The sequence below is a fragment of the Malus sylvestris genome, chromosome 6 (genome assembly GCF_916048215.2).
Source record: "Malus sylvestris chromosome 6, drMalSylv7.2, whole genome shotgun sequence".
In the NCBI taxonomy this organism is placed as follows: Eukaryota; Viridiplantae; Streptophyta; class Magnoliopsida; order Rosales; family Rosaceae; genus Malus; species Malus sylvestris.
In genome coordinates, this window is record NC_062265.1 from 20,693,003 (window position 1) to 20,751,581 (window position 58,579).

Consider the following 58,579-nt stretch of genomic DNA (forward strand, 5'->3'; position numbering starts at 1 on the left):
TGATCTTGTTTTTACAAGAGAACACTGAGGTCTTTGCCTGGTCATACGAGGACATGCCAGGCATCTCTCCCGATATCATCTGTCATCACTTAAGTATTGACCCCAAGACCAAGCCAGTGAGACAGAAGCGAAGATCTTATGACGCTGAACGGTACGAGGCAATGAAGGTAAAAGTTGAAAAACTCAAAGGCATAGGCTTCGTCCGAGAAGTCAATTATCCAACGTGGGTAGTAAATGTTGTCCTTGTTAAGAAGAATCAGACCAAGGAAAGTCTCCTGCTCCAAAAGGTCTTGTGGAGAATGTGTGTCGATTACACCGACCTAAACAAATGATGCCCGAATGATAGCTTTCCTCTTCCTTTCATAGACAGACTTATAGACTCTACGGCAGGGTGTGAACTCCTAAGCTTCATGGATGCTTACTCAGGATACAACCAAATCCTCATGAACCCTCCGAACCAAGAACACACAGCCTTCACTACTGACAGAGGATTATATTGCTATAAAGTCATGCCCTTCGGCCTAAAGAATGCAGGAACGACTTATCAGAGATTGGTCAATTCAATGTTCGCCGAACAGATTGGGAAGAACATAGAAGTTTACGTTGATGATATGCTAGTCAAAAGCAAACATGCTGACCAACACATCACCAACCTATCTGAAACTTTCACCATTCTGAAAAGGTATCGAATGAGGTTGAACCCTAACAAATGTGCCTTCGACATAGGCTCTGGTAAATTCTTAGGCTTCATGATAAGCCAACGAGGCATTGAGGCTAATCCCGAGAAAATCAAAGCAATCCCCGACATGAAGGAATCGGTAACTTCAAAAGACATCCAAAGCTTTACTGGCAAGATGGCAGCCTTAACTAGGTTCATCTCTAAGGCCACAGATAGATGTGCTCCTTTTTTCAAAGCACTTAAGGGAAGTAAGAAGTACATTACATGGACTGATGAATGTGCTGAGGCATTCAAGAACCTCAAAGACTACATGAGTAAAGCCCATCTGCTCTCCAAACCTGAGGTTGGTGACACTCTCATTATCTATCTGTCAGTATCGGCTTCAGCAATAAGTTTCGTTCTCATTAGAAAGGATGGTAATTTCGAACGGCCTGTCTACTACGCTAGCAAAGCCTTACAAGATGCGGAGACACAATACTCCAACATTGAGAAATTGGCTCTAGCATTGGTCATGTTTGCTCGAAAACTTCGCCCTTACTTTCAAGCATACTTCATCATCGTGCTTACCAATCATCATATTCGACAGATACTCCAAAGTCCTGACACTTCCAGGTGAATGATCAAATGGCGATAGCATTGGGTGAGTTTGACATCTCATACCAACCAAAGCCAGCTGAGAAGGGCCAAGCAGTGGCAGACTTCATCGCCAACTTCACATATCCTGTTGACATTGTTTCTACACCTAAAGAAGTGGTTTCATTACCCTCGGAAGCTCAGAAAATAGAACCAACAGCCCCAGCATGGAGTCTATATGTTGATGGCTCGTCCAACCAACAGGGTTGTGGAGCTTGACTAGTCCTTATGACCCCTGACAAAGTGGCGATGAAGTATGCTCTTCGTTTCAAATTCAAGGCGTCGAACAATGAGGTCGAATATGAAGCCCTCCTAGCAGGCTTACGATTGTCCAAACACCTTGGGGTTAAACGAATTGATATCTTCAGTGACTCCCAATTGGTGGTTAACCAGGTCACCAACAACTTTGTCACTAAGGATAGCTCCATGGCAGCCTATCTGGCACAAACACAATTGTTGCTCAAGCACTTCCACTACCAGATCACCCAAATTCCTCGAGCAGCAAACAGTCATGTAGATGCTTTGGCTCGCTTCGCCTCAGCGGTGGAAGACAAGATTGAGAGAAAAATTCAGGTCGAATTGTTAGCAGCACCAAGCACCATGGCTGCGGAAGTGTGCAACTTACAACAGAGGCATAGTTGGATTACCCCGATTTATAGATTCATTGCTCATGGCACCCTTCCAAATGACAAAGTCCAAGCTAAGCAGATTCGATACAAGGCTACCCGTTACTTAATCATTAATGACCAACTCTACAAGCGGGGTTTTAACCTACCATACCTAAGATGCCTTACGCCCGCAGAGGCAAAAACTGTCTTTCGGGAAATACATGAAGGAGTCTGCGGAGATCATGCTGGATCGATCCCTAGCACACAAGGCTTTTCGCCAAGGATATTACTGGCCAACACTCCACCAAGATGCCATCATAATATCCCGCTCATGTGATAAGTGTCAACGCTACATAACTATTCATCACTCATCTCCCGAGCCGCTCACTCCTATGATCAGCCATTGGCCCTTCACAAAGTGGGCCGAAGTAGAACCCTTGGCAACCATTACTGAGGTAAAAATAGAAGACTTCGTATAGAAGAACATCCTTTGCGGATTTGGCATTCTCAATGCGATAGTCATTGATAATGGGCGACAGTTAGACAACAATAAGTTTAGAATGTTCTGCTCTAAGTTCAACATCAACTTATGTTTTGCCTCTTCAGCTTATCCTCAGTCTAATGGACAAGTTGAAGCCATCAACAAAATAATCAAGCGAACTTTGAAAACCAGCTTGGACAAGGCTAAAGGATGTTGGCCAGAATTTGTACCCCAAGTTCTTTGGTCATACCGCACTTCGTATCGGACATTAACAGGAGAAACCCCATTCTCACTTGCCTTTGATACAGAGGCAGTTGTCCTAGTTGAGCTTGAGCAAGCAACGTTCTGAGTCCAAAACTACGTGCAAAGTGAAAATGACAAACAACTTACCCTCAACTTAGATCTAGTCGAAGAACATAGAAACCAGGCACACTTGAGGAATGTCGCCTACAAGCAGCGCATCTCCAACTTCTATGACTCAAGGGTCAAACCTTATTATTTCAAAGTGGGGGACTGGGTATTGAAGAAAAGATTACTCTGCGACAAAGTCCCGAGTGAAAGAACACTTAGTCCAAACTGGGATGGACCGTTTGAAGTTGTTGGCATCAGTCGCCCTGGCTCATACAAGCTTTGAAGCTCCGATAGCAAGACCCTTGGCCATCTATGGAACGCTGATCACTTGAAATACTATTACAAGTAAACTCACATAGTACAAGTGTTAAGCTTCAGCTGTTCGGCATTCTATGTAACGAAGACTATTCGGCATGAATTCAATAAAGAGGTGATTTAGGCAACTCGATCCTAATCCTCTTACATTCCTAGCAATGAAACACTCGGGTTCAAAGCTTCAACATGAATGCTTCCAACATGAAACAAAGTCTAAGTATATGTCAACAAGACTATACAAATAAACGAACAGTTTTACAGTATATTCGTTCAATCATACATTCCAACACATTCATACATAAGCCAACTGTGCTTTGAAAGGGTTCAACATATTTTGTGTCATTTGACACTTGCTACAATGTGCCTAGACACCTTGCCCTTATTCTCACCAACCAGGTGATGAAAGGTGAAAAAGGAACTCATCTTCATGCCACCAACCAGGTGATGAAATGTATAATCCGTACTCTCCTTCATGCCACCAACTAGGTGATGAAATGTACAACCCGTACTCTAATATCATTTGGCAACTTACTACTCATGCCACCAACCAGGTGAAGAAGGAACCCATCTTCATGCCACCAACCAGGTGATAAAATGTACAACCTGTACTCTCCTTCATGCCACCAATTAGGTGATGAAATGTACAATCCCTACTTTAATATCATTTGGCAACTTGCCATTCATGCCACCAACCAAGGGAAGAATGAACTCACATTCGTACCACCAACCAAGTGATGAAAGCAACTCACCATTCATTCCACCTACCAGAAGACGAATGGTATAACTTGTACATGTGAACTCCTAGCATTCACAAATAATAAAAAACCCTCAAGCTTGACAACTCAACTAGAGGAGCACTTATGCCCAACAAAAGTTATAGTCACCAACAAAGTCTTATTGCAAGCCAACAACAACTTCAGTGCATGGCAAACGAAGATCAAGCTATTCAGCCCTCTTGCATCTGTTTCAAACATTTCCCTTATGTAACAATGCAAACACTACAACTCGTAGAAAGCTTCACACACTCTTGATCAAGACAGTGTGAAGCAAAACCAATTTATGGTGCCACAAGAGCTTCATCAATGGAGGGCAACCACAATTCTCAAAAACTTCACACACTCTTGATCAAGACAATGTGAAGCAAAACCAATTTATGGTGCCAACAAAAGCTTCATCAAAGGAGTTCAACCACAATTCTCAAAAACTTCACACACTCTTGATCAAGACAATGTGAAGCAAAACCAATTTATGGTGCCAACAAAAGCTTCATCAATAAAGGGCAACTACAATTCTCAAAAGCTTCACACACTCTTTAACAAGACAATGTGAAGCAAAACCAATTTATGGTGCTAACAAGAGCTTCATCAATGGAGGACAAGCACAACTCTCAAAAGCTTCACACACTCTTGATCAAGACAGTGTGAAGCAAAACCAATTTATGGTGCCAACAAAAGTTTCATCAATGGAGGACAAGCACAACTCTTAAAAGCTTCACACACTCTTGATCAAGACAATGTGAAGCAAAACCAATTTATGGTGCCAACAAAAGCTTCATCAAAGGAGTTCAACCACAACTCTCAAAAGCTTCACACTATCTTGATCAAGATAGTGTGAAGCAAAATCAATTCATGGTGCCCAACAAAGCTTCAACCTTAAAGCTTCACCTACGAAGCTTCAACACAAAAGCTTCATCAATGGAGGACAACTACAAATTCTCAAAAGCTTCACACTATCTTGATCAAGATAGTGTGAAGCAAAATCAATTCATGGTACCCAACAAAACCTTCAACTCCAAAGCTTCACCTACAAAAGCTTCAACGCAAAAGCTTCACCTACAAAAGCTTCAACGCAAAAGCTTGACCCACAAAAGCTTGACCTACAAAAGCTTGACCCACAAAAGCTTGACCTATAAAAGCTTGACACATAAAAGCTTGACCCACAAAACTTCACCCACAAAAGCTTCACCTACAAAACTTCAACACAAAAGCTTCACCTATAAAAGCTTCACACTATCTTGATCAAGATAGTGTGAAGCAAAATCAATTCATGGTGCCTAACAAAGCTTGACCCACAAAAGCTTCACCCATAAAAGCTTGACTCACAAAAGCTTCATCTACAAAAACTTGACCTACAAAAGTTTGACCCACAAAAGCTTCACCTACAAAACTTCAACACAAAAACTTCACCTACAAAAGCTTCACACTATCTTGATCAAGATAGTGTGAAGCAAAATCAATTCATGGTGCCCAACAAAGCTTCACCTACAAAGCTTCAACACCAAAGCTTCACCTACAAAACTTTAAAATATATATATATATATATATATATATATAATTTTTTTTTCGGAAATTCGAAAATTTAAAAATTCGGAAATTCGAAAATTCAAAAATTCGGAAATTTAAAAATTCGAAAATTCGAAAATTCGAAAAAAAAAATTGCCTAGGCCTCCTCTTATTTGGGCCTAACAACTTTCATAACGAATATATATGAAGGAGTTTTGGGCTACCACTTAGAAAGGAAATGCCTCATTTGTCAACTCCCTTGACCGGAGACTTGGGGGACTCCTACCATATGTTACTGCACCTTGATACTCGAAAGTCTCACGACCACTCAATGACTTGGATTTTTCAAGTCTCCAAACGAGAATTTTTCCTCATTTGGGAAATTAAGGGAGCACTACCTCAACCTACATGCTTCACTCACAAAGCTTCAACATACAAGCTTCAACAAAAGGAAAAATTCAAAGAACTTAGTGAAGAAGGCCTTGGTGTATTTAACACAATACGTTGAAATGAAACTGTAGACATCGAAATTTCGGTAAATAAATGTTGACCGATAAATCAAAGTTTCAACGCTTATGTATTACATAAATTTTACACGTAGCATGTGTCTAAACAAAAAATTGAAATAAGTTAGAAAAGTCATCAAACAGGACACGTGTCAACACCTGGCAGAAACGACTTATTTCATCTGGAATATTATATTCAAAATTAGGCCTTGGAAATTTATATAAATAGAAGGCTAATTCATTCATTTGGGGGGGGGGGAATTGATATTACACCTTGAAGCTCTGAAGCTCTGAAACTCCGAAGCTCTCAAGCAAATCCCGAAGGATCAAGAAAGCCCTTTTCGTTCTTCATCAAATCCTCCTTCAAGATCAAGCCCCGACGGCCCTTGAAGAAAGTGTTCTTCGTTCTTCGTTCTTCGTTCATCGTTCTTCCAAGATCAAGCCTCAACGGCCCTTTGGATCAACAATCATCCACCGTTCTTCCAAGATCAAGCCCCGACGGCCCTTGGATCAACAATCATCCACCAAATCAAGATCAAGCCCCGATGGCCTTTGAAGAAAGTGTTCTTCGTTCTTTGTTCTTCGTTCATCGTTCTTCAAGATCAAGCCCAAAAGCCCTTGAAGATCCGTTCATCACTGTTCTTCAAGATCAAGCCCAAAAGCCCTTGAAGACCCGCTCATCACCGTTATTCAAGATTAAGCCTCAACGGCCCTTGAAGAAACACTCATCCTCAAGATCAAGCCCCAACGGCTCCTTGAAGATCCGCTCAAATCCATCTTCAAAGATCAAGCCCACGGCCCCTTGAAGAAACTTCCAACAGTTCATCCAAGATCAAGCCTCGACGGCCCTTGGATCAACGAAATATCCACAAATCAATACCTTACGGAGATCGAATCAGATGATCAAAATAGAGAGAGATTGTAACCCAAAATCATCAAAAATACAAATATTTGTTTGTGCACGTTGTTCTTATCTCATTCGTTTCAGGAAATTTCCGTGTTCACAAATTGGCACGCCCAGTGGGACAATCTCTACCTCTCATCTCTTTCTCCGTTCAAGGAATCCAAACACACCTCAAAGTCAATGGCATCAAGCAAGGGACAAGCCGTTCTCGCAACCACTGAGGGAAGGATCCTAAGCACTTCTGCTGTAAACGGACAATCCATTGGCGCCACAACCGCTCCTCAACATGCCACTTCAAAGTTGGTGCCGCTAAAGGAGCAAGGGGAGCATCAAAGGCGCGAGTCCGTCATCAACCTGACCTCGCTGGGGGCATCGAAACATGATGCTGAGGCACACAAGATGACATCCCAAAGCAGCCAACGACGTTCTTCGTCAGCATCTTGGATGTCTAAAGGAAAGTCACGTCTATTGGTTGCACAAGTCATGACCATCGGCGTTACCTCCATCGAAGAACAACTGGCTCAAATGAATGAAGCGATCGCAAGGCTAACACGGATTGTTGAAGAAAAAGACTTGCAAATCACTGCACTTGTCAGCCGACTGGAGCCACATGACGACGAGAACCCCAACCCAGAGAATGATCCACTAAAGAGAAGAGATGACGAAGAAGAAGAGCCTCAGGTGGAGAAAAACAATGTGAAGCCGGAGCCAGACCAAGCAGCGGCACTCATGGGATCTATTTCTATCCAGCAGCTGCAGGAGATGATCACCAACACCATCAAGGCACAGTACGAATGGAGCTCACATACCTCCTTGTTCTACTCGAAGCCCTATTCCAAGAAGATTGATGCCCTAAGGATGCCAAGGGGTTATCAACCACCAAAGTTCATGCAGTTTGATGGAAAAGGAAACCCAAAGCAGCACGTTGCACATTTCGTCGAAACTTGCAACAACGCGGGGACGGAGGGAGACTACCTCGCCAAGCAGTTTGTGCGCTCGCTGAAAGGAAATGCCTTTGAGTGGTACACGGACCTAGAGCCTGAGTCCATCAACAGCTGGGAGCAATTAGAGCGGGAATTCCTCAACCGCTTCTACAGCACATGCCACACTGTGAGCATGCTAGAGCTAACGAGCACAAAGCAGTGGAAGGACGAGCCAGTCATTGACTACATCAACAGATGGCGCACTCTAAGCCTCGACTGTAAAGACAGGCTCTCGGAAACCTCTTCAATCGAGATGTGCATCCAAGGTATGCAATAGGGTTTGCAATACATCCTTCAAGGCATTAAACCACGGACCTTCGAGGAACTGGCCACCCGCGCCCATGACATGGAGTTAAGCATCGCCCATCATGGGAAGAAGGAACCGATCGCCGACTACAAGAACGACAAAGTTCTTGAGACAAAAGTGGAGAAGGCTGCGTGGAAATCCACCAAGGAAGCAATGACGGTCAACACAGCTCCCGTCAAAATCCCTACACGAGGCAAGGCGATTCAAGCCGAAGCTTTTCGTGACCAAGAGATGCGTAGACGCACTTTGAAAGAACTTGAGGAGAAGACTTATCCATTCCCCGACTCTGATGTGGTTGCCATGCTGGATGACCTGTTGGACAAGAAGGTGATCGGTTTGCCTGAGTGCAGACGGCCGGAAGAGATGAATCGTACCGACAGTCCAAGATACTGTAAATTCCACCGCTTCATCAGTCATCCGACAGAAAAATGCTTCGTGCTGAAAGATCTTATCATGAAGCTGGCTTAGAAAGGAATCATCGAGCTAGATCTTGACGATGTGGTGAAGTCAAACTATACCACCATCACTTATGACTCTTTCGACACAAAGTTTTCACCTCAACCGCTCGGGGCATGCTCCAAGTCAAGCGAAGTTAAAGGATGGACTCAAGTCACTCCTAAGAAATTGCACAAGAAGCATACGTCTCCTCCACAAGTCCGCCAATCGGAAAGGGGGTAAAGCAGCTCTTGTCAACCTTCAAAGCAACATGAACGTGTTGAAGATGATGAAATTTCGACACATAGATCATCCATCCCCATCACGATGCGTGATTTCTTTCCTGAAGACTTCTTCAATCACTCAGTCAAGGCTCATTGCTATGAAGATTGCGAGGAACGACTCTCCCGGATCGCTTGACGAACCAACAAAGCTCCTTGTCTGCAAGAGCCTAAACTGCAAGACACAAGGCTCCTCGCCTGCATGAGCCTAAAACTGCATGGCAAAATGCTCCTTGCCTGCACGAGCTGAAACTGCAACACGGCACCAAATGCTCCTTGCCTGCACGAGTTGAAACTGCAAACGGCACCAAATTCTCCTTGCTTGCACAAGTCAAAACTGCATGGCATGAAGCTCCTGGTCTGCACGAGTTTAAAAGGCGATACAACATGCTCCTTGCCTGCACGAGTTGAAACTGCAAACGGCACCAAAAGAAAATACCAAAAAAAAAAAAAATGTATTTGAACTACGTTATGACTTGATCTCTTTCTTTGGAGGGGTACGTAGGCAGCTCGAACATTCAACTTCGAGTTCAGTCACATCAAAATAAAAAAATAAATGTTTTATTAAAGAAAGTCAATTTTATTATAAAAAAAAATTTTGAATACATGTGTTGTTATGTATTTACAAAAAAAAAAAAAAAAAAAAAAAGGAAAAAGAAATAATATATGTATGAGTGTTTCGGCCCAGCAGGCCACAAGCCCAATTCGGTTCTTCATATGCGAAGAAACCCAAACCCAGACCTCTTCAAAGCAACGGGTATGATCACCGGTGCTAGCCCGAGTCCGAGCCCACGGCGAAAATAGAAGTTTTTTCAGAGGTTGTCGTCGGCACTACCGTCGGAAACTTCAAAGCCGCAATCTCCAACAGAGTTCCTCTGTCCAATCCCTGGCTCTCTGATGACTCCCGTGGATATCTCATCCCTTTCCCTTCGTCTCTGTAGAAATTTGGGGCACCCAAATTCAATCTCTCTCTTCAATTCCCACAGCGCCGAAGTTTCTGATCTATGACGCACGGGTTGGATCGACAACCTCCTCTTCTGCTTCTACCTTCACCGTCAATCAGACCAAAGTCAAACAAATCTCATGGAACCCTAGAGCTTTCGTGTACGAAGGTCTGCTGACAGACGCCGAATGCGATCACTTGATCTCTATCGCGAAATCGGAGCTGAAGAGATCCACCGTCGTTGGAGCATCGAGGAGCCACCCGGCATCGCTGAGCGAGTCAAGGCTATTAAAAGACATCACAGGAGGAATCTCGACGACCCCAGTCCGTCAAACCATGAAGCTGACCCAAATCCCAAATCTTCTGAGACCTGTTGCTCGACTTTATTGCAGAATCAAAATTTTCCCAATCCAAGATCCTCTATTTCTCTCTCCGATGGCTCCGAGGAAACTTGTAGAAGACCCGCCGGCCGCCTTGGTGGAGAACTTCGACGATAAAGATCAGAACCGAATGGACTCTGACCCAAATCAATCCAGTGTGAATTGTCTGATGACTCATCCTCACTGAAGATTGGACTCTTCATAACCTCCCCAATCGAAATGCTCTCCGCTTCTTCAAAAAAATAGTGCTTGCACCATCCCTGTCCGAGAGCCTGGTCATTCAAAGCCTTCCAAGTCATCTTCTCCGCCTCCTAGGCCACAAGGCCTACGTTGACCTCGAGCTTGTCCCCATGGAGAAGCTCTCCTCGGCGAGGCCATCCCCTGTGACCAATTCGAAGTCGCCTTCCAAGCCGTCGAGCTCTGGATCGCCGATCGAGCAGTCCTCCCAATTGAAAACTCCCTTGGCGGCTCAAATTCATCGCAATTACGATCTCCTCCTACCACCCCGCCTCTTCGTCTTCAAATGCGCCAGTCTCCTTTGTCCTCGCTCCCCCGATCTGCGAACACCACCGTCGCTTCGTCACCTCCTGGCGAGACCCGTGCTTTCCTTATCGCCCAGAACCCAAATTTATACAGAAAAAAATATATTAAAAAATAATAATAATAAATAAATAAATAAATAATAATAATAATAATATAATATAATAATATATATGAAAGGATGGTGCATCTGGCACCATGTGCCAGCAAAAAAAAAAGAAAAAAAAAGAAGAAAAATTGAGTGGTAGGGGTAGTGCTAGCAAAAGAAGAAAAAAATAAATAAATAAATAAAAAATGGGTGGGATGGTGCGGATTGCACCATATATAAAAAATAATAATAAATAAAAATGGGTGTAAGCATAAAAATAAATAAATAAATAAATAAATAAATAAAATAAATAAATAAAAAAAAGGGGGAAAAGCAAAGGTGGTGCCAGCACCATGAAAGAAAAAATAATGAAAAGATATGGAATGGTGCATGCAAAAGAAAGTGGTTGTGGCTAGCACCGAAAGTAAAAAAAGAAAGAAAATATAATAAAAAAAAAAGGGGTCATGATGGTGCGGTGTGTGCATATATATATAATGTAATATGTATAAAAATTATATATATAATAATTGCATTGAGAGAAATAAAGTTCATTTTATTTATTTCTATATATAAAAAAAAATTACATTGAGAGAAATAAAATCCATTTTATTTATTTCTTTGGAAAGATTACATAAAATTGCATTGTACATACCAAAATAAATAAATAAATAAATAAATTTACAAATGTGCAAACAAACGGGAAGGAGTCTTCATTGCTCAGGTGGTGTCTCAGTACTCGGCGGAGCTCTAGGAAAAAGAGACGTCGGAGGTTGACTGTTTGAAGTCACACCACTCGGCGGAACTCCAGGAAGAAGAGGCACCGAAGGTTGATCATTTGAGGCTTCATTACGCGGTACAGCCCCAGAAGACGAAGGCAAATGCTGCTGGAACAAACCCACAAACCTCTGATGATCAAGTAAAATCTGACCATCAGATTCCTGCATCTGGTCAATCTTCCTCTTCATGTTTGTCGCATAGCTATGTGCGAGCTTATGCAACTGTTTATTCTCCTGCTTGAGCCCTTTAATCTCCTATTTGAGACTCATCACTTCAGCCGCTAATGATTCAACTTGACGGGTTCGAGCAAATAGACGTTGGGCCATATTAGACACAGAACCTGGACACTGCACACTGAGAGCCAGAGAATCCTTAACAGCCAACTCATCAGACCGTTTGGAAAGTAGTCTGTTATCTCTGGGAGTGACAAGGTTTCGGGCTACCACCGCAGCGGTCATATCATTCTTCACCACCGAATCCCCAACGGTAAGAGGACCAGTAGGGGATATGAAGGATGGGCGCCATATGTTGTCTGGAGAAGAAGGGACTGCCTCTTCACCAAGATTCAAGTCAAAACGACGGTCGGAGGGTCCAGACATTTTCAAAGGTGTTGAAGGAAGAAGAGATCGGACAAATCAAGATCTTAGAAGTGCAAGAAGGGAGTTTCTACAAGCGAAAATTCAAGTGTGCTTTGAAACGAACTGCGGGCCTCTATAAAAAATCAACACTCGACGGGATTTCAGAGATTGAAGAAGCGAGCTCAGAATTCGAAGAGGCCAATTCAAAAATCAAAGAGGCAAGCTCAGAAATCGGAGAAGCATCTTGCTTTTCCAGACGCGTTAGCACCCGTCACAAGCAAACTCAGCTTTGTGGAAATCACGGACAATTTGTTAAAGCGCCAATCCCAGGTATCGAAGAGGCGCCAGTCTTTTTCAGCCTCGTCAGCACCCATCACGCGCAAACTCAGCTTTGCGAAAATCACGGGCAATTTGTCGAAGCGCCGATCCCAGATATCGAAGAGGCGCCAGTCTTTTTCAGCCTCGTCAACACCTATCACATGCACACTCAGCTTAACGAAAATTACGGACAATTTGTCGAAGATTTCTGATAAAGAAGAAAGCACGTGAAGCCATACTAATCAATCACGCATTGGTTACCGACACGAGTAAAAGAATAGTACCTCTACAGGTACTAAAGAAATTCCTATAATTGTCCACCTTCACCCTTCATAGCAAGGCAGACATATAGAACCTTTCTTCATCTCTGAGAATGCCTTCCCAACGAAGCCTCTCGGGTCACTCAGTGTTCCTTATTCCTTGGGGTACCTCTGCAAGCCAATGACTCCAAAGCAAAAGTATCTCATATCACCAGGGTAGAAAGCAAGAGTATCTCATATCATGCGTTCTCCCTGTCCTTTCCTTTGTCCTTGTTCTTACCTACAAAGACAAGGATAAAGAAAACAATATGCCGAAACCTCCACTCAAACTCGAGTAAGGAACCGACTGCTTGGAACCCTTCCCTGATTGCCTACTTAGCACTGCTCTCAAGTACTCACTGCTGCTGTACTTCCAAAAAAGCTGCCACATCTGCCTGAAGAATAGATAAGGCAAGTGAAAATGATACCTTGCAGCATGTGGAGACAACGTGCAGAAGAAACAAGCAGAGAAGAATGCAGCCTGCACAGTCAACTCAGCAGAAGGAGTCTGAGATGAGGAACTCAAGAAGATGCCACATCTGCCTGAGGAACAGATAAAGGAAATGAAAATGATACCTTGAAGCATGTGGAGACAAGTGCAACAAAGCACGTGTTGATTCATCTGCTACTTCTTCAAAATCAAAAGTATCTCATATCATCAGGGTTGCAATCACTCTGGGTAGTGGACTCGTTTTAACCCTCAAATTCTTGGGTCGACTCGCTAGGCGTTGTGGGCTGCACGTGCCGATTCACCACCCTTGAATCAAATCCTTAAAGATCAAGTCACCAACAGGAAAAAGAGCCCACCAATCTTGAAGATCATACCGTTGACCAAACTGCTCAGGTGTGAATTAGAAAGATTGAACAAGGCAACAAGTCGTCACCTTCACCTCGACGGCCCTTGAAGAAGCTTCCAGCTAAACTCAAGATCAAGCCTCGACGGCCCTTGAAGAAATCACAAGTCCGATTCAAGATCAAGCATCCACCATATTTGAATCAAATCCAGTTCAAGAATAAGCTGTGGAAAACCAACAATTGGAGGAATCCAGAAAATCCTCCAACCCAGTTCAAGATCAAAGCTGTGGAAAGTCAACAAGCGCAACAAAATACGTGCCGATTCATCCACTACCAAAGCCAAAGATCATCTACCACATGAAGCTCCTTGTGGTCTAATTTCAACCTTCAAGATCAAGTCTCGACGGCCCTTGAAGAAATCTCCAGCCCAATTCAAGATCAAGCCTCAACGGCCCTTGAAGAAATCTCCAATCCAATTCAAGATCAAGCCTCGATGGCCCTTGGATCGACATCTACATTAAGGGACTTCAAAACACATCTCCTACACATGACAAGCACATGTATACGACGCGCCTTGAAGTGGGGGCATTTGTAGACATCGAAATTTCGGTAAATAAATGTTGACCGATAAATCAAAGTTTCAACGCTCATGTATTACATAAATTTTACACGTAGCGTGTGTCTAAACAAAAAATCGAAATAAGTTGGAAAAGTCATCAAACAGGACACGTGTCAACACCTGGCAGAAATGACTTATTTCATCTGGAATATTATATTCAAAATTAGGCCTTGGAAATTTCTATAAATAGAAGGCTAATTCATTCATTTGGAGGGGGGATTGATATTACACCTTGAAGCTCTGAAGCTCTGAAACTCCGAAGCTCTCAAGCAAATCCCGAAGGATCAAGAAAGCCCTTTTCGTTCTTCATCAAATCCTCCTTCAAGATCAAGCCCCGACGGCCCTTGAAGAAAGTGTTCTTCGTTCTTCGTTCTTCGTTCATCGTTCTTCCAAGATCAAGCCTCAACGGCCCTTTGGATCAACAATCATCCACCGTTCTTCCAAGATCAAGCCCCGACGGCCCTTGGATCAACAATCATCCACCAAATCAAGATCAAGCCCCGACGGCCCTTGAAGAAAGTGTTCTTCGTTTTTTGTTCTTCGTTCATCGTTCTTCAAGATCAAGCCCAAAAGCCCTTGAAGATCCTTTCATCACTGTTCTTCAAGATCAAGCCCAAAAGCCCTTGAAGACCCGCTCATCACCGTTATTCAAGATTAAGCCTCAACGGCCCTTGAAGAAACACTCATCCTCAAGATCAAGCCCCAACGGCTCCTTGAAGATCCGCTCAAATCCATCTTCAAAGATCAAGCCCACGGCCCCTTAAAGAAACTTCCAACAGTTCATCCAAGATCAAGCCTCGACGGCCCTTGGATCAACGAAATATCCACAAATCAATACCTTACGGAGATCGAATTAGAGGATCAAAATAGAGAGAGATTGTAACCCAAAATCATCAAAAATACAAATATTTGTTTGTGCACGTTGTTCTTGTCTCATTCGTTTCAGGAAATTTCCTTGTTCACAGAAACAAAGCTTGTTTATTGATATCTCCGATAAGTTACAAATATGTACATATACATGAATCAAAATAAACAAACAAGAGGGAGCCTTCACAAAGGTTGCTCAGGAGAAGTCTCAGCAGTCGGCAGAGCCCCAGAAAGAGGAGGCACCATAGGATGATTATTAGGAGCCTCAATACTAGGCAGAACCCCAGAAGGAGGAGGCACCGAAGGTTGATCATTTGGAGCTTCATTGCGTGGTACAGCCCCAGAAGACGAAGACAATAAATGCCTTTGGAACAAACCCACAAACCTTTGATGATCAAGTAAAATCTGACCATCAGATTCCTACAGCTGGTCGAGCTTCCTTTTCATGTTTGTAGCATAGTCATGTGCGAGCCTGTGCAACTGTTTATTCTCATGCTTGAGCTTGAGCCTCTTGATCTCCTGTTTGAGACTTATCACTTCAGCCGTCAATGATTCAACTTGACGGGTTCAAGCAAATAGGCGTTAGGCCATATTAGACACAAAACCTGCACACTGAACACTGAGAGCCAGAGAATCCTTAACAGCCAACTCATCAGACCGTTTGGAAAGTAGTCTGTTATCTTTGGGAGTGAGAAGGTTCCTGGCCACCAACGCATCAGTCATATCATTCTTCATCACAGAGTCCCCAACGGTAAGAGGACTAGTAGGGGATAAGAAGGATGGACGCCATATGTTGTCTTGAGAAGGCATAGCTGCCTCTTCACCAAAGTTCAAGTCAAAACGACGGTCGAATGGGCCAGACATTCTCAAAAATGATGAAGGAGAAATGAGGTGCACTAAATCTCTGAAGTAAGGGGAAAATTCCTACAAGCAATAAGTCTCTGAATGAACTCCTTGCACACAATTGGTGCCCTTATAAAAGATAGGGCAACAAGGCCGTTGGTTCAAAAATCCAAGAGGCACCACTCTCTGGATTCCAAAGAGGCACCATGTTGAGTAGATTTTATATTATATATTTTACCCTAATCTTAGTATATTTTGGTTAATATTTTGGAAGAATTTTGATACTTTGAATTGTATTTTCAATATAGGACTTTCGACTTCCTTTGGAGCAAAACAGGACCAAATGGACGAATTTTGGAGTAATGCAGTTGGAGGACGTTCTTGAGTCACTTAGCTTGATCGTATCAAAATTTGGGATTTTTCCATCAAGCAGTTATTTTCTGGCAATAAAATAAAGGAGCGATGCGCAGTGATGGAAAATGACGTTTTTGGGCTTACATTGCGTTTTTGGAGCCCAAGATGATCTCGGATGGGTTCATGGCCTTCTGGAGAACTGCTCAGAATATTCCAAACATTAAATCCAGCTATATTTGGGCCAGTTTTGGAGCAACTTATGAGTCCAAAACGTGGCTGTTCAGATTTTGGGTGAATTTTACCATTTAATTTAGGATTATGTTTCTGTTTTTTATTTGGATTAGGGTTTGTGCGGTGGCTGAGCAGATATATTGCTTGGCCATCTACAGTTTTTCTTTACACTTTATTTTATGCAACTTTGGAGAAAGAGAGAAGTGCTAGGGTTTTGGAGATTTTCTACTCGAAGGCGTTTTCAATCATTTTCTTAATAATATTTTCTATGATTTCAATTATGAATATGCGTAACTAATTTCTAGTGCTAGGGCCAAGCCTTGAGCCTTAGCATGAATATGTGATTTTTATTTAATTGCTTATGATTGATTGCATGCATACTTTGAATTGTTAATCACCGGGATAAAAACTATCTAATTGTCTTAATGCCTGATCACCAGTAGGATCTTTAGAAAAGTAACTTGATGCAATTTTGGTCGGAAGGTTCCCTAAAATTGACGCTAGCTTCTTGTGATTAATAATTGTAATTTCACTTAGGATGAATACCACGTCTTAAGGATTTCATGGTTTTTCAAAGGATTTTCATAAAACATAATGAGTCTTTCATGTTCAGATTTGATCCGAACGTCCGGACGGGTTGCATGTTAGATATACGTTATATGTTGGAGGTTCCAAGTAGAATATGAATTAGGAAAATCCAACCTTCAAAGTGGCATGTGTAGATCATAAGTAATTGGTAAAAGTTCATAGGATTGCTAGGTGATGGTGGAACCCTAGTGTTTTCTTAATTTGATTCTCCCAAAACTGTTTTCTTTTCTCTCTAGTTCTAATATTGCAGATTGTTTATTTTTTTTAATTAAATTCGTTTTTAATTTAAGTAGGTTATAAAATCAATCATCTAAACTTCTACTTTACAATAATTAAATGGAATCTGATTAGTTTCGAATTATTTAATAGTCCCTGTGGAGACGACCTTGCGAGATCCGTTTATACTACAATAACCTTGTGATTCTTGCAACTAAAATAGGAGATTTAAGCTCGTTCACATGAGTATTAAAATTCCCTACCAAGAAAATGGCGCCGTTGTCGGGGATTATTTAAAATAATCTCTACTAATCAGAATTTCAATTAGTTATTGCTGTTTATACATATAAAAAAAATTGAATTTTCGTTTTTATTTTATTTTTACAGATTATAACAGTATAACAGTACAGATTTCAACAATCTGTGCATGGTCAGCACCCGATCAATAGTGCAAAAATTGATTCCATTTGATCCAGAACTTGAGCAAACATTAAGGAGAGGACGCCGGGAACAAAATTTGCAGTGGGTTCCTTCTCTGCAGGGGACTTTTCTGCATTCTTCAATTTCTGAGAATCTGCACAGTAAAGGAAAAATGGCATTTGTAATTCCAGAGGTAGGTCAGCCTTTGGGTGAATCTTTAACAGCCCATACCACAAATATACCAAGTTGCATTATTTATCCGGCAGTGGAGGAATGGTCTACATTTAAAATAAAGCAGCACATGTTGAATATTCTACCTACATTTCATAGGTTATCATCTGACGATCCAAACATGCATATTGCAGAATTTTTAATGGGATGCAAAAATATTTTGGTGAGGGGATTCTCAGCCGAATCTATTAAGCTGCGTTTGTTTCCATACACTCTAAAGGATCAAGCAAGAAGATGGCTCCTCACACTCCCATCTGGTAGCATTAATACTTGGGCCCAACTCAATGAAAATTTTTTAAACAAGTATTATCCTGCTTCAAAGACTCTTGACATGAGAACTCAGATTTTATCTTTCGCCCAAAAGCCAAATGAAGAGTTTCATGAGGCATGAGAGCGGTTCAAAGAGTTGATTAGAAAATGTCCACATTCCGGTATTAACAGTACTGATCAAATGCATATATTTTTCAGAGGGTTAAATATGACTACAAAAACTCTTGTCAACGCTTCATGCGGAGGTTCGTACAAAGATAAAAATGCACAGGAGGCTTGTTTGTTATTTGAAAAAATGGCAGCAGATACACAGCAGTGGGCAGTTAAGCAGCCACAATCTAGATCCGTTTTTGAGATTTCAAATGGTTCACCATATATGTCGGCACAAATTGAAAAAAATGGAGAAAAAGCTCGAAAGATTTGATGCAAAATTTGACATGTTATTACAAAGAATTTCGGGTTCACAGGTTGCTGTACAGCAGCCTTTACAAGCTGCCTGCAGCATTTGTAGCTTGACAAATCATGATTTTTTGAGCTGTCCACATAAAGATGCTTATCCGGAGTTTATAGCGGAGCAGATTAATTCATTTAATAATTTTCAACGTCCCAGATATGACCCGTATTCAAATTTCAACAACCCAGGTTGGAGAGATCATCCTAATTTAAAGTAGGACAAAGATCAGCACTCTAGGCCTCAATTTCAACAGCAGGTATAGCAACCTGCTGCACCCAAGGCTGCTTGGGAGGTTGCAATTGAAAAATTAGCAAATACTACCACTCACGAAATCCAAAATTTGCATGCATCAATAAAAAAATATGGAAAAACAAATTGGGCAGATTGCGTTGCAGGTTTCAGAAAGAGCTCCGGGTACATTTCCTAGTCAAACAATACCTAATCCAAGAGGACGAGAAGAATGCAATGCTGTATATACTTTACGGTCTGGCAAAAGTTATGACAATAGACAAGAAAATTCTGCTGGAAATTCGCGGGCAGCAGAACTGCCTCAAACTAAATCTGCAAATTTTGCAGATTCTGGGCAGTCCCTTGACATATCCGAAAATACTGCAGAAGCTACCACAAAAATTGCAGAACGTGTTTACGAGCCTCATATGCCTTATCCAGAAAGGTTGAGACCTAAAGCTAAAGATCAACAGTTAACAGATTTTATGAAGACTTTGTCAAAAGTTCAGATTAATCTACCATTAATTGATGCAATCAAGAACATTCCATCTTATGCCAAATGTTTGAAGGATGTTTGCATAAAGAAAAAGAAGCTCATTGATTTTGAAAAAGTGATTCTTACATAATAGTGCAGTGCAGTCCTATTGCATAAATTACCTCCAAAGAAAAAAGATCCAGGGAGTTTTACTGTCTCTTGCACCATTGGAAATTGTGATTTTAATAGTTCTTTAATTGATTTAGGTGCAAGTGTAAACTTAATGCCTTATTCTGTTTTTAAACGTTTAGGTGAATGTGAGCTGAAGCCAACCTCCAGTATTATTCAATTGGCTGACCGTTCAATTACCTACCCTAGAGGAGTCATTGAAGATGTTATTGTGAAGGTTGACAATTTATATTTACCGACGGATTTTATGGTGTTGGACATGGATGAGGATTTGACAACACCCATCATTTTGGGCCGCCCATTTCTGGCAACAACGTGGACTCTTATTGACGTTGAAGCCGGAACATTAACATTCCGGATTGAAGATCAAACTGTTGTTTTCAAGTTATTTGAAGCAAGCATACATTCAGGTGACAAGCAAGAATGCATGCGTGTTGATGCATTGGATGGTTTACCAAGTGCCGAGTTTATGAGCAGATCATCAACTGACCAACTGTCCATAAAGCCTCTGAATTTGACTCGTGATTGCATAAGTCCTAAACCACAACAGCAAATGGTGCTACATGATGACCAGCCAATTAACACTATGAAAAAACATGAAAATTTGCCAGGCAGCTCAGATGTTAAGAAAATACAGCCTGGTAAAAAGGTGTGGCTGTTGAATACCAGTTTCAAGTTAGTTCCAGGGAGACAAGAATCTCGGTGGAAAGGCCCTTATATGGTTAAGCAGGTTTTTCAAAACGGTAACGTGGACATTGAACCAAAGGGAAGGGATTATTTGCTCAAGGTCAAGAAATATCAACTAAAACCATACATAGGGAAATTTGGTGAAAGCGAGTCTTTGACTCTGAAGGCACCAATGATCTAGCCACCGGAGTTCTGCAACGTCTAGCTACAGACTTAAAATAAAGCGCTTGTTGGGAGGCAACCCAATTTTTCTAAACTCTTTCATTATTTTATTTTTTTCGTTTGATTTTTTTTATTATAAGTTAAATTTCTAGATGCATATGCATACCTAAGTTTTCAAAAACAAAAAAAAACAAAAAAAAACAAAACAAAAAACCATGAAAAATCCAAAAATATGTCGCTTTCTTTATTTACGCATGTTGATTTTAGCTCCGTTTTTAATATTCGCATTTATTGGTTAATTGCAGGTTGAAAACGTGGAAAATAAAGAGCATCCTATACTGGAATCATGCACCCAGCAGCAAATATACATTAACATCAACCACATCTACATTTATGCTGGAAATTTACAACAGTCAACATAAAGTCGTTCACAGATGCAAGTTTAGGGGTGATTGTTGCAGATCCAGCACAAAAACATAATTTTGAGCAGTTAATTTTCTGCAGCTCAGTTTTGTGATGCATGGAAGAGAAGCACAGTTAAATCACAGATTCATACACCACAGAACTGAGTACAGCTATTATTACCAGATCTACAACAACTACACTTGCAGGGATTCGAATTTTACCTCCCAGATGCATCAATATGGGTCGTGCAGCCTTTGCTGTTTTTGTCTGTTGAGCTTGTGTGTTTACTCCTTTTTCCATCGGCTCTATCATGGATCCATTTACCCCTACATAAAGAGCACAAATATGAGTACATGTAGGACATCGAACGAGCATCTATACAGATCAAAACAGAACTAACCAGATTCATGAGTTAGCAACCAGACTATTTTTCAGCAGATTTATTACTCATGCATTGGAGTTGAATAATATGTCATTATTCAAGTCTGGGATGGTTTTTCAGTATGTCCTCTAAACGGTTCTAGTTCACATGGTCTACATGTAAGTTTTCAGGAAGGATCCAGGGCTTCCTTCATTCTTTTCTGGGAGCCCATGTGTTTTAGTCTGCAGTGTTACTAGTTTAGAGATCCAAGTGCTTGAAGTGCTTGTATGTTTTCAGTTCGTATAAAGTTATTTTGGGAATACATACAGGTTAAATATGGCATTATAATGAACTATTGTTGAACTTGTAAATGTTGAGCTTAGCAAAAGCAGAAGAACGAGATCTTTACCTTCATGATTTGCAGAGGCCGAGACAGTTGTTGTTTATTTTGCCTTCTGGGACCATTAGACCGGCAACTTAAGCTTGATTTCTCTCGGTTGTATGCTGGATTTGGGTGTCATTTTTCAAGTCCCAGTAGTAGTTTTATTATTCAAATAGCAGATCATCGTCAATCCATAAAAAGGGTTATGGGTTTTACCTCAAAATTTGCAGATTCGTGAGTTTGGGAATTTTTTTTGAGTTAGTCTCTTCAGTCTCTTTGTAAATCTCGGGTACCTAATACAAAAGAACATCACTGTAAGCTTCTACATAGACTCATCACGAAAATATAGCTCTTAGAGATTTTTCGCAAGCTGAGAGACATGTATCTTGAACCAAGTGGGAGATGATTACTGTTGCATGTGTGAAATGGTCTCGATCTATATGCTGAGAACTCGAATCCGTGATGGCGTGAGGCTTAGGAGACACATGATTTGGTTGAGAAGAGATGGCAACTCAGGGTGTTGTTCTTGTGTTGTCTCAGATTTGAAATTATTGGGGGTCCTTACACAGATAACACCACATGCATGTGTTAGATTTTGTACATTTTCCTCAAATAAATAAATCTGAACAGGAAATTAAAAGATTTGAGAATGATTTACCTTTCGCATTGCAGTTTTTCATATTTCCCACCAAGGCCAGGTATTCACGGAGGTATGGTTGTTGCTGGGTTATGGAAGTCTACGGATGCAGCGTTTAGGGGGTAAGAAGAGGCTGTTGTGAAATGGAGGTTTGCATTGATGGCTGGGTTTGAGAGGTTGCACATGGGAAGAGTTCCGAGAGAGAGAAGGCAAACTCTTTTCATTTTGGAGATCTATTTTTCATGTTCGAGAGATATGGAGTCTGAGAGCAAAAGAGAGAGTGTGTTGAGGAAAATGGGAGACTTATTTCTGATATGGATGTACGTTTGGGTTTTTAGTGAGAGAGGGCTGAAGTTTCTTGACACGGAAAAAAAAAATTAGAAGGGAGAGAAATGGTGCATCTGAGCCTTTCTTTTAGAATCCTAAGGAATTCATCAAATGGATGCGTGACATGTGGCCTGTCATGTCTGTTGGGATAGGGACATTTTCAAAATGGGAGACAGGGAGCCGTTTGGTGGCTTAGGGATCGAGGTTCACAGGGAATCCAATGTCTTCACATACTGGTGCTCGGGTTTGGCACGTGTGTGGCCTGCGTGCGCAGCCAAGTGGGCTGCATTATGTCGCGAACCCATGCCATTTTCTTTGCTTTTCTCGTGGCCCATTTCAGTTCTTTTATCAACATTGCACAAGGTTTGCATGGGAAAGCCCCACATTTCAGGTCACCTTTTTCTTTTTTTTTGTTTTTGTTTTTTGTTTTTCTATCAAGAAAATTTTTGTTTTTCTGTCAGCTTATTTTCATCTAGTTTTCTTTTTCATGTTTTTCCATAAGCTTAGTTTATTTAGTTGAGTTCAGGTTGTTATGCTCTATCGTTTTTTGTGTCCATTTTTTATTTTATTTTATTTTAGTTTACACACCTTGAGGACAAAGTGTGAAATAAGTTTGGGGGTGGGAAAATAAATTTTAGGCTTTTAATTTATTTTTTTTATGTCAGTTAAAAATTTTCATTTTTTTTAAGTTAATATCCATAGATTATTTTAAACGTTAGAACAAATGGACATGGTGAAGATTAATCCCACAGTAGAGTATTTTCTATTTATCGTTGCTTAGACACTAATTCATGAATTATACTTTGAACTTTGCACATCACACCAACATGGTTTGTGGGGAGTGAGATTGAAACACTTGCTTTTAGTCTAAGTTTATTTTTAATTTTTGTTTTAAGTAAAGTTAGTTATTATTGTGAACAAAGTAATAATTGTCTCACCCGAGGTTTTGCCTAGTAATCGGGCCAGTCCTGCCTAATTAGCAGTGATTCTCGCGTCAAACGGTAGAGTTTTGGCATGGGGCAGGGTGGTTAGTTGGTTTCGTAGCCTTTTCAACTCGGGTTAATAAGTCCTTAGGGGTGTTCAACACCTAGTGCCCTAAAGCCCTAGTGGTTTGGGAGTCATTGACCTAAAGCTCGCTACATGGGTTGGATCAAAAGCTTAAGTGAACCGACATTGCACGACCACTATTGTTACTGAAAAAAAAAATGTTATAAATGAGAAAAAAAAATTGAAAAAGAAAAAGAAAGATAGTTATATTTAAAGTTAGTATGTGTGAAATAAAAGAAGGACGAGAGGTAAGAGTTTTAGTCGAGTCTCTTTAACTATGTTGTTTCACTTTACACCAAAGGAAGTTTGTGAATTCTTTTCTAATTGACTCTAAATGGCTTAGACTCTGTGGTGGGATTAGTTGGAACTTTTGAAAAGATGTTCTAGTTTTTAAAATGTTCAATGGATTGCAACTTTGAAGGTGAAATTTTTTGTTAGTTAATTTTAGTTAGTTGTCTAGTTTGTTAAGTTTTTATTTTTGTTTGAGTCTTGTTTTGCTTGAGGACAAGCAAAAAGCTAAGTTTGGGGGTATTTTGATGAGTAGATTTTATATTATATATTTTACCCTAATCTTAGTATATTTTGGTTAATATTTTGGAAGAATTTTGATACTTTGAATTGTATTTTCAATATAGGACTTTCGACTTCCTTTGGAGAAAAACAGGACCAAATGGACGAATTTTGGAGTAATTCCAGTTGGAGGACATTCTTGAGTCACTTAGCTTGATCGTATCAAAATTTGGGATTTTTCCATCAAGCGGTTATTTTCTGGCGATAAAATAAAGGAGCGATGCGCAGTGCTGGAAAATGACGTTTTTGGGCTTACATTGCGTTTTTGGAGCCCAAGATGACCTCGGATGGGTTCGTGGCCTTCTGAAGAAGTGTTCAGAATATTCCAAACATTAAATCCAGCTATATTGGGCCAGTTTTGGAGCAGCTTATGGGTCCAAAACGTGGCTGTTCAGATTTTGGGCGAATTTTACTATTTAATTTAGGATTATGTTTCTGTTTTTTATTTGGATTAGGGTTTGTGCGGTGGCTGAGCAGATATATTGCTTGGCTGTCTACAGTTTTTCTTTACACTTTATTTTATGCAACTTTGGAGACAGAGAGAAGTGCTAGGGTTTTGGAGATTTTCTACTCGAAGGTGTTTTCAATCATTTTCTTAATAATATTTTCTATGATTTCAATTATGAATATGCGTAACTAATTTCTATTGCTAGGGCCAAGCCTTGAGCCTTAGCATGAATATGTGATTTTTATTTAATTGCTTATGATTGATTGTATTCATACTTTGAATTGTTAATCACCGGGATAAAAACTATCTAATTGTCTTAATGCCTGATCACCAGTAGGATCTTTAGAAAAGTAACTTGATGCAATTTTGGTCGGAAGGTTCCTTGAAATTGACGCTAGCTTCTTGTGATTAATAATTGTAATTTCACTTAGGATGAATACCACGTCTTAAGGATTTCATGGTTTTTCAAAGGATTTTCATAAAGCATAATGAGTCTTTCATGTTCAGATTTGATCCGAACGTCCGAACGGGTTGCATGTTAGATATACGTTTTATGTTGGAGGTTCCAAGTAGAATATGAATTAGGAAAATCCAACCTTCAAAGTGGCATGTGTAGATCATAAGTAATTGGTAAAAGTTCATAGGATTGCTAGGTGATGGTGGAACTCTAGTGTTTTCTTAATTTGATTCTCCCAAAACTGTTTTTTTTTCTCTCTAGTTCTAATATTGCAGATTGTTTATTTTTATTAATTAAATTCGTTTTTAATTTAAGTAGGTTATAAAATCAATCATCTAAACTTCTACTTTACAATAATTAAATGAAATCTGATTAGTTTCGAATTATTTAATAGTCCCTGTGGAGACGACCTTGCGAGATCCGTTTATACTACAATAACCTTGTGATTCTTGCAAGTAAAATAGGAGATTTAAGCCCGTTCATATGAGTAGTAAAATTCTCTACCAAGAAAATGGCGCCATATGTTGTCTTGAGAAGGCATAGCTGCCTCTTCACCAAAGTTCAAGTCAAAACAACAATCGGATGGGCCAAATATTCTTAGAAATGATGAAGGAGAAATGAGGTGCAATAAATCTCTGAAGTAAGGGGAAAATTCCTACAAGCAATAAGTCTCTGAATGAACTCCTTGCACACAATTGGTGCCCTTATAAAATATAGGGCAACAAGGCCGTTGATTCAAAAATCGAAAAGGCACCACTCTCCGGATTCCGAAGAGGCACCACTTTCGGGATTTCGAAGAGGCACCACTTTCCACACGCAACATCAACTCCTCGGGTACCATAGATAACTTTGCCAAAGATCTCTGACAAAGTTTAGACACATAAATTTTGAAGGTCCAGCTACCCTACTATTACCCACAAGGGTAAAGGAACAGCACCACTGCTTGATAACTAGAAAGTCCCAATGTGTGTCAACCTCCGTGCTCCGTGGCAAGGTAGACTGGCAAAAATGCCCAATCTTTACTCACATTCGAGAAAACACTCCTAACAAGATTGCTTTCTCAAAAATCGAAGAGGCATCGTTCTCCGAATCTCAAGAGCCAGACTCCCAACAGGATTGCTTTCTCAAAAATCGAAGAGGTACTATTCTCTGAATCTCGAGAACCAGATCCCCGACATGATTACTTGTTCGAAAACCGAAGAGGCCCCGCTCTCTGAACTTCGAGAGCTAGATTTCCTTGGATAAAGCTTGTCTGCAATCTTCACACGCAACATCAGCTTTCCAGATACCACAGACCACTTTTTCAAAGCGCTCTGACAAAGTTAAAACATGTGAAGCTTGCAGCTCTCACTACATTGCTATGACCAAGAAAGGTAAATGAATAGCATTATTACTTGCTCAAAAATCGAAGAGGCATCGCTCTCCGAATCTCGAAAGCCAGACTCCCAACAGGATTACTTTCTCAAAAATCGAAGAGGCACCGCTCTCCGAATCTCAAGAGCCAGACTCCCAACATGATTGCTTTCTCAAAAATCGAAGAGGCACCGCTCTCCGAATCTCGAGAGCCAGATCCCTGACAGGATTGCTTGTTCGAAAACCAAAGAGGCATCGCTCTCCGAACTTCGAGAGCCAGATTTCCTTGATAAAGTTTGTCTGCAATCTTCACACGCAACATCATCTTTCCAGATACCATATACCACTTTTTCAAATTTCTTTGATAAAGTTAAAACACGTGAAGCTTGCAACTCCCATTACATTGCTATGACTAAGAAGGGTAAAGGAATAACATTACTACTTGTTGTTAGGGAGACTCCTATATATGTCGACCTCCATCCTCCACGGACAAGCAGACCTGCAAAAATGCTCAACCCCTCCTCATATCTGAGAGGGCACTCCCAACGAAGCCTCTCGAAATACTCAGCTTTCTTCCCCCCAATAATACCTATGCAAACCAACCACACCAGGTCAAGAGTATCTCATATCATAAGGGTCAAAAGCAAGAGTACCCCATATCATGCTTTTTCCATGTCTTTTCCTTTGCCATTGTTCTTACCTGTAAGACAAGGAGAAATAGAGCAATCAGTCAGCACTTGGAATCAAGCTTCCAGTCAGGAACTGACTGCCTGGAACCCCTTGCCTGATTACTTACCTGGCATTGCTTTCGAGTACTCATCTTCAACATTTTATGCTTCCAGAAAAGATACCATATCTGCCTGAGGAACAGTACTCATCTTCAACGTCTTTTCTCCATTTGCTTCTCCTTATACTTGTTGCTGTTTACGACACAAGGAGAAGGAGAACAATCAACCGGAAGCCGAAGTCGAACCTCCGATCCAAGTTGCTTGCTTGGAAGTCTGATTACTTACCTTGTTTGTTACCTCTTTCGGCAAATCTCCTAGCTCGGCGACTTGGGGGACTCCTACTATAGGGTTTTTTATTACACTTGACCAAGCCCGAAACTACAAGTAAGCTTCAAGTGAAATTGATACATTACCTTGTGCATCTTCATCAGTTAAAGATACCACTTCTGGATAGAGGAAAAGTACTTCTAGAGAAGATGCCACATCTATGTATGAGACAGATAAGGTAAGTGAAAATGATACCACACTTCGGTACTTAGAAGTTTTGTGATTACTCAATGGCTTGGATCTTGCAAATCCCCAACCGATGAGCTTTCCTTACTCGGGAACTTAGGGGAGCACTGTTTGTACCATACTTGACCAATCCCGAAACTACTGAGCACCGGTCAACGTTATATCGTCAAGGACCCAGAAGAGTTTCCCTCCAACCAGGAGGCCAATCACAGCGTGACACGTGTCGACATCAGAAGCCAATCATAGCGTAACACGTGTCAACATCAGAAGCCAATCACAACACGACACGTGTCAATGTTAGAATGAAACTAGAAACTCTCTTCTATAAATAGAGATCATTTTCTCATAATATTTCCGAATGTCATTTGTACTAAATCATTCACTAGCATTCACAAAATGAGAGCTTAAACCTATGTACTTGTGTAAACCCTTCACAATTAATGAGAACTCCTCTACTCTGTGGACGTAGCCAATCTGGGTGAACCACGTACATCTTGTGTTTGCTTCCCTGTCTCTATCCATTTACATACTTATCCACACTAGTGACCGGAGCAATCTAGCGAAGGTCACAAACTTAACACTTTCTGTTGTACCAAAGTCCTCACTGATTTTTTGCATCAACATGATTGATTGCAGCATTATAAACGTGGTTGTAGTATCTCTGGGATCGTGATACAAACCTACATGGAGTTTCTAAAGGACTTACATGTACTGATTTAAATAGTTTTAGATCACAAGAACATCCTCTTGGTTCTCAAAAAGCCTTTACTTTGCGGATGCAGAATTATCCGAGCGGATGTGGTATACCCGTCTAAGTGAATATTTGATCAGTTAAGGATATATGCCCCTGCATGTACAAAATCCGAAATTGCTAGAGTTGAGACTACTAACTCGCACCTAAAGTCGGACTTTAAGATGAATGATCTTGGGAAACCTCGACATTACCTCGACTTGAAGTTTCGAGCTAGTTCTAATGGTATTCTAGTCCACCGCTCGAACTAGACTAAGAAGGTGTTATGTCCAAGTATACCCTGATCGTCTGTATACTAGATGTAAATGAGACCTTTACGGAGGGTATGGAGCATAAGGTTCCATATTGGAACATGAGGTAGCCATATGTAAGTACCATGGGCATTTGTTGTACTTAGCTCAAATGCATTAGATCAGACATCTTATATGCTGATAATCTTTTGGCATAAAGCAGCACTGTGCCTAACACGCTACCACCAAATTTGGTGTTAAAAACGTCTTTTCGTTGCTAAGGATTTGGGCTTATCTATCCTTATGCATTTCAGAATAGATACACCCTCTTGATCTTCGGAATGATGCCTACCTTGTGGGATTCGTTGAATCAGACCATCTGTCTGACCGCACAAGATACGTTCCCGAATGGTTAAGTTTTTACCATTAAGGAACACATCAATATCTTGGAGGTCAACTAGATAGACCTTTTGTTGTGAAACCTTTGAATCATTCCAAGACTCACTATGTCTCATCACGTGAGAGATATGGTCGAGAACTTTTGTTAAGCATTGCTCTCCGAATCTCGAGAGCCAGACCCCCAGCATGATTGCTTTCTCAAAAATCGAAGAGGCATCGTTCTCCGAATCTCGAGAGCCAGATACCACAGACCACTTTTTCAAAGTGCTCTGACAGAGTTAAAACATGTGAAACTGGCAGCTCCCACTACCGTGCTATGACCAAGCAGGGTAAAGGAATAGCATTACTACTTGTTAGGGAGACTCCTATATATGTCGACCCCCATCCCCAACGGACAGGCAGACCTGCAAAAATGCTCAACCCTTCATCATATCTGAGAGGGCACTCCCAACGAAGCCTTTCGAAATATTCAGCTTTCTTTCCCCCCGATAATACCTCTGCAAACAAGCTATACTAGAGCAAGAATATCTCATATCATCAGGGTTAAAAGCAAGAGTATCCCATATCATGCTTTTTCCCTGTCTTTTCCTTTGGCCTTGTTTTTACCTGCAAGACAAGGAGAAAGAGAACAATCAGTCAGCACTTGGAATCAAGCTTCCAGCCAGGATCTGACTGCCTGGAACCCCTTACCTGATTACTTACCTGGCATTGCTCTCGAGTACTCATCTTCAACATCTTATGTTTCCAGGGAAGATTCCGCATTTGCTTGAGGAACAGATAGGGCAAGTGCGAAGGATACAAGGAAGCATGTGGAGACAAGCGTAACAGCACACGTGCCGATACATCCATTACTCTGTCAAAAGCAAAAGTATCCCATATCAGCAGGGTGGAACGTACTCTAGATTTGATGGACTTGTTTTGACCCTCAAATTCTTCAGTCGGCCTTATACTCTGGAGGAAACCAGAAAACCCTCCAGCTCAGTTCAAGAATAAGCCTGTGGAAAGTTACTTCTTCAAAAGCAAAAGTATCTCATATCATATCTTCTCATTTTTCTTCTCTTTATCCTTCATGCTGCTGCAAGATGGGGAGAAGGTGAACAATCAGTCGGAGCTCTGATTGCTTACCTTGTCTGTCACCTCTTTCAGCAGACCCCCTAGCTCGGCGACTTGGGGGACTCCTACTACATGGTTTGTATCGCGCTTGACCAAGCCTGAAACTACAAGTAAGCTTCAAGTGAAATTGATACATTACCTTGTGCATCTCCACCAGTTAAAGATACCACCCCTGGATGGAGGAAGAGTACTTCCAGAGAAGATGCCACATCTACCTATGAGACAGATAAGGCAAGTCAAGACGACTCCACACTCCGATACTTAGAAGTTTCGTGATTACGAGATCATTCTCCCACAATATTTCCTAATGTCATTTGTACTAAATCATTCACTTGTACTCACTAAAGGAGAGCTTGAACCTATGTACTTGTGTAAACCCTTCACAATTAATGAGAACTCTTCTATTCCGTGGACGTAGCCAATATGGGTGAACCACGCACATCTTGTGTTTGCTTTCCTATCTCTATCCATTTATATATTTATCCACACTAATGACCGGAGCAATCTAGCGAAAATCACAAAAAGCGACCGTTTTCGCTACCTAGGATCTATCTTGCAAGAGAACGGAGAATTAGATGGAGATCTCAACCATAGAATACGAGCTGGATGGATGAAGTGTAAGAATGCATCCGGCGTGTTGTGTGACCGTCGTAGGCCACTGAAGCTCAAGGGAAAATTTTATAGGACGGCAATAAGGCCAGCGATGTTGTATGGCACAGAATGTTGGGCGGTGAAGCATCAACACGTACACAAAATGGGTGTAGCGGAGATGAGGATGCTTCGTGGGATGTGTGGGCACACGAGAAATGATAAGATTGGGAATGAGGATATCCGAGGTAAAGTAGGAGTAGCCGAAATTGTAGGAAAGATTAGAGAAAATCGGCTCCGGTGATTTGGACATGTGCAAAGAAGGCCGAATGACGCTCCGGTTCGAAGATGTGACTACGGGACAGAGGTTCAGGGCCGAAGGGGTAGAGGAAGACCTAGGAAAACTTTGGAAGAGACTCTAAGAAAAGACTTAGAGTACTTGGATCTAACGGAGGACATGACATAAAACCGAGCGCAATGGCGTTCTAGGATTCATATAGCCGACCCCACTTAGTGGGAAAAGGCTTTGTTGTTGTTGTTGTTGTTGTTGAGTCCCAACAACGATCCATGAATACAATGCTGTATGTATCGACTAGATCATGATACATCCAACAAGTCAACACCAAACATATTGTGTCTACATTAGCATGAGTATCAGAAGATTGAAGTCAAGCAGTCCAATCCCAAAAAATCTTGCAGACCTCTACACGGAGTCACTACCTAAGTCTACCTTCCAAAAGCTTGTCCAAGGAATTGGTATGCGTAACTTTCTCACTTGCGATGCTTGTAGTTTCATTTGGAAGTTTTGTCAAACTCAGGGGGAGTAATCAGAAGTATACTCACTTGATCTTAATGTACTATTTTTCCTTATGATTAAGAGCATTTTTCCCACTAGTTTTTGCTACCTAACTAGGTTTTAACGAAGCACTCATCTTAGGTTGGTCATACCCTTGTGAGTTTTTCTATTTGCGTCCAGAAGACGTATAGTTTTGACTTAATGCAACTTCTCACGTTTCTCCTTAGCCTATAGGTTTTTCTCCCATCTTGGATTTTGCCATAGCGTGGTTTTATGAGTTTTACCACCCATGCATTATTCCATTCGTTTTGAGACTCGCATTCATTACTTGTGCCGACTAGACGAGATGACTTTATCAACTGTTTCTACATTTGCCTGAAGATCTGATGCGCCATGTACTTGAGTATTTGCACACTCAAGGGGGGGTGTTGTGACATACGTTCTTATCAATATGTGATTGTGTAAATCTTAAGTAGAGATAAAATAGGAATCCTTTGAAATCTAGAAGATCTTTCCTAATATACTTTGTATTACTTGGAGAACAAGTTTCTCTCCTCCTAATTACTATAAATAAAGGCACAAAAACTGGAGAATTAACACATAATTCCTCAAGTCTATTCTCCAATATCTCTCTCTTCCCTTTGCCGCATCTCTCTGTTAAATATAGGCCATAACAAAATATATAGATTTAATAATAGAATATTAGAGTCTTGCTTTTTTGTCTGACAATGCACCAAACGCCTCACTAAATTACTCAAACTTAGTCTATTCTAAGCTTGTCCAACTTAGTCTCCGATACTAGTCCAGTCCGAGATAGTCCGTTGCAACAAACGCACCCTTACAGTAAAAGGCAAAAAATATATTAAATAAACATTTATATGTCTCTACCGTTGGATTAGATCCGACGGTAGTGAACGGGACCAAAGTCCTTCGTACGATCCTACACGTGCCACGCACATGTCTTGATTCCGTGACCATCGTTTCTCACTGTTGGCTCAGGCGGTTCCATTGCGATAAATAAAACCTCACCGAACTCCTAGAGCATTCCAAATTTCCAATATCCCTGGATCCAAAAACCCAAACGAAAAATCAAAAACAAAAACAAAACCAAAATCAATCGAATTTAACTAGGTCTAATTTCAATTTTATCTGCAAAAACAACAATGGGACACGGTATTTTTCACTTGTTTATCTTAATTTTATTTTTAATTTCATTCAGAATTTAAGATAGAATAGTGGTGCTAATTGTTGTTTCAATCTTTCAGGTGATAAAGGAGGCAGACCCAGTAAAAAACCCAAATTCTCCGCCAAGGTTTTTCTCTTTGATTTGTTCTTAAACTTAATTTTCCCAATTGTTTCTGTAATTTTACATAAATTTCGTACGATTTATTGCTCACAACATCAGCTGTTGTATGCAATTGCAGGAACTTGCTCACGTGGAAGACGACGACCCATATTACGGCGGCGAAGATGTCGACGATGATCCTCGCGACGGTACTGAAATTACTTTCTGTTTTGGAAATTAGTTTTTGATTTTTCTGATGGGTTTTGGTTGCTTTGAATTAATTTGGGTGAATTTTGACTGTCATTGGTTGATTAAAGGTGAAGGGAAAAAGAGGGATTTTACCAAATTAGAACTGAAACCTGACCACGCCAATCGGCCTTTATGGGCTTGCGCTGATGGCCGGATATTCCTCGAAACCTTCTCTGCTTTGTACAAACAAGCTTATGATTTCCTAATTGCCATTGCGGAACCCGTTTGCAGGTACCCATTTTTGAGTTCAGACGAAATTCTAATTGTTGGCCGGGTTCTTTGTTTTGTTGAATCATGGAAAATTCATAATGTATGCGGGTTTGGTTAATAGGCCAGAGTCGATGCACGAGTACAATTTGACCCCTCATTCGTTGTACGCGGCTGTGTCAGTCGGTCTTGAGACAGAAACCATCATTTCTGTTTTGAATAAACTGTCAAAGACCAAGCTCCCTAAAGAAATGATTGAATTTATACACGGTTCTACTGCCAATTACGGCAAAGTGAAGCTCGTTCTTAAGAAGAATAAGTATTTTGTCGAATCCCCATTCCCAGAGGCAAGCTTTTTATGCCTTTACATTTTTCCAGTTATACTATGGATACAGATTTGTTTGGTTATTGAGATATTCTTGGAAACGGTTGCAGGTGTTGAAGACATTGCTTAAGGACGAAGTCATATCTAGAGCAAGGCTTAACTCTGAGGTCTGCACATTGATCTTCCAAGAATCTTTAGAGGCACACGTTAACTTTTTATATATATTATTTTTCCTAGCGTTCATCAGTAATATGTATTAACTTCTTACTTTCATATGGGTATCATTATATTGAAACCATTTAGATTGTAATAGTAGTTTTCTTTGACTTCCCAGTGTGTGATGTGCATGGAAAAACCTATTTCTACATTGATATAAATTGGAGTTCTTTTACAGGGTTCTCGTGGAGCTGATGATTTTACCATTAGCAAAACAATGGGTGAAATTGGAGCTGGTCCCAGTGATTTGCTAAATGAAGCAGAACTGGCAGCTGCAGCTGAAGAAAAAGAAACTCATGCATTTGAAATTGATCCTTCACAGGTAGATTGTTTGTGCTTTGAAAAACGAAGCCATTTGTTTCTTGTTATTAGCTTGTTCCCCTCTAGGTCATGCTTGGTATTAGGGTCACAGTTTAGACTCTTACCCCTACACTATCTTCTTGAAACTGACGCCCTTGGTTATGCATATTTCCTTCTGCACCATGTTCCCATCTATTAGGTTGATAAGTACCTAGATTTCATCACAATAAACAGAGAAAGCAATCATTGAATGTCAATATATTGCCTTCTAGCGAGACTTTGTTTATCTTATAATTATCATTGGATGATATGTGCATTAGATCAGCATGCTTTTGTATGATTGTCAGGTTGAAAATGTTAAGGAACGTTGCTTGCCAAATGCTTTGAACTATCCCATGTTGGAGGAGTATGACTTCAGAAATGATACAGTGAGTTAATGACCAAGTTTCTCCTTGCACAGAATTATTAGTTGGTGATAAATTAACCATTTTTTTGTTTTTTGATTTTCATCAAAACCATCACTCTTTTCACACTGCAGGTTAACCCTGATCTAGATATGGAACTAAAGCCTCAGGCTCAACCACGACCTTATCAGGAGAAGAGCTTGAGTAAAATGTTTGGGAATGGTATGCTTTTCTTGAAAATTTAAACATTCTTTGAAGAAGTAATCTACTTTTCCGAACATTTAATCTTGGGAGCTATCTGAATTCATTGAATTTAATCAGGCTTGTTCAATTTTGGCTGGAATTACCATGTAAAGGACTAATCATGTTTAACTTTTCTTTCAAGATCTGTGCATAAGCAGTCGAAATTAGTTCCTTTGAATGAAAAGAGAACATATTTATCTTGCATTATTTGATGTTTTTTCTTTTTCCTGTTTCCCTTTTATTATTGGTTTTAATTCCTGAAAAATATATTAAGGACCTCGTTTTTCTGTATGAGTTTTTTTTTTTTTTTTTTGTCCATAATGTCTTTTAATACCAAGAAATAAACATATCGTTTTGGCTAAGAGTTGGATCTTTTTGTCTTCAAATTTGTTATGTAACATTGCAGGGAGAGCAAGATCTGGCATTATTGTGCTACCCTGTGGTGCCGGAAAATCTCTAGTTGGTGTTTCTGCAGCTTCCCGGATAAGAAAGAGCTGCCTTTGTTTAGCAACAAATGCTGTCTCTGTTGATCAGTGGGCTTTTCAGTTCAAGTTGTGGTCAACAATCCGCGATGATCAAATTTGTCGTTTCACATCTGATAGTAAAGAAAGGTTCCGTGGAAACGCTGGGGTGGTTGTAACAACATATAACATGGTAGCCTTTGGTGGAAAGAGGTCAGAAGAATCTGAAAAGATTATTGAAGAAATAAGAAATAGAGAATGGGGATTGCTTCTCATGGACGAGGTAATTATATTATTTTCATGGATGAATCTTTACTCATACTATTATGTACACCTCATATACATTATAGAATATTTACTATTTCCTCCTTTTTATTTAGGTGCACGTTGTTCCTGCTCAAATGTTTCGGAAGGTCATTAGCATTACTAAGTCTCACTGCAAGCTGGGGCTCACTGGTAAATCTGATAATCATGGCTTCAGACCATATCCTGCATTTGTCCTTGATCTTTTTGCTCCCGGAATTCCTAATTTATTTATCAATATATATTTGCAGCCACACTTGTGAGAGAGGATGAGAGGATCACAGATTTGAACTTCCTTATTGGTCCGAAATTGTATGAAGCAAACTGGTTGGATTTGGTAAAAGGTGGATTTATTGCAAATGTACAGTGCGCTGAAGTATGGTGTCCAATGACAAAAGAATTCTTTGCAGAATATTTGAAGAAAGAGAACTCCAAGAAAAAGCAGGTGTGTCTATCCTGAAGTGCTCATAGTTGAGGGTCGGGTTTTTTTTTTTTTCATTTTTTTGTAATTTCTATTTCTGCCAAGATATAACATTTGTCATTTGGTGTCAAGCATGTCACATGTCAAATTTTTTTCTGGTACAAAATGTTTCTGGTTGCTGTTGCCTGATGCGTCCTTTTCATTTTCAGGCACTTTATGTGATGAATCCAAATAAGTTTAGGGCATGCGAGTTTCTTATACGTTTCCATGAACAGCAACGTGGAGATAAAATTATCGTCTTTGCTGACAATCTTTTTGCGCTTGTGGAGTATGCAATGAAACTTCGGAAACCTATGATCTATGGTGCCACCAGGTTGCTCATGGGCATATTTTATATTCATTAACAGCGTTTACTTGGGTTTTGTCACATCTAATACTGGCTAAATCTTTGTGATGTCAGCCATGTTGAGAGGACAAAAATCCTAGAAGCTTTTAAAACAAGTCGTGACGTAAACACTATATTCCTGTCTAAGGTACTCTATCAATGTTGTCATCCTTCTTTATAATATTCTTGTTTTATGAAATAGATTTCCACTTTCCTTTTCTTGTAAGAAAATAAGTTTCCATTTATTTTAAATGAATTCATGTGATAAATACTACTTGGTTGCAGGGATCTCGTGTTTCAATTAGGCTTTATTCTAGCTTATCACTTATTCACTTTGATGCGAAACACTTGTGCACTTTTAGGGGGAAAGAAAAAGAAAAGACTATTTTGTCATAAGAAATTGAATTGTTTCACACTTTCTATTCCTGCTTTTCAAAGGAGTTGTCTATCTACTTTGACAACTGAAACGTATCATATATCATGGACAATTGGGAGATATATGCATTTTTATTGTGTGAATGTTATTGTATTTGAAGCTGAAGCATTTGATTAAAAAGGATGTTTGATCATTTTATGTTAATTTCAGGTCGGTGATAATTCCATAGATATTCCTGAGGCAAATGTGATAATTCAGATCTCGTCACATGCTGGTTCAAGACGTCAAGAAGCGCAGCGTCTTGGTCGTATTCTGAGGGCTAAGGTTTGTTTTCCTACGGATATGCACCTTTCTTCTGATAGTGGGTTTTTTTTATTCGAGGAATTAGTTACCCTTTTTTCCCCATGACTCTTTACTTCTGTATTGTTCACCCTTTATACATCCATTTGACAAAATCCTGGTTACTGTATTTTGTTTTCTTCTTTTCTTTCTGATATAATTGGGGACAAGCCATTTTTGTGTTACTTTCTTTGCATCATTACTATTGGTAAATGACATAACATGCAGTATTCTTTGTTCTCAAATCTGGAGATCAGATGAATTCACAATCACTAGACATCTTTAATGTGTTCTTCTACCTTCTGATTGTATCAACAGGGTAGACTTCAGGACCGGATGGCAGGAGGTAAAGAGGAGTACAATGCATTCTTTTATTCCCTCGTATCAATGGACACACAGGTACGTGCTTGTTTTCTCCTTGTTACTATGTTTGATATTAAGCATTTTTCAGTTCTTTTAATTGAGAACATCTTGACAGTGTCCCCAAGAATTGAGATTATTGCACAGATGATATATGTTACTTCCATTTTGTTAAATCTTCGTATTCAATTAGTTATCTGTTTGGAATACAGGAAATGTACTATTCAACTAAGCGGCAGCAATTTTTGATTGATCAAGGTTATAGTTTCAAGGTACAATATTTTGATATATCTATGTTCTCTTGAAGTGCTGTTTTCATTAGCTTTCAATATCTTTCCTTCGATTCTCTATGGTCTGTAATTATCTTTTGTGTTATTTACTACTGACAGATTATTACAAGCTTGCCCCCGCCTGATTCAGGCCCTGAATTGAACTACCACCATCTTAATGACCAACTGTCACTACTCTCCAAGGTTACCTGTTTTTATTGATTGCCAAGTTTTTTGCTCAAAACATTATTTCTTTGAGATAGAAATTTCTGACGTGTTTAGCTTCCCCAGGTGTTGAGTGCTGGTGATGATGCAGTTGGTTTGGAGCAACTAGAAGAAGATGCCGATGACATTGCCCTTCATAAAGCTCGCCGTTTCAGTGGATCCATGAGTGCTATGTCGGGTGCAAATGGGATGGTTTACATGGAATACAGGTATGCCAATCTGGTTTTCCTTGTTTTTGTTTTGTTAGGAAGTAGGAAGAAGGTACATCCACCATTTTTTTTGGCTAACCATGACTCATATCCTACTGTACAGCACTGGGAGAAACAAATTTGGCAAAGGCCAGATCAAGGGTAAGCCCAAGGATCCAGCCAAGCGACATCATTTGTTTAAAAAACGCTTTACCTGAGAAGAGAGACTAGAGAAACAAAGATCTAAGGTGATTCTCCTCTGATGTTTGGATAGGAACACCCCCTGTTCCACATCTAGTAAATTTGCTCAAACTGGCGGAGTGTGCTCTCCGTAGAAATTGTGTAGTAAAAGAAAATTCACCTGATCTGTGGAGTGTCCTTGTAATCTAGCTTGATATGCAAGTTATTAGCAGGGGAAGACGGATAAACTTGGAACGGAAGTTTTTGGAAACCGAGTACGATATACCTAGAAAAACAGATACAAAAACAAAGTTGCATCTCCCCCACCTTTCCTTGCTCATAGGCTAATTATGTGTTATGGGGTGTTTGTTACGTTGAATTGGTCTGGACTGGACTATTTTATCAGAATGTGCCGGATATAGAATGAGCTGAAATGAATTGAGTACAAACAGTACAAATAGCACTATGTTGGCTTCATTTTGAAATGTCTTAACGTTTCATGTTGAAATTTGTAAGCAACACTTCCTTTGAGGGAGTTTCTTCAAGTGCAAGAAACTGATTTTCCCTGTTGAAATTTGTAAGTAACACTTCCTTTGAGGGAGTTTCTTCAAGTGCAAGAAACCGATTTTCCCCGCTTTGGATGCACGTATTGGGGTGCGTTATTTGAAGTAAAATAGGCCAAGAACAAAAAGAAGGCAACTTTTGCTAGACATCCATACCATTCTCCATCATACGTAGACTGAGTGAAAATAAAAAACAGGAGCCACTGGGTAAGAAAACCACTTCATCACATTGTGGTTGTACAAGAAATCCAATTGTACACCAGACCATGAAACAAAGTTCAAAGGAGGGAAAGAAACTACGAAATCCTTCAGTCACCATAAAAAAAACTTAAACAAACAACTCATCCAGCCAACTTAAACAACAAGACCGATGCCTACTCACAACTGAATGGATCCAAGAAACTAGTTCGGTTGAGAGATGCCTCTTGATCACATGCATCATCGTGATTAGTTCGGTTGAAGTTAATTTTCCAACCAATGATTGTGTACACAACGATGGCTCATCCATCCAAATTGGGATTCAGGTTTATTTTATTCATCTTGGTTGTGCTCATATTTACTATATTTTTTTGGATTGTCATTTTGATGAGACAAATATTCCCACCGTTAGGGAGAGGAATGACAGTTTCAAAAATGTCGTGAATCAGCATTGATACATCTACTTTTGTCTCATAAGTGACGTATGTTAATCTGTTGCATGCTTGAGGCATGATAGAATATAGGTTCCTAACTTTGAAATTCCATAATGTGGAGATTAAATATTTCAAGCCTGATTTAAATGACACTCAAGGGAGAGTGTTGTAAATATTTCTGTCTATGTGGTTGTTCGTGTTCATAACAAATTGTGTAATATTATTAGTTCATCACTTATTGATCGTTGATGTTAATTAAAGACACTTGGGTTTCTCCTCTAAGTTACTCTTGCCCTATACAAAGAGGTCTAGTGATAATGAAAATACACGCTTTTGTTTTGGGGTGTGCTATCCACACACCCCATTTTACTTTTCACACACCCCTTGATAATTTTTGTCTGTTGATCTTCTTCAATTCATTCGATCCGACGGCCGAAACTTAAAAAGATGTGTGAGAAGTAAAATGGGGTGTGTGGATATCACACCCCTTTTGTTTTCTCTCTCTTCCCTCATTCTCTCTTTCTCTATATTTTACATTCAACACATTATAGCATTTCCACCATCTCTTTAAAATTTAAAGAAACTAGTTATATCTCTAAGTTGGGCATGCATTCCCAGAGATACACACAACAACAAAAATTCATATACCCGGCTCAAAAATCTTGAAAATGTTTAATTAACCTCATTATCAGCCTCTTCAAATCTTCATCTCACATTAATGGTTGCGGGATTCAACACTTCTCTTAATTGTTTATTTGTTTTCCTCTTTCACTCTAAGATCAAGGACTTTAGTCTTCAAGTTGAAACAAAAGTGTCAGTCGCAATAGGTATCTGATTCTTTCGTTCTTTCTTTTTCTTTCACCTTGAAATTGAAAATTGTGGTCACTCAGTACTACGGTTTGGTGATATTCCTCTTCACTTTAAAGTGAGAGGTCTTGGGTTCGAAACTTGTGAATGACGAATTCGATACCAACTTAGGTTGCCCATTGTGTGGCTTAGCCAAACTTTCCATTCGAATTCCTCATTCCTTTAGTGTAAAAATATTGAAGTATTTAAAAAAAAGTATGAAAATTGTGAATTTGCTATAAGATAAAGACGACGAAACCTTGTTTTTAACAACTTGATGCTTGAGTTACCACTAGCCTCATTTTGTGGATCTTCAAAATTTGTAATATTATACTTGAATTCTTATATTTTCGTGCTTCTTTGCTAAAATTAGGATTTGAATTCACAATTTAAGTGAGTCAAATTTAAAACTGCGCTCACCTACAAATACAAAGGGATACTTCTAGACTAAAATTCTAAGCAGGGCCAGCTGGGCGACTGACACACCTCGACTCGGAATGTCCACTAGGACTCTGAATCAAGCTGTGCTGGCTGACAACTAGAAGGTGACGAAGCCATAAAGTGTAGTGATGTGAAAAATGTGAATAAATTTAAACCTAAAAGTGCCTAAATATAAGAGTGCGCTGTGAGCAGGAATGAACCCAATTCACACGTGATGACAGAGCATAAGTACAATATAGTAAATTAGGGTGAGAATTATACCATCGATGGTAATCGTCTATACCAAGATTTGCCAATAATCCTCGTCGGTACGAAAACTCTGCTACTAGAACTTGGATGGGCGAAAAACAAGGGTGAGTGGGCCTAAAAATAAAGTTTTAATAAAAACCTTTTGAACATGTTATAATCCCTCACCGTAAAACCTGTATAGTTTCTAGAAAATAATAATACTACGTAAGTATAAAAACAAATGCACAAAAGCAGTGAAAACTGAAGTATGCCATGTCATAATATCTTAGCAATAATAAATGTAAGCCGGGTGTGAAACCAATATAAAATAGTATGCCAGTCGGAGTCACCTAATGTGACATGACGACTGGACCTGTAGCTTATCAATCTAGGCTAGCACACGAGTTGGAGTTACCTAGTGTGACTTGTATGACAAGCTGGGTATAAATATGTACGCTCAAGTGCTACAATCACATAAAGACTGTGCGATAATTCGTGGGTTACCTACGAGTCGGAACCACCTATTGTGGTCTATACGACAGGCTGGCACTAGACTTGGATCCAAGGTGAGCGTGCGGTGCGGGAGGTGAACAATCAAGTGAAGGCTAGCCCTAGCCCCGGGCGGGAGCACTAATACCGAGGTGCAACCATGATGAGCTCTAAATAAATGTGCATACCAATGCAATACAACCCATTCAATCACATAATACTCACCTTAAGCTTACCTGAGTCTTTGTAGCATCACTCAATACAATTCACCAGTGTAACAATGTAATATTTAAAATGTAACTTATTTACGACATGGCAAGCAAAGCATAGTTCCATATAAAAAAAACGTTTATGGAAACCATATATATATATATATACTGTAAAAAGGAAAAAGACCCATTCACCTGAGGTTCACGCTACAACTCCCTAACACGAATATCGAGGCGTCACGAATGATTGTCACCTAGAACAAATATTCAATCACGTCTCATAATTCTTATTGATAGAACACATAACTTACATAAAAAAACATCCCCAAGGACGTTCTAGAATGATTTGAGATCCATAGACCAAAAGTCAACCGTCGGTCAAAGATCGACGGTAGGGTCCACAACCCTACGTAACTCGATCTGGAAGATCTGCATCACAGATTTCTGATCCGTAACTTCCAAATATCCACATTATGTTTCTAAAACATTATACTAAAGTTTCATTATGATCCAATGATTGGATCTCCGCCAATTGTAAATTCAAGTGGCGATCAATGTTTTATTTTACGAACTTACAAATCCAATTCAGGAAGATCAGAACATCGGATTCCCAATCTGTAAGTTTCTAATATCCTCAAATATTACATACAAAGGTTTAGTGACGATCCAACGGTCGGATCGTCGATTGCTATACTATTCAAGTGGCGAACCTTAATGGAACTAAGTTCAAACAACGAAAATTTAGTCAATCGGACTTCACATATGAAATTGAAGAGCCAAATTTAGCCTAGGAAGGTCAAGGGATGCCTCGGCCCACGCGCTGCCGCACATGGCAGTCGGCAGACCCGACTTGCTGGAAAAATCAACTATTTCTAAATATTATCAAATTTCACATAAATGAAGATCTCAATGAGTAGAGCAAGTTTTATACCTGTGGCCAAGTCCAATTTGGCCTGAAAAAGCTCCAATTTGTCTTAACCCCGCCGGAAACCCTAGAATAAGTGAACTTCGGTTCTTCTTCCTTGGTATTCCAGCGCCTCTACCACTGGTTGGGTCTTGTTCCTGGGTCCAAGGGGAGTTGGTGTGGTGCTACACGATTTTGGACCTAAAAACCTTCGAATTTGGGTGGAGATGGTAGATGGGAGGTTATGGAAGAGTTGCAGGTGTTGGTTGGTGATGGTTCGACGGAAAAATTGCGAAATTCGTCGAGTTTAAACAGGGTTGAAGCCGATTGTGGTGCACGGGTCGATAGAAAAGGGAGAAGGAAATCAGTTTCTCTCTCCTTTCCTATTTGGTCCTCCCACTCCAACCTTTATTTTTTATTGGCCACAATAACGCAAACCAGATTGGGCCACTTTCCCACAAAGTGGAGTTTAATTAGTTCCTAAACTAAAATTTGAGTAAACAAATTTCAAACGTTCGTAACTATACCGTTATAATCCGGATTGGCAAACGGCTTTCACCCAAGCATTTGTAACTTCAAGATCTATTCGAAAACATTAATTGTGACTTCGAATGGTCAACGAAAGTCAAACATCCTTGCCTCTATGGGTATTTTCGTAAAATCACAATTTTAAAATTAATAAAATTATAAAATTAGGGACGGGTTGTCACAGTGACGTACGGGATTTAAAAAAATTGGGGCACCAAAATTATTTGGGGGTATATTCATATATGTTTTCATAACAGTATAAATTTTTAAAATTTGGTTAAAGATCAAGAAGTTTATCCATAAGTGGTGGTTTCCACTCGTTAAAATCAACAAGGAGGCCCTGCATTTGAATCTTTCCAATTTTTTTACGAATTTCTTTTAGTATAAATTTAAAAAATTTGTCAAATGATCAAGAAGTTTAGGGTAATGCTAGGTAGACTAATTTTTAAAATAAATTTGCAAACCAAATGGTGTGTCACCAATAAGAAATAAATATGTTAATTAACACTTAAGTAATACTCCAATCATCAACAACCACATCATTTAGTTTAAAATTTTAGTCTACCTAGCATTACCCATAAATTTAACCAAAAGTGGTGGTTAAAATTAATGAGAGGTCTTGAGTTTGAAATGCTACGTGCATTTTTATCTTTCCAATTTTTACGAATTTCTGTTTTATTGTTAATTTCTTTTTACCTCATGTTTGATTATGATTACTAACTAGTAGCTATGTGGATTGCAACTTTTAGACATTCAATCCAATAAATTGGTTTTTTGGTCCCTTTCTTTGAATACAAACCAAATTGGTATTTCCGTGTTTTTTAATTATTAAGTTTAAAGTGTTTTTCTAAGTATAATTTTATCAAAGTCTTACATGTGAAACACATCATTTTTCTTATACAAAGTTATGGCTTATTTTTTTGATGTCACTCGGGCCTCAAAAATCTCAAGACCATTCTAGTTCCAAGTAAAATTAAAAAAAATAACGGTTAGAAACTCAACATAGAATGACCAAATCATTACCAAACCGAATCGTGGCACCAAAAACATGGCGAAGCTTTTCTTTTGATTGTGCTACAAACTCACTGCGCAGCCACAAAAACGTGGTGTCAACATCAGGATGTTGGTGAGAGACCCTACCAAAACTAATAAGGGCCGATGAGTGCCCTTTATGGATTCTTTACCGTCACGTTGGATGAAGCCTCTCTGGCCTGCAAAGGCCAAATAAGAAACGCTAGTCAATATTATTTTGACTGCTTTTTGTGACATTCTTCTGCACTTTCTTTGACTGGTTATACAAGTGGAAATTCATTATGTTTATGCACATATAAATGTTTCTTAAACATTAAGCAAAGGAATCCCAGCAGAGAAAATATTCACTTCATCAAGCCAACTAATTAAAATGCTCATCATTGCTGTTAAAAATGCACGTTCGAGAGAGATCGAGCTCAATGTAATGGGTACAAACAAAAGTAACAGATATATTTGCATTTGGCCAAAGCCAACTACAACGCTTGTCGCTAGCTAGCTTGAAATGGACATCACTGCTAATCTGAAGTAGTGGAGATACAAGGAGACTTAAACAATTGTTTGCCGTAAAGGAGGACTACTACTGAGTACTGAGTGCACAATTCATAAGAAAGTTATGATTTAAATACATAAATAATACCCAAAATCTGTATCAGTAATAAGAAAATTGGATATTGTCTATGGTATAGTCAAACATTAGTCATTTTTCAAAGATTCGGGTTAATTTAAAAGTCTCTAACTATTGGAGATACTACTAAACTCACATTCACCGCAACCTAAACCGTTGTTTCAATCAATAGGTCTTGACTCTCAAAATACGCATCTTTCAATTCTAACTAGTGAATTCTATTCTTTAACGCCTCATATATCATCATTCTTTAACGCCTCATATATCATCATATTTCAATCGCTTAGCTTCAACAGTCATCTAGACTTCTGGTTAAATAAAGGTTTTTTTTGTTAAACTGTAATACCAAATCATTCTAGCACCACGTAAGTCATGATTATGAGAATCATTTATTTATACGAAAATTTTATTCATCCCTCAAATGAATCAGTGAATGATGATTTCCTCGTTTGTTTTGATCTTAAATTTTTATGTCACAAGGAAGCTAATTTATTTACTTTCGAAGCATTAGTTTCATTAAAACACAGATACACACACATGTATAAATATGAAGTATATAAAGGATAGTTCTGGGTCTATACAATATTTATGTCATTTTTGTGTTTTCTTCTTGCATTGGATTTCTGTTATAATCCCCTATATCTTCAATTTCCGAAGCCGAAGAAAGAAAGCCCAATTTTTATTTCCCTTTTGCCTTCTCTTGAACCAAAAGTTTTATCACCACTGGCATAGGGTTGTTTCTTGTCTGCTAGAGGGACAATAGTTTATGAATAAAGTCGGTCCACTCAATAACCATATACCATTCGTGCACATACTACTTATTATATGATTTTCTATTCAATCATTTGCGAGAAAATTAACCAGTAAAGTTTGTTTGGAACATGGAATTTTCTATGCACCAGCAAGAACCCTTTTCTTGGACTATCAACAACTTTGTCGATCATCGCTCATTTTTTCCTCCACGTCTTCTCTTCTACCTCTACAAAGTTCATTCTTCTCGAATATCTTTCAAACAGTAGTGCTGCTTTGGTCGAATTTATTCATCAAAACGTTTTATTATTCCAAATTCAAATGTGGACGTTTTCAGTCAAATAATATCTACTATTTGCTTTCTTCATATGAGGGTTTTTAATTTAAAATTTCTTTCTGTTGATGTGTTCGGCTTGACCGAGCTTGCTGGTTGCATGCGGCATATGTGTATAGTCTTTTTTGTGGATGTGATTGGTGACTCTTGTCAGAGTAGTGTTGTTTTTTTACGACTGACGTATGAATGCAATTCTTCTAAACAATATGGTAATAATAACACGTACACTGACAAATAATTTGATTAAAAAAGTGGTAATGCATGCTTAGAAGTTAAAATTTTCAAACTAGTGAAAAATAGCAAGCATTAGTATTTTAAACTACTCTATAGCAATGTAATGATAGGAAATATTAAGTAGTTTAAAATACTAATTCTTGTTATATTGTGATGGTCAAAAAGTGAGTCTTTGGAATCATTGTTGTGGTTTTTGATCAATTTTAATAAGATTTCTTTTCTTTACTGCTCTCCCCACTGTCTCATGCACATATTGATCACACAAGAAAATGGTATGGAGAAGTTATATAATTAACTAGCTAGACCTAGCTAGTTAATTGCACAATGATAGACTTTGTGAGCAGGGAAAAGCACCCCAATGGAGTGCTGTGGTTTCTTATTGATCAGAGATTCGGTCCTTGTATTTCTCCTTTTGTGATTACTCTTTTGTTAGATGCTCATTATTTTTTTTTTGAGTTTCCTTTTGCATTTCTGATTAGTGATGATCTATTATATAGGTTGTCATTCCGAACTTGAAAAATAGGGTTCTCAGCTGCTTTTACAGGTAAAATGTTCATCTTTTTCTGTAAAGAAAAGTCGTGAATTGAAGATGCCACGCTTGATGAAGGTTATGACATAGACCAAATAAAGCATCTCCCCATCTGTTGCTAATAATTAACTAATTAATTATAGGACGTCAATGCCATGTTGATTCCTTATTTTTATATATTATATTACTAGTCCTGAAATCGGCCCTATTAGTGCAAAATCTTCAAGATTATTTATCCAAATTTTCAATTGAAGTTAGTATACATGGGTTATCTCAAGTACAAATATTAGCTAGGTTCCCTCTGTGGGCATACGAAGCTACCAATTAACCAGCAGCTTCTCTTGGTTTTGTTTCGTCTTGTTTGTATCACTTCGGCGATTTATTTGTGGCTTCGTTCTTGCGATGGCTTTTGTGCTCCGGTGCTTGGTATGTTACGCTTGCCATCTTTGTGGCAGATCTGTATCGGTGGCTCATGGTTCTTGTTGTGTTGTGGTAGTCGTGTAGGGGTTTTCCTTATTTATGAATCTATACGGATTTATCTTCGGATCAACAAATTGGTCACTGAAGATATGTACTCATCTAGCATCTCGTTGTATATGTTGTCACGACCTATAATGTAATATGAACATTGTATATACACTAAGATATAATATTGGATTTTGGAATTTATGCATGCATATTATGCCTGGAAGATTCAAGGGAAAAAGGATCTACTCTTTGATCATGTTTTGGAATGAACACAAAATTTAAAGTTGCATATATAAATTTAAGGTGATAGTGCTCAATATCATGTTCATGAGGAGCTGAATATATTCCAAATGCATATTCAGTCTGTTTTTAAATTTCTATCATATAGTTTGTACTACTGTCCAATCATAATAGAATTGACTGCTATAGTTCTCACTTCCACTATACGATCTTCATCGCTTAATTTCAAACTAAATACAAAATCATCACAATCACAATCACAATAATATATGAATCGATGGCTTGTTGTACAATTTTGCATTATCAAACTGTTCAACAGAATATTTAAACACGAGTCAAATAAATTTAATTTATATTCACAATTTGACAATACATAAATAATAATTTATTGAATAAGAAACATTATTCAAAATCTATGTATGTGTGTGTGTGTGTGTGTGTGTATTTTACAAGAACCATTACCAAATAAGAAAGGAGGCTCAACTTCATCTGTATTCTCCTCCTCTTCATTGTGGGAGAGTTCTATGTTATATAAATATTAGGTTCAATGTGACATGGTGGAGGAGGCGTGTGCATATCCTCACTGTAGCTAGCTACCTACAGTGGAAGTTATTTGCCACTGGTTGGGGTAGTGGCTAATGATTTGACAACACTAAAAGCGTTGAAACATAAGTTTATATATTCATTACAAGCATAGGAAATTCTTTGACTGCCCCTTTACTGGAAGATGAAAGTCCTGCCCTAATTATCTAAAACCCGAAGACTATGAGAAAAATAAATAGTATATCAGCATTTGAATAAACATTTTGCTTTTGCCTAATTTGGTATGTATGAAAATGGTATAATAAAGAAAAAAAACAAAGGAATTAATTAATAAATGTAATCATTGCAAAAGGCTTGTTTAGGTCAATTAGTTAAAAGCATTTTTCTTGAGATCTTGAGTTCGAATTTTTCCTCTTCCAATACAATTTGAGAAATGCTAAACTCTCTTAAAAGTGAGACTCTCTGTCACTTCATCATTTTTGCACAATGTTTTATACTATCGGCATGGAAATTAACGAAACTGTAAAGTGTCAGATAATTTATGAATAATCTCACTTTAAAAGAGTCTCCTTAGCATTTCTCATACTGTTCAAGGTTTAAATTGGAGAGAACGAAGAAAAAGTTCTGAAAAAGTTTCAATTTGATCATAATTAAGCACATTATATTATATAGAATTTAATATTTAAGCCGTATATAAGTTGTTGTCAAACAAGATTCAACTAGGTACTAAGAGGTAAATTAATTATTAGAAGAATCCCATTTTACCATTAACTCAGTTCAACTTAATGTGCTATATTGACCATCTGAGGTGGCTACTGATGCTGCAATTTTATATCAACTTAATCGATTGCCCTACCGACATAGAAAATTGAGTGTAAATAAGCACTGGGTACTGGTAGGGTTAAGAACATCATAGATTTATACAAAGGTATATTTCTTATTCCTTCGTGGATCAAGTGTCAAGTTGTGAATTGAATTATCGCCTAAGTTCGAACAAAGAAACCTATTGCTTGCAAACGTGCAGCCAAATTCATAGTCATATAGGGTTTACAGAATGTCATTACTAAAAAGCCACTTTAATGAAAGCTTAGTTCTTAACAGCTGCTTAAGGCATATCTAAAGTACATGAACGAGAAGCCCACTATCTTTTAGTGAAGCAAGCTAAGTTTAATATACAAGTTTAATTCAAAGGGAACAGTTGCTTAATGTTGTAGAATTATCAAAGAAACGGGTTAAAGATCCACATCCAACAATACCGTTAGTTCCCAACTTGGTAATTACCATCTGCACAATCTGTTAGGTATTAAGTTTTATCATAAAAAACTTCAGTATTAGTTGAAGTAGAATTAGAATATTTAAACTCTTATTTTCTCAAAAATACAACTGAAGTGAAATATTTCATCAAATCCCTGAGTCTTTCATCCGTTGTAAAGCTGGACGAGTGTAAAAGATTGGCTAACCGTGGGTGATTAGCTAGATTGGTTGTGGTCAAACTGGCCATACCAACCACAGTTGTGGGTGGATCGGTTGGCCATTCATATTCGTAACTCTTTTTTTCTAATATTTAAAAATAAAGTGAATACTTTTTTAAATATTTTTAGAAAGAATTATAAGAGTATTCGTAGGGTTGAAAGATCACTCTTAATCAATGGTATTTTGGTGTGTGCAATGCCATACATCAGCGAAGATCACAATTTTTTGCTTTTGTGGCTACCAATGACTTACTACAACTCCTTCTAAAGTAAGACCAATTTGTCATTTTTTGGGGTCAAAAGTAAGAACAATTTGTTGGATAAGCAAGTTGAATGCAATGGTATCTTGTTATTCCTTGTTCTTCTTTGGAGTATGTGGAAAGAAAGGAACTCCTTTTTGTGGCAAGGAAAGGCATTCAAACCGACAGAACTAATTTGTTGGGCAATTAGTTGGATGAAAGAATTCCAACATTGGCATGGAAAAAATGAAAAATGCAGCTGTAAAGTTTCTCAAAAATGAAAGAAGCTTGGAGAAGGATGGTACAAGTGTAATTTTGATGCGGCTTGGGATGAAAATAGAAGTATTGGTGGCGTTGGGGTGGTGATTTGGAACGATAGGGGTGATTTTGTGGGGGCCTTGGCAAAGAGGCATGATGCTATTCCTTCCCCTTTGCTGGCCGAGACTATGGTAGCTAGGGATGCTGCTTGGTTGGTCAAGGAGAAGCAATTATTAGCCTTGGTTTTCGAAGGGGATGCGTTACTTGTGATGACAACTCTTCAACAGGATCGTCAACAGGATCACTCGTTGTTCGGAAATATTCTAAATGATACTCGCTCGATGACTCAAGCATTGACCCAATGAAAAGTTGGTTTTAGCGGTTGGGAGACGAATAAAGTGGCACATAGATTAGCACGAAGAGTCTAAGTTGTGATAATCCTATTCTTTGGTTTGAAGAACCTCCTGATGTAACTGTTGATCTTCTCTTTGAAGATAGTAATTCCTAATTTGTTTGTTGCGGGGCACTCTTTTTCCTTTCGACCGAGTTGAAGTATAGTGAAATCATTGGCCATGATCACCAGGAACTTTTTTTTTGAACAAACGATATTATCTATGCTAAGGGGAAATGAGATGTGCTTAGCCTCACAATGGGCTAGCAATAATGTGGTTCAAATTCGCATTTGACGAGAATCGAACCTAAGACCCTAAGACCTCTCACTAGGAACTTTTGGTCATTTGGCTTACAAGATTCATAAAATGTGTACACCAACATTGTAATTAAACATGTCATTAGCTATTTAAAAAGTGACAGCCACGTTCTCTTTCGCGACTGCATTATGTTGAATGAAGATATGCATTTGATATTTCTTTTGAAAACATCGTAGCCATATTAATTATCATTGAAAGAGTTTAAATTCAAAATATGTATAGTAGAAAAATTCAATCATACTGACCCAATGATAACCAACACTATAGTGACCATCATTGCTTAAGGTTAGTGAGCAAAGATGCACACGTTGTTGATTGTGAGGATTATAAGAAAAGGGTGTTGGTAAACACTCTTTTATACCTCTTACACATCCTTCTCAATTTTCGGCTATCGGATCAAATAGATTGAAGAAAATTAATAAACATAAATGAGCAAGAGGTCTTTAAAAGGTAAAAATAAGTGTGTAGATAACATCACCCATAAAAAAAACATGCATGCATGTGAAATGGAAACAACCATAACATTGACATTGACATTGACAGAAACATTAGATTATATTATTCATTACCACATATATACAAGGGAGTTAGAAATAATTCGAAAATATAAACACTATGAGCAACTGACTTCAACCACTACAACTACCCAACTCCAACAAAGGTGTTTTATTTCATTAAATTAAAAAGAAAAGCAAAAGAAACTCTTTGATTCTTCTTTTTCTTTATACGAAAAGGCTTTTTAGTCATGTTGTGGTCCAAACCTAAATACTCTAGAAAATCTCCTCCTAAAAAGCCTTCGTTGTTTGCTTGACTTATCAGAACTCAAAATCCATAGTACTGAATCTGGGTAGCTCCAAAATTGTTCATAAACTGTCCTCCTCCTCCTCCTCCTCCTCCTCCTCCTCCTCTTACTGTTGCATTCATTTCTTCGTCTTCTACATTAAACCCTTCAACCTGCACCAAGTTAATCTCTTTAACTCTACGTTATCACAGTAACGGAGTTTTATACATATAGTAATATTTTCTTATCAAACTATATTTGTCACACCATCGTGAACAATGAGCATATATAAATCACACATTCATGCAAGAGTAACACAACCAAATGCGTCCAGATTCAGTCTCACAAACTATATTTTAAGGTAATTAATCAATATTACGTTACCATGTAAGTTTATGATTAATTACCTTAATAATTTATAGTCACGCTTTTAATCCTGTTGTAATAATATCGGTTAACAAGTATACAGAAAGTAAAATTGTCTTGCTAGACTTGTTTTGTCAGGCAAATTTGTTGAATCCTATGAATTTGAACCAAATGCGTCTAGATTCTTAGTCTGACAACATATACAATACCACACCGTTGTCTAATCTCAAATGGCTAAAAGAAAAAAAAGTTTTAACTGGTCAAACTTTTAGGTACTAGTTAACATAGTAAATTAAACAAACACTGAAATGTAAAAAGAAAATATATTTTACCCAGAACTCATCTTCGTCTTCTTCTCTATTACTTGAACATGCAGCTTTGAAAATCTCTTCAGTCTCGTCGTTGCGTGCAAATCTGCCACGTATGCGGGGCCGGTTGTCCGCAAGTGTTTTTCGACATGCATACTTTTCGCGTATACAGAGTAACAAACAACCACATTAAGATTTAAACACACTAATAATCTAATTTAACACCTACAAATTAGTGGAATTATGTAATAAATATTATGTTTGATTACCTTAATTGTTTTGTTGAAGTTTCTCTGTGACCTTTTGGCTCTGTACTTTGAGATTCTCTCTTTCCTCTCTTCTGCACTGTACCTCCCCATTTTGAAGTTTGCAGCTGCTTCCTCCGTCACTGAGCTCTCTCTGGGAGCACGATTTATTCTAAAATTCTAACAAAAAAATTCGAAAAATTCGAAAAATAAGACATGGGTTTTGATTATGATTAAACATGGATTAAATTATAATAAAAACAGAGCAAATTAATTAAAAATTTAGAGAGTAATCTGACTTGCAAATCACCAGTGCTGGAAACCCTTCTCATTTGACCTGCCAAAAAGCTGCTTTCCGGAGAGCTCAAGCTAAAAGTTTGGTTCTGAAAACTTGGGGACTCCATGAGAGAATCAAAGCTTGGCTTGAAGCAAAAATCAGGCTTGTTACTACTTCCGTCAAAGCAGTTGCTACTGTAGCTCCTCTGCATAAACTTTGCCATATGCTCTGCGCCGCCGTAGGTATGAGGCCCAAAAGCTTGATGGGGTTCAGTTTTGACCTCCAGAGCATCAAAAGGGGAGAAATTCGGCATCCCAATTGGAAAATTTGGAGAGTTTTGATCGATTTGGTGTAATTGGGTTTGTTGGTAAAGCCTTAAGGTTTCGAGCTGGTAACTTGGGGGAGAAGAAAAAAGGAGAGATGGGGAGTTTTGGTCAGCTGGGTTTTGCTGGGTTTGCTGGTCGGAGATTGCTTGGAGTTGGAGGAGTTCAATGTCCGAGAAGGGAGAGAATGGCTCGGAGAAGACTGGCAAGTCCACCATTTCTGGGGTGGTGGAGTGGCGGTAGAAGGAGTCGTCGACGACGTAGAGATCGGAGGAGGACATTGTTTGGAGACCCCAAAAGAAAATGGAAAAGTTGAAAACTTACCAGGAAAGTTAGGAAGTTGGAAGAAGCAGAAGCAGAAGCAGTTGTGTTTTGCTTTGCTTTTTGTGTAATTTGGTCGTGAAACGGCCAAGGTGTACTGACAAATTTGGGTTGTTTTATTAAAAGCCTTTGGGAGTTACTGAGCAAAGAGACAAACAAAAGCCATTTCTCGTCTCTCTCACCTGTCTCTCTCTCTCTCTCTCTCTCTCTCTTTCTGAAAGTTGTTTTTCAAACATCACAGGAAGAGACCAGTCCACTTCTCTGCTATGCTATAAATGGGGCTAGATTGTTTGCCAAAAAAAAATAAATAAATAGGGCTGGATTTTGCACTTTTGCCCCCGTTTTTTTGTCATAATTAAAAGGGTTCCCCATAAAAGTTTCTTTTTGTTAATTATCACTACACCTCTGACTTTCCCCGAGAGATTTTTTAGTGTGATGGGAACACGGAGTAGTACACTATATGTTACTATACAAATGGTGGGATGTCTGTGTTAAAAAATTAATAACTTAAAAAATAAAATTTCCACAGCTTATATAAAAATACTTAGTGTACTACTCGTGTTCTGATCACAATAAAAAATTTCTCGACTTCCCCCTTTTGTTTGTCGGCCAAACTAGAATAAAAAATTAATTCATTGATGATAAATAATTGAAAAAATTAATTAATTAATAATAAATAAATTAATTAATAATAAATTAATTAATAATTAAAATTACGGCTAAATCGCCAAAATGGTCTTTGAGATTTGCATAACTCATCACTTTGGTCCTTGAGATTCCCAATCGATAAAAGTGGTCCCTGAGATTGTCCACCATCCATCATTTTGGTCATTCCGTTAAAAACTCCATTAAGTGTCCCGGAGTTCTTGGCTGGAAGTTTGGGCAATTTTCAAAGCTTCGTAACTCAATCGTTTCTTAACCAAATTCGACCCATAATATATCAAAATGAAGATAAGAAAGTGTAGAATAAGATTATACATATTTTGAAGCCCACTGGTTGCCAGAGATGGCCGGAAAATAGCCTCAAAGTTGACTGGTCCGAGTAAAAACTTGAAAACTCGCCGGAAACTGGGTAAACTTTAAACGTTCATAACTTCTTCAATACTCAACGAAATCAAGTGATTCAAAAACAAAAATCATACTTCTCAACGAGGCGAAGAGAATGGTACCTTTTTAGATGGCTAAATCACCGTGGTTTGGCAGGAAAATGGCTCGAAAGTGGCTAACTCGAGACTAGGACAGCCACTTTCAAGCCTTTTTTTTTGCCAAACCACCGCGAGTTAGCCATCAAAAAATGTACCATTATCTTTTTCTTGTCAAGAAGTATGATTTTTGTTTTTGAATCACTTGATTTCGTTGAGTATTGAAGAAGTTATGAACGTTTAAAGTTTACCCAGTTTCCGGCGAGTTTTCAAGTTTTTCACTCGGACCAGTCAAATTTGAGGCTTTTTTCTGACTATCTCTGGCAACCATTGGGCTTCTAAATGGGTATAATCTTATACTACACTTTCCTATCTTCATTTTGACATATTATGGGTCGAATTTGGTTAAGAAACGATTGAGTTACAAAGCTTTGAAAATTGTCCAAACATCCGCCCAAGAGCTCCGGGACACTTAACGGAGTTTTTAACGGAATGACCAAAATGATGGATGGTGGACAATCTCAGGGACCACTTTTATCGATTTGGAATCTCAAGGACCAAAGTGATGAGTTATGCAAATTTCAGGGACCATTTTGGTGATTTACCCTAAAATTAATTAAAAAATTCTTTCTCTCCCTCCTCCCCAGATTGCCGATCTATCCATACCTGGAGGTGGGTGGTTTTAGCAAACCCACTAATTCTCATGCACACCCACACGCTTCTTTATATTCACCTCCACCAACCCATAAATCTAACGATTCTCCTTGGGTTTTTTCATCCTCCATTCTCTAACACCACAAAGCTTAAAAGTCTACAACTTTCTGCCATTTTCTAGTGCTTTAAAGCTTCGAGTAATTTACTGGGTGAAAATCAAATTCAAGTTTAAATTTTGGGTGCATGTAGAAGTTATTTTTCTTGTTTTACAGAGGGATTTATTTTTATGGGATTTTTCAAGAACCAGAGTGAGCGAGTTCCAATAGCGGAAAATGGCTCTCTTCTCTTTCCCATAGAGAAATTCACTTCCTCTTTCTTCGTGAATCTGGTGTATTATCTTGGTGTTATTTTGGTGATGGATGATGTTTTACTGTCTGAAATTACTGCATGGGTTATTTGGTATCTTGTGGGAAAATTTGTGAAGAAAGATTTTTATGCATTACAACTGTTTGAGGAATTGTCTAAGAGACCTTTGTATGAGAAGCATCCAATGGCAAAGTTTGTGTGGTCTGTAACTAATAACACTGCTATAGTAGAATGGTACAATGCATGCCAAGAGGCACTGCTTGAGACCTTGCACTTGACTACTTATGCAACTTCTGAGTTACACATTGCCACTTCATGGCAGACACTCAAGTCTTTTTGGAATGCATTAACCATCACAGACTACATAATGGAAATTGAGTTCTTGTGGGAAAAGGATAACAAAGTTGATCTATGGGGTGGCAATGCCACTTGTTTAATTTTTTTCAGCTTTTGACTCTTGGCTTGTGATACAACACAATAAGAGGGGCTTCGAGCAACAATGGCTTTCATCGACATTTTCCTGGGCTACATCGGAGGTTGTTATGGCTAAGGCAAGGTCTCAGTGGTATTTCTTGTATCAAAAAACTTAAGTGTCTATTTTAAAAGCTTAAGTGAAGTCAAGCTCTGTTTCCCCAAGCTACATGGCTCACCAACCTGACATCAACAAGAAAATGAGGGTGATTCTCATTGATTGGCTTATTAAAGTCCACTACAAGTTTGAGCTTATGGATGAGGCACAATTCTTTACCGTAACGTAAACCTTATAGAGAGGTTCTTAGAGTGCCAAATGGTGATCAGAAAGAAGTTTCAATTGGTTGGTATGATAGCCATGCTATTATCTTGCAAGTGTGAGGAGGTTTATAAAGAAATGCTCGACAAGGGAGTCAATTCGAATGAGTTTACATATGTTTTGTTGATGGTGAAAACACTCAAAAGGGACATTCCGAGCTATCAATTTATAACGAAGACGTTGAGTAATGCTGAGAAATATAAGAAAGAAGGCATAAGCTTTCTCATTGGAGATCTAAAGGTCGTAGTCACTGACAACATCGACATGGGGACTGAGCGAACGATTGCAGAACAAATTCCAGGTTCTACTGAACCATACACAGAGAAGCTTATTCCAAATTTGCATCCCATGAAGAAACATGTTTTTTCCCCTGTCCTAGATTTCCAAGGCATATTACTACACTATTTTTGGATGCGAGAAAAGGGCTGGCAGACTATCAAAAGACGTGGACCTTATGCCTTTTAGAACATCCTGCTCAGCTTTATGAAATCGTCGTTTATTCAAACTACTCATATATGTATGTAGATCCTGTAATGAAGAGATTGGACACTAAGCATTGTGTAAGATATAAGCTGGGAAAGGCTGCCACTATGCATCAGACTGTTGTATTGGACACTGCTATGTCTACACCTGTCTTTGTTCAAGGATTTTTGAATTCTATGTGCAATCGGTATCAACTGCTCATGTGGGAGGTAGTGTATACTGCTGATGAGGATTTGGAGTCCATAACCGACACACAAACTGAATTATAGCCGATGGAGTTAGAAAATTTAACGGAGGTCTGACATTGCAACGAATTCATATGTTGAGGTATGACATTGCAATGTTTAAAATATGAGGCATGGTATTGTGGTTCAACCAATAATTGAGGTAGTTTTGTGTAATTTACCCTTCTTTATTTGTTAGACTTTGATTAGGACAGATTGACAAAGCTAAATTGTTTAGTACATGTTGAGGATGTGGAGTGTTATCTCACGCTAAAAATTAAGAAACTTTTTGAGGGCATGTAATATTGGGCCACTCTTTTATTATTAATTGGATTTAAGGTAAAACCTTAACTTCCTTTAATATGTCAAAGTCCCAATGACCATGCGTGCTTCGCTTCACCTGACATGTGTTGTTTACATGTTTTACTTAGTGTCGCCACACATCAGGGTGTGTGAGGACGTGGAGTTGTTCCACATATAATCAAGGGCACAACCAAGATAACAAAGTAACTTTGATTGGGCTGTTGGGTTAAAGTTTTGATTACTAGTGATATTCTATACTAACCTACGTAAATGCGAATGAGTTTGAACATGGAATTAAGTGGGCTGTTAGGATAAAGTTTTCGACTACGGTGGGGTTAAAATAGGCAGGTCCACATGAAAAGATTTAAAGATAAAAATTTAGGAAGGGTATAACCAATTTATGCTCTCCACATTGTGTCGTCTCTTTAGCGCACGATTCATTGGACCAGTTAAGAAGTAGGTTAATTCCAAAATACCATCGTCAATGAATTGTTTTAAGAATGCAACATGCTCATGATTGTGTGAGTTATCCAAGGTCATCAAGAAGCGGTTACAACATAAAGTCACCACTTCTAATTAGGAAATTATTTTCAAAATGCTCAGTATAATGTCAATAAAAGTTAATAGATAAAATATTTATATAAAGGTAAGAGACAAACAAATACACATGCGTGTAACTCTCTAGGTCTTAAACACTAGCAAAGTTTTGAAAGGTTAAACATAAAAATGTTTTAGTGATTAACACCATACTAGTGGTAACATTTAGTTCATGACACTTTATTCTAGGTTTTTGAGGTGAGTAGTTGAGCTAGATAAAATTATACTCAAGAAAACCACAATAGTAAAATTTAGAGATAAAAGACGCGATCACACCAACTTATGTGCACTGGATCCCATTAGAATTCAAAAGTTAAACAAGTTTGGACGAGAATAATATTAGAATAGTTGACCTCCTACTTGTCAGAAATAAAAAAGGGATCAAGTGACTCGGTAATAGATCAGAATTTGACAAGCTGATTGTTGTTGCATAACAAGTTTCAAGTCGATGTCCCACAAGCTTTTAGCATTGCAAAATTTCCTAAGCAGTGCAACATCTCGTTGTGCCAAGCTTACTCGACAAATTAACGTAGGCCCAAGACACATATTTCATGGGGCTCGTTGAGTGGGTTGTAATATGGATGCGTACAAGAATTCACAAAGCCCATGAAAAAAATTATGTGATGAAGGTTTTGGGCTTCTTGGGGGCACCAACACAAGCCCATCCATTTAAGTTCATCAACATATAGGCAGGCAAGAGAGATATTTGCTGCCTCTTCCCTTCGACAACCCTTATATCTAACAATCAAGCAACCTGAGTTTGATACTTACAATAGTATTGCTACACTAGTATGAGTTTAATATATTAATATCATACTCATGAGTTTAATATGCTGATTTTTTGGGCCATGATAAGGTCTTTCATAGTAGGTTGGAAAAAGTATGATGCTAATATGTTGAACTCATATTGGAATCATACTTTTATAGTCGCTCGGAAAATTTGAGTATGATACCACTTTATTGAACT

General features: G+C 38.8%; 2 protein-coding genes and 1 non-coding gene across 4 annotated transcripts; 1 reads left to right on the forward strand and 2 right to left on the reverse strand.

The window, feature by feature from the left end:
* Window positions 1-18,180: 18,180 nt before the first annotated feature.
* Window positions 18,181-18,285, reverse strand: LOC126627551 (small nucleolar RNA R71). The gene has a single exon (XR_007625047.1). It is a non-coding gene; the product is annotated as a small nucleolar RNA R71 (small nucleolar RNA).
* A 14,139-nt stretch (window positions 18,286-32,424) lies between these two features.
* On the forward strand, window positions 32,425-38,732 carry LOC126626938 (general transcription and DNA repair factor IIH helicase subunit XPB1). 2 transcript variants are annotated; one of them, XM_050296339.1, is made up of 20 exons: window positions 32,425-32,595; window positions 32,688-32,734; window positions 32,847-32,916; window positions 33,025-33,187; window positions 33,288-33,510; window positions 33,599-33,655; window positions 33,883-34,026; window positions 34,352-34,432; window positions 34,543-34,630; window positions 35,058-35,395; window positions 35,493-35,568; window positions 35,667-35,860; window positions 36,046-36,209; window positions 36,297-36,369; window positions 36,808-36,921; window positions 37,255-37,335; window positions 37,509-37,568; window positions 37,686-37,769; window positions 37,857-37,999; window positions 38,103-38,732. In XM_050296339.1, the coding sequence occupies exons 1-20, from the start codon at window positions 32,586-32,588 to the stop codon at window positions 38,194-38,196; spliced, it is 2,304 nt and encodes a 767-aa protein (XP_050152296.1). In that variant the 5' UTR covers window positions 32,425-32,585; the 3' UTR covers window positions 38,197-38,732. The 2 variants fall into 2 exon arrangements, with proteins under 2 accessions (XP_050152296.1, XP_050152297.1); XM_050296340.1 differs by lacking the exons at window positions 32,425-32,595; window positions 33,025-33,187 and having other exon boundaries at window positions 32,682-32,734; window positions 33,188-33,510.
* Window positions 38,733-50,968: 12,236 nt separating this feature from the next.
* On the reverse strand, window positions 50,969-53,303 carry LOC126626940 (uncharacterized). The gene is made up of 4 exons (XM_050296342.1): window positions 52,432-53,303; window positions 52,157-52,312; window positions 51,912-52,043; window positions 50,969-51,386 (listed from the first exon to the last, which is right to left on the reverse strand). Exons 1-4 carry the CDS (start codon window positions 53,011-53,013, stop codon window positions 51,255-51,257), a joined length of 1,002 nt encoding a protein of 333 aa, XP_050152299.1. The 5' UTR covers window positions 53,014-53,303; the 3' UTR covers window positions 50,969-51,254.
* Window positions 53,304-58,579: the final 5,276 nt, after the last annotated feature.

What these genes read in the sequence shown, in the direction of transcription:
- LOC126626938 (XM_050296339.1), top strand. An exon ending in AACCCAAATTCTCCGCCAAG is followed by an intron (nt 32,735 to 32,846) that starts GTTTTTCTCTTT and finishes ATGCAATTGCAG; the next exon opens with GAACTTGCTCACGTGGAAGA. An exon ending in TTGAAATTGATCCTTCACAG is followed by an intron (nt 34,027 to 34,351) that starts GTAGATTGTTTG and finishes TATGATTGTCAG; the next exon opens with GTTGAAAATGTTAAGGAACG.
- LOC126626940 (XM_050296342.1), bottom strand. Translation starts at nt 53,013, where the DNA reads ATGTCCTCCTCCGATCTCTACGTCGTCGACGACTCCTTCTACCGCCAC. An exon ending in CCAGCACTGGTGATTTGCAA is followed by an intron (nt 52,313 to 52,431) that starts GTCAGATTACTC and finishes TTTTTTTGTTAG; the next exon opens with AATTTTAGAATAAATCGTGC. An exon ending in AAGACGAAGATGAGTTCTGG is followed by an intron (nt 51,387 to 51,911) that starts GTAAAATATATT and finishes AACTTGGTGCAG; the next exon opens with GTTGAAGGGTTTAATGTAGA.